This window comes from Schistosoma mansoni, chromosome 1, assembly GCF_000237925.1.
Source record: "Schistosoma mansoni strain Puerto Rico chromosome 1, complete genome".
In the NCBI taxonomy this organism is placed as follows: Eukaryota; Metazoa; Platyhelminthes; class Trematoda; order Strigeidida; family Schistosomatidae; genus Schistosoma; species Schistosoma mansoni.
The window spans coordinates 20,667,340-20,739,428 of NC_031495.1; the positions used below are offsets into that span (position 1 = coordinate 20,667,340).

Genomic DNA, 72,089 nt, shown 5'->3' on the forward strand with positions numbered 1-72,089 from the left:
CTGTATGAATAAACATACTAACTAATTGATTACAAGGAAATTTATTCCAGTGTAAAACACACACACACTCACACACATGACCATATCAATCAAATCTTGTAGGTTAGAAAGTTGACAATGTAGGTGACAATCATCATTCATTTATTCATCTTTTGTACATTATGATTAACGTTTATAAAATTATATAATCATGTAATCAGTTTTCTTTTCAGCAATAAGAATAGGAAATTTACATAATCATATTCGATAAAAGTTTTATGTTTTAGATAGATTTTTTCTACATAATTGAAAAATTACATTTATGGTAGTGATTGGAAGTGTATAGAGTTGAAATCATGAGTCAATTGAATCTAGACCACCAAGGAAAACCTGCAAGCACTGGACGACCGTTTCGCTCTATTACGGGACTCCTCGGCAGTACGTATCCACGATCCCGCCTCAAGGGATTCGAACCCAGGACCTACCAATCTCTCGCCAGAGCACTTAACCGATAGACCACTGAGCCGGTTGGCATCCAACGGTATTAATGTTTAACTTCAACCAATCCACCAAATTGAGCAACCATTTCACCAATTGTCTTCTAGTGAGTTGATATCTCCCAACAGACCTGGTTGAATTCCACTGGTCACTGCTTCTCACTAGAACTCCAGGAAATACCTCATGATCTCAACTCTATAAAATTACTAAAATCTCCACAAAACCCCTTCTGATTGGAAGTGTAGTTGTAGTATCACTATCGTATAAACAAGAAGAATTCAGCAGATAATTTGAAGAAATTTAGGAAGAAAGCAATAACAATTTAACGAACGAATCTTCTAATATAACTTGTAAATATTTTACATTTTGTATACTGTAAATTCCAATGAACATCTAATATAACATTTATAATGTTCTCATCGATTACTAGCTTCAAGATGAAAATTATGAATGATGGAGCTCAGCTTTTTTACACTAAGACAGTTGGTAAACAGTTGGATCGTACTTTCAGCAAGATATGATTTCATACACCAAGGAAGATTCATTTATGGTTTTTCTTCAAAGTGGCTTGGAAAAGCCTATACTGTAATCAAAGCCTATTTTTGATTGATGAGAAGGTTAATAGTTATATATATAGCACTGAACTATTTGGAACGCAGCTGATCCTCTGTAGAATGAGTTATTTCGACTGGATGATAATTTAATAGCTGTTAATATAATGTTTATTTATTTCCTGATTTTGATCAAGCTACTTAGTAGTAACGTTTCGGATTTGGAAGGTGGGTAACTTGGGTTTGAATCATACAGGAAGCATCACTTCCCTCACGATTTCATGTATGGCTTGCCTACGAGTAACAGCTAGAAGGAAACCTAGGTTTAAGAGTTCTCTTCGATTTAATCCAACCATCTAACATATTGCAGATTGACGAACCACATACAATTAGAGTTTCATATTTCATTTTACATTTAACCGTTCCTATAGTACTTCCTCGTATTTTTTTCAAAACTCCAATATTTTATTATCTTTTATTATAAGCAATACATTATGATTCAAATAAATGTAATTAATTCCACTATCTGATATTTTCAAAATTCGTATTTTAGTAACATAGTTAACTTTAGTGTTATAGAATAATCCATTGCACTGAAGAATCGTGCTGTTGCCTTTATTTCCAATATTAGATCTTATATATTTCTTTAGACTATTACCTCCAAAATGATGTGAACATAAGTGATTACATTATATTAGAAACTTGTAAAAATAAAATGCATGATAAATCTCATACCCTGAAGAGGATAATTACTAATGTTTATTACTGATTTGTTTGGATAAAGGATGGTTATATAAAAAATTGATATTCACTTACTGTTTAACTTGATACTTGTAGATAATAACTACGATATTGCTCGACCATCTTCCACTGTCTTTGATGGGTAACTGCCTCACATTGGTCACGGTTCACGATTTCAATTAAGACTGAACAATCTTCACAATCCTATACTAATACTTGTAGATAACATTAAAATGCATTACATTGTTATGATATATTTTATTCTATATACTGAAGTGTTTTAAATGTTATAGATCAAAACACTCATCTATGATATTGTATACCTCGTAAGATCACTTAATATATATTTCTGGAAAGTAATTAACAACACATACAATTGAAGCAAAGTGTACTTTTGACTTCTTGTTTAGCTGAAATCAGCATGTGTTAAAAACACATTTGAAAATGAATCACTTCTGCCAGTTAACCTTTTTTAATATCTGAAATGACTACTATTGAAGGAATTAATTTACTATTTAGATTATAAATTGTAATAACTATTAAAGTAAATGAATCATAGCTAATTTTGTTAATCATATCTACGTAATACATCAGTACGAATAGTTCTTAACCAATATTTGATAAAGTATATAGGAGAGTAAATAACCCAATGACTTGTTCAGGTTACTATAATAACTAAATATTTAACTTGTTCCACCACTTAAGTCAACTATTTGGTAACAGTTACTGATTGACTATACATCATAGTCAACTTTAATTTTGGGCCGTTTAATTTAAGGTAGTAGTTAGCAAGATTTACTGTCATTTACACTGAATTAATAGACAGTAAAATCAATTTTGTCTGAGGTAGTTATTTATATTACCTGGAACACGTTGAAATTATGGATTATCTTCAGTCTTCTGAATTTAATAGCTATAAATATATCGTAATATCTGTCTACTTAGGGACAACTGCAGTCATATTGTTTAGGTCTTGGTGGAGATCAAATATTAACAGTCAACCAATAATATTGTTAATATGCGCTTTATTTGATACCGTATATTTGAATACATTGAAGAACTTTCAGCATAAATTGTGCGAAAAAGCAACAGAATTCCACTTCAATGACTATTTACTTGTGGATATTCAAAAAATATGTAAAACATTTTAATTGGTGTTCATATCCATCCGTATATGTTTACCATCAGTTTTACTGTCATGGAATCCCTTTTAACCGTTGGACATATTTAATGCATGAATCCTATAATAATTGCCTCTTATTACACCAAAAGATAGTGGGAGAAAAATATACGTACCACTGTGGTGGTACTTCTTGAGTTTATTAGTAATTAAATTAGTGGTAGGTTGCAAATACGAAAGGGTGTAAGTATACACGGTTGTTAGACACGATTAGCTAACCAAAACAGAATTAAAACTAGAGAATTTATGACAATAAATGAACGATTTAAAGTAAAGTAGCTCAGATATTTTAGTAGGTCTCAATGTGATCACTAGCGGTTCCATATTGTATAACCTCTTTCATCTCAAATTGCTCGTAGATTTCAATTATGCCTTGCCTGGTAATTACCAGTTTGTATGAAACCTAAGGTTATGGTTTTTTGTCAATTACCTTCGACCACATAATATCGGATTATTGAACCAATTAGCTGAAAGTAATGAAGAGTAAGATGCAATGCTTTTACACACAAATGATCATTTAGTGTTTATAACCGTAAACAAATCAGCTGAGAAAATTTTACTTAACGAGCTACTGATTAAATCTTATTTTGAATTTTCATAGGAATTTAAGGAAAGCGAGAAAAAAACGGTAACAGATGTCGCCTTAGGCTAATTCAGCTCTAATCTTATGCTGTCAAATGAGCATTATTTATTATTTCAAAGAAAAACCGTAACAAAATGTCTGTCATCATTTTGGAACTGAATTGAAAGTTGAGTATTATGACCATGACAAATCGGTTGTAATCTATTATATCATATTTGCCTAAATTCTCATCTCCCCTATTCATATATATACAAAGAAGACAATCCATTATATCTCATCATTTGTGTTAAGCCTTATCTTGTATATCTCAAGGAGTGAGTAGTAGGGGGTGAGAAGAAGGCAAAAATTGATGTTAGTTTCTTGTTAGTGTCGAAGGTTAAGATTATGTTTTATATAAATCACTTTAATCTCTAGTCTCTATCTCTTATTTGTTAAAAACTAAGAAAGGAAATGTTCAAGTAGATAAATTTGGGGCATATTTTACCTCGTGTCTAGAATAAAAAAAAGCAAATAATGTTTCATAGAGTTATTTAAAAATGAATCTTTTTTAGTTAAATTTCAATAGGACAGAAGATACATAAAACCAAAATAATAGATTAGCTGAAAACATTGAACACATTTTATATTTTGTGTTAATGACTATAATTCACAGCATTTTATCATAATGTTAATTAAGTGATTTGTAGGTAGAAACATGAAGTGTTTGAATATATGTATAGTAAGTTCATTAGGATTTAGAACCGATCAAAGTTGTACAACTAATGAAAACCTGCTTGTGTGGTAGTGGATGTGCACTGCTGAGGAGTTCTATTCTAAATGGCCATCTAGTGCCTACAGGTTCTCAATGGTTGTTTAGCTTCGATCAGTTTGTGATTTCAATGAAGTTCAACAATCTCTGCAATCCTATACTGACATAAACAAGTAATCACATGAGAATTGTTAGATAATAACAGATATGTATGTAATATATTCACTCTTAAACAAATTAAACAGCATCAGCATAGATAACAGACCATATACTCGGGAGATACAATTTTCACGCAATGAAAATAAATGTTATGTAGGTGTTTAACGATTTACCATAGTATACCTACTTTCAGATTGATAAGCCAGCTTTACAAATATTTGATATACTCAGATAAAATTTGTAAGGATTTAATAGACCAATGACTAGGTGCTTATCAATAGATCTAGAAAAGAATTTCATAAGATATTTTGTCGTACCAATTAACAAGAACTTCATCATCATTATATGATGAATCTTGAATTAGTAAGTAAACTTTAGTCACTACTTATTAGTTAATTGATGCTAATTGTTATTAGCCAGTGTCCAATGTCGCATGCAATGGTTCATAGTCTAATTAATCTTTTGATAAATCTACTTAATAAGGCTTTAAATGACTTACATTCAAATCTTTAAAACGGTTTATATCTCCTTAAATTTCATTATACATCTCACTAATTAATTACAAGTACATTACTCATAGTACAACATTGTATCTTATCAATTCTCCTTATTCAATACGATCGATACATTCTTACCACTTTCCCATGTACAGTTAATCACATTTAGGAACATTTACTGACTAAAAGCAAAGATGGATAGTGGCTAGCAGTGGAATCCAGGACGCGCGTTTCGCCCTATTTAGGACTCGTCAGCTGGATGTACCTGCATCTCAGAGTAGATGTCCACTCTGGAACTCGAACCCAGCAGCTTTCGCTTCAAATGCCATCTCATTATCCACTCAGCTAATGAATCCTGATAGCCACTTGCTTGTGCAATGGAGTGAAGTTTAAATTCACTTATTGTTACTTGTTTGAATCTTCTTATTGATGTTTAGGATTGCAGTTGATCAGTCTCTTATTGGCATATGTGCATACTGTGTGTATTGCCTCAATATAGCCTTAATTCACAAGCATTATAAGCAAAGATGGATAGTAGCTGACGAGTCCCAAATAGAACGAAACGCGTGTCCTGGACTCCATTGCTATCCATCTTTGCTTATAATGATCTTAATATTTGTCAACGTTTCATATCAATATAATATCATATAATTTGACTTAATACTAACAATTAAACTAATATTTCATCTGTATTGAAATCAATCTTAAAATACTTTTGATTCAAATAATAATCATTAATTCTAATAGTTAATCATTTCAATAATGAGAGTTATTCATCAAAGAGAATATAAATAGATTCTATGTATCTTATATTTATTTAAGAGTTTAGTTTATTCGTATATACTTATTGACATTTCTATTTAGGCACGTGACTTATTATAAATAAAAAGGAATGTATATATTTGTTTACTTATTTAATGCCTAAGTAAATAATCAACATAATAATAATAATAATAATGATGACCAGGCTTGAATTGAATATTTTAAAGAATTAATGTTTGTCAATAAAATAAAAGTTATGACATCTCTGTTATAATTCACTTGGTGTGAGTTAATAAAAAAGAATTCTTTGTCATTGAAATAAAACTGGTTTCTATTAGTGTACAATCATTAAAATAGAAGTATCAGGTTATTTGGTGAGTATTTTGCCTTTATATCATAGAGTTAAACTTTGATGATCTATGTTTTAAGGTTCAGTCATTTTGTGATATAGTAAGATATGTACTCAATGTAATCGATGATGACAGTCTTATTACCAACATAGTTAAACTAAACCGGTCAAAGAATTTTAATTTTTAGTGTTTCTCCATTTAACATCAGTTCATGATAAAAAATCTCCTTTACTTGAAACTGATCTTTAGGATTCATTCGACTAAATGATTTTTCAGAAGTTTCAGGTTTTCTCCTTATAGGGATTTCGTACAATCTGAAGATTAATTCCACGAAATGGGAAACATCGATGCATCAGGCACATTAGACAGTTGTTTCGACTTATTTTGAAGTTGCTCTGTAGTACTTAAAAGTAACCTCATGAACTGAATTGATTTCAAGGCGATCAGATGCCATGGTGAGCGCGACAATTTTAAACCCAACAATCCTTTTTTGTAATATTGCAAATTCTAATGGAGTAGTGGATTGGTGCTGAGATACATCACTACTAGTTTTCTTCGTTTCAATCATTAGTAATAATAGGAATAGTTCTTCTTCTTCTTATCATTATTATTATTATTATGATCTACTAGTTCATGTTTATATCAATAGTGGTTTTCGAAAAGTTGATCTAAATATTTATATATTTTTGTTTAAACACATAAACATTGTTACGAGGAGGCACCAAATATATACGCGCCAAACATCGTCATTCGATTTGTGTGATGGCTGGGATGCTGCCCGGGTGCCTAAACCGAAGCGAGTAGTTTTCTTAGGGAGCTATACTCGGAGCCTTTGACCTAATCCACAAAGCAGTGGAGCAGCATTAGGAGATGCAGTTCCGCATTAGCCGTTGACCAACAATAGGTTCGTACATCATTTGTTTCCCCCAGGATCCTGGGGCCTATGTGAACCATTGGTTTGGAACCAGAGTTTTCTAACTGCACTAGATGGATATTCCGTATCCACCAACCCGGTTAAAGCACCGGATATTCGCTTTTCGTCCTTTTAGTTTAGTTAACAACCCCCCCGCTAGAATGCATTGAATAGGACTTCCCTGACCGTGGCTATATACGCGCGACCATATGAGAGCATTTTGAGAGGGAGAGCTGACTCTTCCCAACCTCGACCGTAGCAGAGTATATTTAATACATTAGTTTGTAAAAGCAATCAGAACCTGTATAAATAAATGAAATTCTATTTATATACTTTATTCTTAATCTTGTTACATGATTTATTAGTTTAATGGTATAAGAATCCTTGGATGCTTGATAATTTTATTAAGATAGAAAATACATGCAAAAATATGAAATGTGCATTAATTGCTTACTTTACATGTATACATTAAATCCATTATATATAAACTACATGATTATTACTTTTCTATACTAACATTTCCACTTTTATTAGGTCAGTGATATAATGTAACACTTTACTTAGTTACTAGTCAATCTTAATCATGTAAAATCTAGCATAAATCTACTTCAATTCAAATCACCCATTTTTAATATTCAGATATACAAATGACAAATAAAATGTAATTAACTTGGTTTCATGATCAAATGATGGCTTAATGGAAAACAAGAGAGGTTATTATTATTATTCCATCTTCATATACGATTCTTCTGAATTGTCCATTTGTATTTGAGCTGTTGAAGTCTAGTGTCAAGTGAATTATAGTAAAATTGCTTTAATGGAATCTAATGTTTAGCTTCTAAATTTCCTGACAATGTGATTAAACAATAATATACTTTTCAGTAAGATTTATCATAACCTTTTACTGATATAAAACGTTTTCTGCTTACTATATCCAAACATAGATTATTTTTAGAATAGAACAAGCAGCTGATTATAATCATATGCTCACTAGTGACTGACTTCAAGATATATTTCCTGAAGTTCTAGTGAGAAGCAGTGACCAGTGGAGTTCAAACCATGTCTGTAGTGAGATACGAACTCACTGAAGACAATTGGTGAACGGTTACTCAACTTCGTGGATTGGTTGAAGTTAGACATTAACACCATCGGATGCCAGCCGGCTCAGTGGTCTATCGGATAAGTGCTCTGGCGCGAGACTGGTAGGTTCTGGGTTCGAATCTCGCGAGTCGGGATCGTGGATGCGTACTGCTAAGGAGTCACACAATAGGACGAGACGGCCGTCCAGTGCTTCCAGATTTTTCTTAGTGGTCTAGCTTCAATTGACTCATGCTTTCAACTATGATAAGTATACATTTATTTACCTAATACAAATAACAAGGAAGATATATATATTTTTTCCACAAAAGGATCAACAGATTACCCATTATTTTCAGTTTAAGCCTTAAATACATTAACAGTCATTAGTAATGCATTTCTGATTATAATTTCGTCTGTTCATATAATTAGTATCTTAATTGATGTTACATTATATATGATGATATAATAATATATAGTTATATACGTTATGTAATTGTCTGTAAATTATATACTACTAATTCATAAGAAACTTGATAGTATCACTTTATCATAATTTCTGTTATTGTTAACATCATCTTATCATAATTTCTTTTATCTTCATAATTGATATACATTGAATATATAGAGACTTCTATCTACCATTGTCTCCTTGATGAACATTTTGTAAATTGACTCCTTAATTGGTTGATAAAAGTGACAAATAATTATGCACATTCATAATATTCTTTTTTTTAAATGTATTTTCTTCTTTGCAGTTAATCGATATTACACATTTAGTTTTTGTAATTCATTTGCTTTCATACAATTATGCATACTTACAAATGTGATTCACCTTTGTTGTCTTCACTAAATGGTAAAGTAATTCTATATTGACAATGGTAATGTTTATTTCTAACTAACTAACTAAGGTCAATGATAGGCATTAGATGTGACAAATGAATAATCTGAAGAGAAGAAAAGGACTTTCATTTTAATTATGAGAAAATTACATATATATCAATATTTTATAACTAATTAATGAAAAATTAAATAAAGTACATTTCACTTAAAAAGAAAATAAATGTATATATAGAGTGTGTGTGAATCTGCAGGCAACAAAAAGAGGATAGGGGGAGAGATGAAGAAGGAGAGAATCAAATTACCAAATACAAAAGGTTATAAACGGATGTACTTTTTCAACAGTATATTCATTTCTTTGATGATACATTATGTAATAAATGAAGTGGACATTGTATGTATAAAAAAAGATTTTTAATCAAATAATGTCCTTAAATTTTAATGATGAATCAAATTGAATTGAATTTTCAATTGATGATTATGTAAACTGATTTGAGTGATTTTATAATTTAATTAAAATATTTGATGTCATTTAGAGAAGTTAATAATAATAATAATAATAATAATAGGATGAAACAGCTAGCTAGAGCTTCTTGGTTTTCAATTCTTATTCAACTAAGGTTAGTTAATGATGTTAACTGTTATCATAGCTGTTTAGTGATTGATCTTTCTTTATGCTACTAATCGATGTATGAGATAAATAAATCAAAGATTTCTCAATAATATTCTTAGGATTTTCGTTTCCAGTCAAATGATATTTAAGATAAATCAGGTATTACTCAATCACTGTTATTAATCGGTCGTATAACTCTGGTGGAGCATGCAATAATGATCACACTTAAGATTGAGTTTAGTAACTTTTAACCTTTAATAAAAGTATGTATCCTATGTGACATAAAGTAACTAGAACTGATTGGATGGGTTGTAATTATCAATACCGATGTAAACACATCTGTTATGGTGACTCAAACGTTCCTTCAAAAATTACTGAACAACTATTCACTTTTGCATCCTTGCAGTAAACATTACCTAACATTCAATAAAACAATATATCTTCTCAATGCTCACTTCCGCACGTACTTACTTAAGCCTGTTACCCCTCATGGAGTATCACAGGGTAGCGACAAGGATTCTCCAGCCAACTGTGTTCTGAGTTTTCCTTTCCGACTGCTATTCATTCTTTTCATGTTTGCCTCCAGTTCTTGACACAATATGTTCTTTGGTCTACCCCTTTTCGTTTTGCCTTTAAGATCCTAAATTAAGACGGCTTTTGCGATACGGTTTCATGATTTCCGTGATATGTGTCCTACCCACCACCAGCGTCTTCGCCTAAATTCCTCTTCAGATGAAAGTTGGTTTGTTCACTAGGCTGTTGCTGATGGTATCTGGCCAACGCAAATTCCGTATCTTGTTTAGACAATTGTTGATAAATACTTGTACCTTTTTGATGGTGGTTGTAGTTGTTTTCCAAGTTTCAGCTCTGTAAAGTAGAACTGTCTTGACGTTCGTATATAGGATCCTCACTTTGATATTGGTTGGCAGTTGTTTTGAGTTCCATATTTTCTTCAACTGTAGGAATAATTTCTTCGCTTTGCTAATCCTTGTCTTCACGTTTGAATCCTATCCTACCTGTTCATTGATGGTTCTGACCAGATACGTGAAGGATTTCACTTCTTCCAGTGTTTCACCATCAAGTGTGATTCGGTTGGTGTTCTCTGTGTTGTATTTGAGGATCTCGCTCTTTCCTTTGTGTATTTTGATGCCGAATGATGCAGAGACTGCTTCTACACTAGCTACCTTAACCTGCATTTGTTGGTATGTATGGGTTAGAAGAGCTAGATTACCTGTGCAGTTCAAATCGTCTAGTTGCATCCAAGCTGTCCACTATATTGCATGCCTCCACTCAGATGTGAAGGTCTTCATAATCCAGTCAACCGACAGAAGAAAGAGAAAGAGGGAGAGTAGGCAGTCTTGTCTGACTCCGGTCCTCACTTGGGATGAGTCTGTCAGATAACCTCCATGCACGACTTTGTATTGTAGTCCGTAGTATGAATTCCGTATAATGTTGACGATTTTCTCAGGTACATCATAGTGTCAAAGAAATTTCCATAATATTCTCCTATCCACACTGTCAAACGCTTTCTCATAATCAAGAACGTCGATGTATAATGACGAGTTCCATTCAATTGATTAATCAAAAATGATCAGTAGCATCGCGATTTGGTCTTTGAACGACCCGTCCTCACGGAATCCGGTCTGTTGATCTCGAATCTGAGCGTCTACCGAATATTTCATCCGGTTCAGCAACATTCTGTTGAGAACTTCCCCTGGTACCGATAGTAACGTATTGCTTCTGCAGTTCTTAGCGAGTGTAAGATCTATAGAGGCATTACACTAGTATCAGTACTTGGAGAAGTTTCCAACAGAGTGTTCTTGAATTGAATGAAATATTCAGTAGACGTCCAACCTTGAGATCAATAGGTTGAATTCTTTATGAATCAATCGTGTACCGACTAAATCGTGACACTTTGGATCATTGTTGAACAATCATAACAAATAATGGGTAATCATTATATAAACAGGTGGGTTATTAAGACGAATTGTTCATTGTGAGTAGTAGTCAAGCGTACGTCACTATTTTAATTGGGATTGAAAAGATACTACCTATAAAGTCATGTAGTTAATTTGTCAGAAACATGATACTGAATTGAATAATTAATTTAATTCCGCGAAATAGTCTAGAGACATATGCTTAACTGCGAGTTACACCTATCTAGTAAATTTTAGATATGTTAAGGTACTTTCTAAAACTCAATAGACGAAGTCGACCCTGAACTTTTGGTTCTACGTGTAATTATCAAGTTGTTAAATTACTGAGTCGGACTCATGTGAACACTTGTTAAAAATATTGACATAATAGTAGAATGTATGTAGCAAAGGCTTTGGCCATTACAAACTGTGGTTTTCTCACTATTTCAACTAACTTTAGCGAATTTTGAATGAGAAGAGGTTTATATCAGAATAATCTCGAAGCATGTCTATTAGCTCAAATAAAATATACACTACTACTCGTGGCGGATAATCAAACGATCAACTCATCGTTATAAGCCACGTATTCAAAAAGGACGTGAGAAAATGATAATACCTAAAACTGCCTAAATTGAAAAAGCAACTGCCTCCGTGTCACTTTGTCAAATTTGGCTAAATTGGCTAGAAAAACCCAAATAATTAGCCATTTTTAGAGTCTAAATGAGTAATGAAATACTACGAATGTATTTTTGTAACAATTTTTAATCGATTATATTTTTTGATCATTCTTCTTATATGTTACTGAAAATATTTGAAGTTGTACTTTGTACTGTTAATAATTGGTATATTCTCTTGACTCTGCATCCACATTCATCGAATAATTTTGGATACGGTAATAAACATAAATACACAAAACAGCTGTCTGGTTTATACTTTAAACGTAGAGAAGATTGTGATTTTGAATAAAATAATATAATTTTATAGTTGAGATCATGAGTCCGTTGAAGCTAGACCACCATAGAAAGCATGGGAGCACTGGACGACCGTGTCGCCCTATTATGGGACTCCTCAGTAGTGCGCGTTCACGATCCTGCATCGCGAGATTCGAACAGAGTACCTGTCAGTTTCGCATGCGAGCGCTTAACCTCTACCCCACTGAGCCGACCGGCATACAACAGTGTTAATGTCTAACTCCAACCAATCCACCAAATTGAGCGACACATCCACCAATATCTTCAGTGAGTTACTATCTCACAACAGACCTAGTTGAACTCCACTGGTCACTACTTCTCACTAGAACTCCAGGAAATATCTCTTGAAACCAGTCACTAGTGAGCATGTTGATTAATATCAGAAGGGGTTTTGTGGATATTATAGTAATTTCAATAGTTCGGATCTCGCGAGGCAGGATCGTGGATGCGCACTGCTGAGAAGTCCCACAATAGGAAGAAACGGCTGTCCAGTACTTTCAGGTTTTCCGTGATGTTCTAGCTTCAATTGACTCATGATTTCAACTATAAAATTACTGAAATCTTCACAAAACCCCTTCTGAAAATAATATAATATTTTTATAAATCTTCAGTACAATGGTTGATAAATGACTTCATTTGAGGATTCCCTTTCAGTGTTCTCAAATTTCCTTTTTTTATCTTTAAGAAGTATGTCGCAAATCATAAAGTTTACATCATTTAAATAATTAATATAATGATGTACACGTATATAGAAATTAGCGCTTATACAATTAGACATACTGTCAAATAACTGAAACTATCAAACTTATCTTTCTTCCTCAATAACTTATCATTGTAACTTCAGTTGACTCTATATGAAGGTATTTTCAAAGATACACTGAAGAGTAATTAAAAGTTACACTTTTTTTATGAATAATTCATAACTATCAGAAGGGGTTTGGTGGAGATTTTAGTAATTTTATAGAGTTGAGAGTTCTAGGTTTTCGATGGTGGTCTAACTTCAATTGACTCATGATCTCTATAATTCATAATTATCACGTCAGACAGTGAAATATAGTTAAACAAATTGCTTTTTATTCAGCTTTTCATATTCTGTCTTTCAGTAAACACTAACTACGACTCATTGGAATATATATGTATATAATAATAATGGTAACGATAATAATAATAATAAGGGATACGTGTGGTAAAGCGAATAATCAATAGAAGAACAGATGTATTTTGACTATGATTGAATCAAGATAAATATCATACATAATGATAAAATCAATAAACATATGATCATGTTAAATGCTACCGATTGTATAATAAAAAATAGATGGTGTGTTTAGGATGATGATAATTCTGATGACAATGATAATGTCTGTTTACTGTCTATTAAACAGCATGATCTTTTTGAATATTAAAAAGTGGGATTCAAGTTGACTGTACATAAATTTTGAAAAATTCCAAAATATTATAAATTATTATTTTGTTGTATAACATAAATTAGACTAATCCATATTATATACAACATGTCAATGATTTAGGTACTTTCTATCTCTTTTTAGTAAAAAAAGAACCGATTTGATTCTGATGTTGTATAGTTTATGTAAATATTCATATCAATTATTGTCCACGTTCCATAAAAGTCAATGTAGCTTAAATGGTTTACAGAAGACAATGTTTTATAATCCACCAATATATCTATACTTTTTTATTCACATTCAGTTATATTGTCAATGATTTGAATTGATCATAGTCTATACGATTAACTGTATAATTTTATTTTCAGAAAGAAAAGATTAAATTCAAGTCACAGACATATTTTTAACATAAACTCCAGCATGATATGATTTTAAGCTTTCAACGGTTAAATCATGTCAGCTTTTAAATCACTATTAATCGCTTAAACAGTAGTGATTTAAAAGAGTTGATTGTTTTTATTATAAATGAATCGAAGAATCAACAACTTTCTTGTTGTTCTATGTCATGTATGAAGCTAGTTAATCTCTTTATTCAACTGGAGAAATGTATTCCATTAATAACTTCGTCTAATTCATTTGAATAATTATATATGTTTGCCGATTTGATGTTTGATAACCATTCTATTTCTGTTAATAGATTACGCGAACTTCACTAGCTTTTTAGTTATAAACATAAAACTTTATAAATATCGGAAGGGTTTTTGTGGATATTATAGTAATTTTAATAGTTGAGATCATGAATCAATTAAAGCTAGACCACTATATAAAACCTAGAAGCACTGTACGGCTGTTTCGTCTTATTGAGGGACACTGATATTATTCAACACATGCCCACTAGTGACTGGCTTCAAGAGATATTTCCTGGAGTTCTAGTGAGAAGCAGTGACCAATGGAGTTCAACTAGGTCTGTTGTGAGATATCAACTCACTGAAGATATTGGTGGATGTGTCGCTCAATTTGGTGGATTGGTTGGAGTTAGACATTAACACTGTTGTATGCCGGTCGGCTTAGTGGGGTAGAGGTTAAGCGCTCGCATGCGAAACTGATAGGTCCTGGGTTGGAATCTCGAGAGACGGGGTCGTGGATGCGAACGGCTGGGGAGTCCCGTGCTAGGACGAAATGGCCATCCAGCGCTTCGAGGTTTCCGATGATGTTCTAGCTTCAATTAACTCATGATTTCAACTATGCAAAAAATACTACTAAATTTTCATAGAGGTAATGTTATCACACACGAATTCAAAGGGATGAAATAATCCATTATGGAATGATGAAAAATACATGAAATATTCAGAAAGTGATAAAGAAAAGTCATGGTTATGGTTTTTTATTATGACGATTATATGGTGACCAAGTATTTTTAAAGTCGGAACGGAGGAGAGAGCTCATATAATGATTGAGTTGTTTTACTCTTAGTCACTGGGTTACAAATCCGAATACTTCTCAATCAACTTCGATTTTTAGATTATGTTAGCAGTCATCGGAAAAAAGGTGTGGCCAAATGAAATTGATCAATCTCTAATTGGCATATGTGCATCCTGTGAGCAATATCGAAGTGATCCACACTGGATGAGCATATGCTAATAAGAGAATGATCAGTTGCAATCCTAAACGTCAATGGAAAGATCCAAACAACCAATACAAAAATAAATTAAACTTCTCCCTACTGCACAAGCCAGCGACTGCCTCGGTTCAGTAGCTAAGTGGGTAAGGCGATGGAGTTTTGAAACGAACGGTACTAGAGTCCCGGAGTGAACACCAGTTGTTGGATGCTAGTACACCCAGTTGATGAGTCCTAGACAGGACGAAACGCGTGTCCTAGACTTTACTGTTAGCCACCATCTATCTGTGCTTATAATTCTGTACTTTGTTGCCTCGGATAGTCAAACAATTAGTTTACATTAATATTGTAAAGTCTCATATTAATTGAAAGTGATAAAAATTGGTTTCATTCTTTTTTGATTTTACATCCTGCAATATATTTGAATGAACAACAAATAGTTAGATGGAGTTTGAATTTCTATGATCAGTCCTTTGATTTGATTAAAAGCAGAATTTCTGACCTGACTAAATTTTCATGATTGTACCTCTGATAGAGTTTGAAAGATCATTAGATTCTCGATATTTTGGAGACAATAGCGAAACTTGATGTAAAATTATTCAGAGAATAGACTTAAAGAAATATTAAAATTAATGTTCCAACGCGTCTTTACTTTATATTAAAATTGTGAAATAACTTGGAATTATAAGTTCCACTTCATTTTTATCTATCAGTAAGACTTAGTACGTAAATATATATTCTCATACCCATCTTCACGTCACAACTGTGTTCGAGGCTTATTCACATACTTTAAGTTCCAACAAGGTGCGGATTAACAACTTAACAATGGAAAGTCGAGTGATAGCTATTCAGCTATCGATCTGTCCCTTAATGATCAAACTTACAACTTTCTGATACATTTCTGTTGAATACACATTACTTGAACTACACTTATTTTGCTCATTATATATTGTATGGTTGTTTAGAGGATGGACTTCGATCATTTAAGCTTTTTTTCTGCATATAATGTGGTTACTAAAATTAGACATGGTAAATCTTCGAATCAAAGAGGACTGTTTTTGTGTACTGATTGTTTATGAAAAAGGTATTTCTACTCAATGCAAATCTTGTTTACATTGAAACAAATTGATTTTCGATGTGTTTTGATGCCACTCAATTCTCGTTTCAAGTAGAACATTTTTTATTTGAATGATATACTCATAAAAATATGTGAGCTCGCGCTCGACAGGGGAAAACACAAGTGGAGAATGGGGATAATATACAACAGGGAAGAAAGCGACTCTTATTCTCTCTCTTCAAATATACATACATGTGAATATTTTCTAGTACATCAACTAATTGGAGAGAGATAAGTAGTCGTATCAAACAAGACAAAAAAAACTACAAATTTTAGTTGGGATGGTAACTTAAATGTGAATAGGAGAGAAAAAAACTTACAGCTGATTACTTTCTCCTACTTGTCAGTGTCCGTGTGTATTTACTATGGATCTATGTATCTTTCATTAATTTGTTTTTTTTGCCCCATTGTTTCTCGTTGTTTGGAGTCTAACTAAAAATATCGATCTCATACACACATCCAAACATACATATTTATGTTCTCACTTCGCCTATGACCTCAGGCAAGCTTAGTTGATCAAGAGTTTATTGTTGGTTGCAGTTTGGTTACGTAGTACTGTTGATCCTACTATGTTTACTGCTGTTATTACTTTTAAATTTAGGTCAGAGTCACCAGGTGGGTAATCTTTATTATAAATCTTAATTTTCATTTATTTGCTTATTTATTAGTTTTTTAAGTACCACGCGAAATAGATTTTCCTATTTAAAAAATAATTCTGCTAATCATGGATACTAAATTCCAAGAGTTATTTTATTCAATCACAATATTATATAGTTCTATTTTTTTAAATGTGAAACAAAATAAAAAATCAGTGTTAGAAATTCTATTCACTTTTAACTGTGCAAGAGATTAGATGTTAGACTAGTTATTACTTAGATGATGATACCACTAATTAGAAATAATACAGTGTCTGTATATATTTTTATCTATTACAGAGAAATTTATATTTTCATAGTTGAAATCATGAGTCAATTGAAGCTAGACCACCATGGACGGCCGTTTCGTCCAATTGTGGCACTCCTCAGCGGTGCGCATCCACAATCCGACCTCGCGAGATTCGAACCCAGGACCTATCAGTTTCGCTCCAGAGCACTTAACCTCTAGACCACTGAGCTGGCTGGCATCCAACGGTGTTAATGTCTAAATTCAACCAATCCACGATGTTTGAGCAACCGTTCACCAATTGTCTTCAGTGAGTTGATATTTTTACAACAGACTTCGTTGAACCCCACTGGTCACTACTTCCCACTAGGAAACTCAAGGAAACATCCTTTGAAGTCAGTCACTAGTGATCATATGATTATAGATCAGAAGGGGTTTTGTGGAGATTTCAGTATTTTCATAGTTGAAATCATGAGTCAATTGAATCAATATTTAACAAAAAGTGAAATACTGTTGAAGAGTACCATAGTAGGGTGAAGCAAATGTCTTGGCGTCTTTTTATTTTCTATGGTTTTCTTCAACTGATTTCAGTCTACAAAATATCAACCTTAGACTTGAAAACTTTAATAAGATGTTTCAGTGGGAATTACCAGATGAACTAACTGGATTAATTTGCCGACCTTATGAATCATTCTCTTTTATATACCGGAATAAAATATTAATAGTTGGATAAGTTAAATAATATGAATGAATAGTTTAAAGGTGAAAGTGAGATAAATCAACATCTGTTGTGATAACTAAATAGAAGTTAAAGAATTTAAACATTACACTAATGTAATATAATACTTACTAGAATAAAAATGGATTAATTATCATCGTATGGCTGATTATGAATAAAATTTTTCTTATCAAATTTTTATTTGTTTAAACAATAAAATTTATTGGTAATCTGATATCCTTTCACTAGAGAATAATTATACCCTTGAATATTCTTATATATAGCTTTAATAAAATTTTATTTAAAAGTACTTTTGTATCCAATTTTTCTATCCTATTTAGTTGTTCAAATTTGATTTTGATGTATCAATTGAACCGCTGGTCATCTACTAACATTGACAAATATTATTTGGTAACATGTATTGTGATGTGGGTTACATAAGTAGTATATGACGATGGTCAAGCGTAGAATGTATTTCAGTAGAAGATCGATAAGGAAAGAACGGGAACGAAACGCAATTGGTATGAAAATGCATGAACAATAATATTCGGAGACAGTGGACTGATATTTGCAGAAGGAGCAGTCAAGATTGAGACAACTGATTGATAGTTTGCAAATTATCTGTTTACTGTATGGTTGTCAGATTTTAGTGAGATATTCTGTAATTTCGTGACAAACACATTCGATTATCCCCACTCGTGTTCTTATTCACTAGATTATAAGTTTACTTGAGACATGAACACCACATCGAAATGAAACAAATCTATAATTCCAATAGCATAGGAATCGGTTTCTGAATGAAAGTCAACATAATTTGTCGCGGCTATAAGTCCGATGAAGAAATAATAAACTGACTGCTGTTAACGTAAGAGAATAAAATCTGACGTTGGTTAATCTGTCCAGCTGTTGATTCTTTTTTATTTGACCTAGTCTCGTAGGCGGTTGTCACTTAACAAATAAATGGCCCAGCAATAACTTTTGAGAATAAATCACTCAAAATTTTGATATGAGTAAAAGTATGATTTAAGTAGTTTAAGACAATAGTTATGGAGATTAAAAGCAAAGGAAGACCACAGTTACTTGTTAATGAGCTTGAAATATTTAGCATCGCCCATAGTAATAACTTCATATCCCAAAATTTATTTGTTTATTTATTTAAACACATGCATATTGGTACAAAGGGGCACCAGATATATATGCGCCACACAAAACAATGAGGATGGGAAGAGAAAGGGGTAAGATGCGTATATATAAAAGAAAAAAATAGAATGAAAAAAAAGAGAAGAGTAATGATGGGGGAAACTGAATGTACAGCCAGAGGAACTCTTTCAGTTAAGGAAAGAAGGTTACAGCAAGATCGCCACTGGCTTCTATTCTGAGCCATATCTGATAACGTCTCTAGCCACTGTGTTGCACCATCTCTCGGACCCCAGCCAGGGAGTCGTGAAGGACCAACATAAGCCAGCTCTTTGCAGCTTTCTTTCATGCCACGACACCATGTCATACACTGACCTCCTCTCCGCTTTTTCCAACCAGTCCCAGAGTCGGCAAATAATGCACGACGTGGAAGTCTCTGGGACGACATTCGTAAAACATGTCCAAGCCACCGAAGTCAGTGTTTCAAAATGGTGACACCAATTGGATTATCGTCTCTGCGCCCGAACACACGATGCCGAACCTCTGCATTACTAACATGGTGTTGCCACTGGATGTCAGCAATCCTTCAGAGACAACGATGATCGAACACAGAGAGACGTCTAACATCCTCAACTCGGAGAGGCCAGGTTTCAGAAGCATAGAGTAAAACTGCTCTCACCAACGCGTTGTAGATCCGACCTTTTACAGCCAGACTGACATCACGAAGGCGCCAGAGATGGCCCAGATTGGCATAAGCCTCTCTGGCTTTCACTATGCGTGCATCGATCTCATCACTCAAGCCACCACCAACACTTATGTAGCTAGATACACGAACTTCTCAACTACTTCAACCTGCTCACCACCCAAGGTGAGTACAGGAATAGAATCCTGCCAGTCTTGTAGGAGTACTTTGCACTTTGAAGGTGCAAAGCATATACCGTACCTGAGGACACTGATTGCCAACTGATTAAGTGCGGATCGCATGGCTCGCACAGTAAGACAATATCATCCGTATACTCAAGGTCCCAAAATTGGAAAGAATTCATGTCATGAAGACTATTCACCATAATTAACCTGTTAAGTTTGCTAGAGGATTCAAAGTAAGCGACTGAATGATGCGCTAAACATCGAAACCAAAAAACGAGATTGCTTTAAAATACTCCATTATTATCAATAGTGTTCGAAATCAGTGGCTTATAGAAATCTTGATTCATTAGGTATTTAGATCGCTTATACGTGACAAGCTGCACCAAAGATAAGGTATTTTCCTTAGTATTTATCTAAGAACTATTTACAAGAAATGTTCGGTAAACTAAGTAACTGCCAGTAGATGTATCAACCCAACGATGGCAATCGACAAACTGAAAAGAGTACTACGTTAGGGAATTATGGAAACTGTTATAAATAAACATATGTTCAATGAAAATATTAGGATGAAGATATTTTTAAAACTGTTAAGAGAATACAGTTACAATAGTAAGTGGATTAAATATCACTCATGTAGATATTTTGAATTACCAGAAAACGACGTACTAGTTATTTGATATGTCCAAAAATGATTGACATCGTGTAAACTACTGAATATTAATGAGTAGCATAGTACAATACACAAAAAGGAAAGAACGGAAGTGAAAATAGGATTAATATCAGAAATGGTTTTGTGTATATTATAGTAATTTTAACAGTTGAGATCATGAATCAATTGAAGCTAGAACACCATAGAAAACCTGAAAGCACTGCACGGCCGTTTCGTCCTATGGTGGGACTTCTCAGTAGTGCGCTTCCACGATCCCGCCTCGCGAGATCCGAAATATTGAAATTAATATAATATCTACAAATTCCCTTCCTATATTCATCAACATATACTCACTAGTAACTGACTTCAAGAGGTATTTCCTGGAGTTCTAGTGAGAAGCAGTGACCAGTGGAGTTCAATCAGGTCTGTTGTGAGATAGTAACAATGGTGAACGGTTGCTCAATTTGGTGGATTGGTTGAAGTTAGACATTAACACTGTTGTATGCCGGCCGGCTCAGTGGTCTGCAGGTTAAGCGCTCGCTCGTGAAACTGATAGGTTTTGGGTTCGAATCTCAGGAGGCGGGATCGTAGGTGCGCACTGTTGAGGAGTCCCACAATAGGACGAGACGGCCGTTCAGTGCTGCGAGGTTTTCCATGGTGTTCTAGCTTCAATTGATTCACGATCTCAACTATTAGAAGTAGGACTAACCAAACCCTCAAATCGATAACAATATTAGGAGTTACGGAGAGTCATCAGTTTTGATTATGAAATACTAGATTGAGAGATAGTGATACAGACGAACTGGAATTTTAGCGACTAAATCGAAACGTGGCATAAGCCCATGACGTCATTGACTGTTGGACTGAGCTGAGTTGTTAGGTGCAGACTACCTGGTTGGGGTCGTCTTAATTATCACAACAAATTGTTAGGAACATAGAGTAATACAATTCATTACAGGCCTAAATGGTGCAAATGCATTCACTTCTTGTCTTCCCTAAAATCTTGATAATTTTGAATAAATTCTCTGAAGAAGTGGCTTACACTAAAATCTTGAGTTTTAGAATTATCTTATATATTTTAAATTCCACGAATCATATAGTCTATGCGTAATATTTCCTTCTACCACTCTGGTATCTCGCTGTTACACAAAGATCTCACTTATTCAGGTCTTTAAGCTTTTTGTCAGTCTCTCCCTAAAACTAAAAATAAGTGGGTATCGCAAGAATGATTCTGCTGTGATAAAAACTATGGGTCAACAACTTCAAACCATAAACAATTATTTTATATAAAATGAGTGAGTTATGGTATATTCTAAAGATTTAATTTATACTTATATATGGTACCAATGCCTAACATCTTTCTAACGGATACATTGTTAGCATGAATACCCTAAGCACTTTGTGGCAAGTTATTCACTACAAGTTGATTTTCAGATCATAAACAACAGTTTAATTATTATCAACATGACTTTTCGACTATCTGTTGATCCTGTGCAGATTTAAGATAATAACGATTTAAAGAGAAACAACAACAACGTTCACAACTTTATTTTTTCGTACTCATTTTGCACTGATGTGGCCAGTAGAAATATTTGGAGTAAACAAATTAGATGAGCCAATTAACACAGTTTCTTAAGTGTAGAGTGATTTAATTAATAAGATATAGCAAACAGTAGTAATTATCAATATTTTCTGGAAGAAAGTTAGGATTCCTGCTTGTATCAAACAACTGAGATTGTTTTGTCGCACTAAACACAGTAGTTCAGCAACATGGTTTTTGATGACAGGGGAATTAAGTAGAATCGTGACAACTGTGCATACGCGACAGTAAATAACTATTCATCTTATTTTTAGATATTTAAAACATTTTTAGGGATCATGAATATCTAAGACGACTAAACTCAGGGTACTAACAAAGGTAGTCTTCATTCATTGACATCATATTAGATTAAAGTTAATCAATTAGAAACAGTATAGTGTTAAGATTTCACTCCTCAACACTACATAATCGATTGTAGATCTCATAAATAGTATAGAAAAAAAGGAACCTTAGCACTGAAGCTGCTTACTATTTTAGAGGAAAAAGTATGTAGAGATATCAAACTGTTTAATTCTAGCATTGTTAACAGGTTTGGACATTTATATCTTCATAACAACCTGTGAATACTGATATGTTTAAAAGTGCTCAGAATGAAGCGTTTTTTTTTAATCAAAAACCATATAAAAAAAAACTAAAGGTTCTTTAAAAAAGACAAACCTATTTAAAAAAATGTTGAGACACATTTGAAAAGTATGAAATGTGGTTTTTGTAACTAAATAGTTTTTACCCAAAAAAACATTGATGTACAAAAAAATCTTATAAGAAATTCAAGGGTTTGGATTGGCAGCTGCCGCGGCCGCTGCTTGAGTTGCAGCTACTGCGGCAGCACGTTGAGCACCCCAATGAATATAATCAGATCGAGTTGCTGCACTATGTTCTTCAATTAAATTATGAACAACTTGTCGACTGTCAGAAAATTCTTTTAATTCTGGATCATCACGAAATACTTCTTCCTTACGAAATTGTTCAATAAAAGCACCACGAGTACGTAATTTATCATACTGAGCTAAGGTACGTAGAAAAAGCTGCAAACGATAAAGGAAGAAGATAAATAGACTGGTTAATTGGAATGACCACTCAAGTAAATAGAAAATAAAAACAAACCAAGCGAATAAAAGCGGCAACCCGCCAATAACATTAGAGGATGGTTGTGCGATATCGAGAAGTGATTGAAACTCGACATCCAAACCATTGGATGTCGGTTCTGTGGACTAAAGGTTAAACACTTTTCACGAAACCTAAGGGTCCTGGAGTTTCATATCCAGCGGAGTTATGAATGTTTATTACTGAGTCTGATACCAGAACGAAGAAGTTATTTAGTACTTTTTGTTTTCCAATGGGTGTCTAAGTAAGATCAGTCGCGTGACATAAACCATGTTATACATATATTTTCAGAAAATAAACTAAAGAAAATTTGATGGCAACACTTAACTGATAGTCATATTTAGTACAATTTATATTTTTATTGAAAATATTTTATACTTAGAATTTTTAAATCCATTTCAGCATGCTTGGTCGTACATTAGAACAGTGTATTTGACAAATTTTTCTAACTTGTAAAACAACCACGTGCTAAAAATGATCAGTAGAGTGTTAAACATGTTAATTGTATTTTATTGTGTTGTAAATAAAATAGACTTTTTATAACATGTATCTAGTGGATTGATATTTCAGATAGAAACTTTTTGAACAATCTATTATATGTGAATTAGGCAACCATTTAAAGCCAAAACCTATGGTAAAATAGATTCTTTTGGGAAATTTGAATCAAGTATTTAGTGTCCAAGTTATGTTTTGTACTAATCAAATAAAGAAGGATGTTGAATTTTGGATAAAATCAAACTGTTTGGTTGCCAATGAAAGCAGAGAATGAACATCAAATATTTGACTGATGTAACTGATTTATCAAGTACAGATTTTGTAGTGAACTTTGAGAGTTTATGATCATGGTGGTCAGACAGAAGTAGGCAGGGTTTAGACCTGCACTCGTTCAGTTGAAGGACCAGAGAATTAGCCAATAAGTCAATAATCGACTCTGGCTGACTAATAACTAGATATAAAGCTTGTTTTATTCGAGTTCAAAGAGGATATTATTTTAATTGAAGATTTATGATTACCGTATTTGGAACATATGAAGGCTAAGCAAATACACAGATTTCTTTATTGGGAATGTACACTTGAACTCTAGAAATCCATCTCAAAGTTAGTAACTAGTAATTAAATGATTCTTTTTAGAATAGAAACTAGTGTTTAATGTTCAGTTTGACGTTAGTTTTAATAACAGTCTTGTATAAATAAGGGAACTGTTGAGAATCAGGGAGACTAACAGAAAAGTTTGTGCGTGACTATTAACTGAATAAAGAATTTTTTACGTGAATATATAGAGCTACAAAACGAGAGATAAGTACGCATAAACACTTACAGTTGATATGCTTGTATGATTTGCAAGTAAAAGACCACTAACACGATGTGGTGTCTGAACATATGGAGATCGCCTAGACAGAGCGACTTGAATGCTAGCTGGACCCCAAGGTATAAACTGAGCCATACGGCGTTCTCGAATCCTTTGTAGTGATTTATGTACTTCAGTAGGATCGACTTCTCCTGAAAAAGACAGGTCAAGATAGTTAAAAGCTGACTCGCGAAGTATGCCGCCAGGATTGACATGCTGCAAAACCATGTATTTAGCATTTGCTAAAGTTTAATTCAATTTGATAAGCTATTTTAAAAGGGACAAACAGTTATTTGGAGTAATTAAATTGTTACATGACAGTTAAGTGAACGTACGAGGTTTATTAATTGAAACTTAACATTTTAATTTCATATTGTAAGACACCCATACCATCGTTAAGATTTAGTGACAGATCATAGAAAGAAAAATAATTATCCAGGCGAAAAAAATTAGTTGATTAAAGTGAAGAGGATGAGCGACCTCATAAGTGATTTTATATATTGTAATAATCGATCATGTAATCACAGTATTTAATCCTTAGTCCTCTACACAATTCAATGTTCGCTAACCATTTAAAACCACTTTTTATCTGGAATAGATATTGAGGATCTCCCGTGGAGAAATATATAGGATAAATTGTCAAGTATAGAATTACCATTATACAAGCACATAGCATTCTAATTCTAACATGCGGGAAAAACTGAACTAAGCAGGCATACAAATAATCAATTACTTCTAGATAAAGCCTTTTTCTTAACCAATAATTGGTATTTGAAGAAATTTATAGAAAGTAGCTATAGATGTAGTTTAAGTATTGATTATTACAACTTAAATAAAGTAATATTTTGACACAGAAGAGAGATTGTGAATTCCATTTCGTACAAAAGTTTCTATCAGATAAAGATGGAAACAATAGAAAAGAAACAGTAGTTCAATTTAACACAAAAGTGGTTTTTAAAGTATTACATTTCTGTACCCTAATTCGTATTGAGTATGTAAGAAATATTGGATAACGCACTACAATTAAAACCAGGTTTTATTTATAAATGGCTTAGTAATCTTATTGAATACGACTGGAACTTTAGAAAAACACGTTCAGTAAACTTCGAACACTTGTAGTTTAAGTTAGAATGAAGATTTTACTATAACCTAGTTAGGTAATTTGTCCGGTTTAAAGGTAGTTCTTTAAAAAAATTGATTTCATGTAGAAAAACCGCTGAAAAGCAAGTAGGGGACTGCAATCCTATTTGATCATGTTATGAAATCCCTCAGCAGGGAGCACAACCACGACTCTACAGGGATTTACCAGTTTGTGTGTCATAGTTTGTTCAAGATGGAGGACTACTCCAGGTTTGATACCTACCAAACAAACTACTATGGTGTAATAAAAAACTTTTGGTGAGAATAAACAGTTATTTAACGCTTCTCTCTACTGCCTATCAAGTTTCACAACCTCAAAAAGGAAGAAAAATCTTTAAAAAGCGTACTATATCGGGGGATTATTGTCCACTGGTGCTACAATGAAAGTTACAAACAAGTAGAAACAAACTTTCGGGCATTTGGAAAACAGGGGAAACATTTATCTTTTCTATCCTATTAAAATCATCGAAGTAAATAACGGATTAATGATGATTAAAGAGAAAATTACCTTGGATTATATTTAGTATAGAAACATAACAATGACTGACACCGCGCTGTGTTGGAGTGGAGACCATCATATTTTTTGGCTGTAATAAACGTCTCATGACATCGAATACAGTTGTTCGTCGAATAGTCGGAACTTCAGTATCTGTTGTTAATGGAGTATAACCAGTCATTAAGAAATGTAATCGTGGAGTTGGAGTCAATGGAGCTATTAAACCAATTAAATCATTATTCATATAGCTTGGATAACGAAGTGTAGCCGTACTTGCAGACATCACTTTGGAGACCTTAATTCATAGTAGAAAGACAAGAGAAACATTGATCACTTATTGATAACGCAAAAATAAACTCGATGAAGTACTAGTCGAAAATGGTTATCGACAATAACCGGAAGCCACAGCTGAAGTACTAAAGAAGACTCTTTATGAACATTGAACTTAAGGAAGATACTGTTGCAGGAATATTGAAAAGCTGGATTTCAAAATATTTGAGAAAAACCTTCTATTCCTCGAAGTTTCGTATTGTCTTCCTCCAGCCGACCTATCATTCATGGATGCGTTAAGGATAAAGTTCTGCTTTGGGACACATCAATGTGCATCCTTGATTTCACTTGCATTTGTGGAACAGGTTATATTGACCGTACTTAATGAACACTTTCCAAACACATCTCAGAACATTACTTGAAACGTCTTTCAAAGGAGAACGTAAAATAATCAATGTCTCAGTATACGGATATCTCTTTAAATCTGTTTATATAGCCTTACTGGAATTATTTTTAAAAATAATTTGCACAGTCGAAGGAATTGGATGAAGGGGAGCGCGAATTGAAAAAAACTATGAATTACAAAGACCTGAGCAATTCAAGTCTGAACTTTGTGTGCAAAAACAACACGTACAACTACACATTCGTTGATGGCGTTAATAACCCTTTTATTTCGTCTGAAGAAAAAAAATCAGTAATCAGTTGTCCTTGTTGTTACCTCCGCATTTCCAATCTGTTCTTTATATTTATCGAGTAGATAATTATTTTTCGCATTTCTCACTCGTAAATTATTCTAGTTTTACTATCAAATTTAGACTCCTACGCAATCTTCTTGTGATACTTTAAATGTCCAAACACTTCAAGGTATACTGGTTTTACTATTTTTCAATGGATTATTACATCTTTTGAATCACTATAAATACGATTATACAGATTCAATAAACGATGCTATCAAGAAGAAACTTTTCTTTGCTGAATTTTCTTTCATTCTTCAGAAATAATTTTATCAACAAGAAAAGTTCGTGGTATTTATCATGGAATTTACTTTACAAAAAGAAAATTATGATGAAATTTGGAAATTACCCAATTGAAACAACATAGAGCTGGACAAAACAGCTGAAGTAACGAAATTTCAAGACAGTATGCAGGATGAAATAATAGGGATAGAATGTTTAGTTATAATAAGAAAACATTTTCACAAATGAATTTATGTCACCCGTATCGCTACAATGCCCTAAGGATTTTTTTATCCAGTTCTTTCCAAAAACTACCCCTCTTTACACACATAATGAGGAGGAGTAGGGAGAAGCTTTGAACGCCGCACCTACATCTTAATTGGCCTTCGAATGGAGACATACATAACTGGAATAAGTAACTGGATTCAAAATGGATCATTTAGAAAGCAATCATCTTCAAATACCTCATTCAAACAGTAGCCACAAAGTAATTTAGTCAATAGGACTTTGTTATAAATTCTCTTATTACGACCCAGCTATTCCTATTGCTTAGTATTGTTGGACACCAATTCACTCGACAAGTCCCCAAGTCAGAACACGGTTGAACAGGAAGAAATTATATTACAAATAACAAGGGTAGATGGAAGTAAGAAGCGCAATAAGAAATACGTTAGTATATTTATAGTTTTTACATGAGAAGATTCTAAAGTCTTTCCCAAGCATCGACTAGCGCTGATTGGATAAGAATTGGCCAATCAGCGTGCACCGACACGATCGTGCATGGAACATGCTTTAAACCAATCTATGTCCGGCTAACACCTCCCCTTTGAGCAGATTCGTAGGATCTGGTGCTAGGGTTCGGCTGCAACCGAGTGACTGGCCTGTTTTCTATTTGTCCATCATCTAGGAAATAAGGAAGTTATATCACTCTTCGCTTGCACAGAAACTGACATGTCTGTTCCGGGCGTTTCAATTTCAAAGGTGTCTAGCAGGATGTCAAGAGGTATTCGATGCCGAGCCTTGTTGCTGGATATCGAAGTTGCTTTCAATTGGTTAGCATGACGTATCCAAACTTTTGATCCAACTGACACCTTATAAACCACGTTCCATTTCTTTCTCACGATTCGACCAGATGTCCATGTAGGATGTTTTCCACGATAGTCCATAGCAAGTACTTTTTGACCCACCGTGAACAATCATCTTTGTGTGCCGTAGTGTAGATTGAACTGCTTCTCCATCGATACATTTCGTTGAGGCCCTAGAGCTGGTGTCAGATGGACGACATCGAATTGTGTTCATATTTTTCTGCCAAGTACAGCTTCTGCTGGAGAGACCCTTTAATCGTCTGAGGGTTCGGTGTAGAGCGATAAATAAGCAGGAACCTCTCTAAGATCTCTTCGGTGGTACCCTCCTCTTTAGATTTCTTCAGAGCATTTAAAAATGTATTAACAAAGCGTCTCACTTGACCATTGGATTGGGGATGGAATGGAGGTATTCGAACATGATTGATTCCGTTCTGCCGACAAACTTCTGAGAAGATAGCAGACGTAAATTGTGTTCCATTGTCGCTAACTATCAATTCTGGGACCTCGAAACCACTGAATAGTTGACGTAGCTTTTTGACTGTACAGCTTGCAGTTGGATGTTCCATGGGAAAAATTTAAGGCCATTTGCTGTATGCATCGACTACAAGAAGGTAAACGTGTCCATGTAGTGGACCCGCAAAGTCAAAGTGTATACGCTGCTACGGTGAGTGTGGTATCGGCTATAACTGAAGCTCTGCTTTTCGTGGTGCTTTTGTTGCCAATGCACATTTAGTATACGAACGAGATAGCTGCTCCAGTTGGGTGTCTAAATGCGGCCAGTATACATAACTTCGTGCGATTTATTCCTGGATGTCCTGCGTGTGACTGATCGAGCACTGTTGGTCGCAGCTTCTTAGGGATTATGAGACGTTTGGCACACAGCAGACAGTCTTCGATAATTGAGAGAGTCTACGCTGGTAAAAATGTTGGAGCTCTGTGGAGCTGATATTCGAGGGCCACTCTTCTAGGCGGAACTTTCTAACTTTTTGTAGGACTGGATTTCGAAGAGTTTCTCCTCTGACTTCATCTGAAGACACTGGAGTGTTCCGAATGGCCTCTGCTGCTATACTCCGTATTTCTGGACCTACTGCTGCGGAGGCAATGATTATGTCTTCTGGTTTAGGGTGTTGAACTCCAATTAATTGAGCGAAAGCGTCAGCTAGACCTGTCTTCTTTGCGAGTACTGGAGTGTCCAATGATGAACATAACACATTGCAGACACTGTTATCGTGCATATTCATTATTCCAAGTTTTTTCTAACATATCTAGACCAAGAAGATCAAGGTTTGGCCGTTCAGTCAGATAGCACGTTCCTCTACAGTTATTTCCATTGAAGGAAAATCCACACTGTAATTCACCACTTAGTTTTAGTACACCTTCAGATGCGTTTTTAGCCGTTTTCTTCGATGGCTTTATTGGCGGTTTTCCCGACAAGTTATAGGTTTCTCTGGACACTAGGGTGATATCTGATGCCGTATCAATTTGAAGACGAGCTAATATACCGTTTATCAGGATAGTAACATACTTTCTCCGAATGTTATAGTCTGTTTGAAAGACTGCTACCAGAGAAAGAGACTTAGACTCGGTTTATTTCACATGTCGAGGACGTTTATACTTCTTTTTGAACTGGGACGTACGATCCAGTGGACAATGGTCTTTTTTATGTTCACGTCTGCTGCATATCTGACATTTATGCTGCTTAAATGGACAGAATCGTACATAGTGCCAATCACCACATAACCAACGGGCACTCGTTGGTTTGTTACGAGTTGTTATCGGCTTCTGAACTTTTAACCTAGTAATAGCATTGACACTTCTGCATATTAAACTCGGATTTACCTGTTCAATTAACTCATAGTCGTGTCTGATGTTTTGTAGCTGTTTACACTCATCTGTCAGTGTCCTGAGTGTGACGTTTGGATCTTGATTTAGGCGAGTTAAAAGTCTAGTCCTGATCTCAGCATCTTGCGGTGATTGAAGAGCTTTGATGAATATTAGGCATTTAAATTGGTCTTCTGCCAATAAGCGTAACTTGAACCGTTCACACTCTCTTTTAATGACATCTGCCAGAGCACCATATTCATCGGCTTCACGTTTCCCCAAATTTAGACACTGATATCGAATACTAAACAGTGAGGAGGATTCACCGAATATCTCTGACAATTGTGTTACTGTCTCCTAGAAACTGAACTCTCGAGGTAACTTTGGCAATATATGATTAGCATAACATGCATGTTCATTGGTTCCCAACTTATTCATCAACAATCGAGTCTTCCACGAGTCATCTTGTTTACAGAATTGTCACAACAACTACTACAATTATTATGAAGAGCTAATATGTCCAAAAATGTCAAAACACGTATCTATTTGGTTGACTTAATTTAACTCTCCCAGTAAACAGTTCAGTTACTGTTTAAATCACTGAGTCTTTCCATGTTTCAGCCGAGATAATCTATGTGAAGTCGGCTGGACGTTTAGATACAATTTAATTATATTCATCAACTTAATTGAGAAGTAACTTTTTTTTAGATTGAAAATGTGATTTTGCTGGCTGGAAAAGAAATACTTTCACTACTAGTAAATCTGTTAGCTAACATATTAACACGATGGACACAAATTGAATAATCTGAGTGGTTGACCGTAAGTCTACCCAAAGTGATTCCTTTAACATGCTGTAAAAAGTAAAACATACTTCTAGTGTAACAAATTCAAATTGTTTACAAACCATTAAGAGGTAAACAAGATTTTATAAGTCCACCCTATCAAATCGCAACAGCGTTGGATAAAATTCAGTTTAATTACAATCTGGGATTCTTCGAAAAAATTTGTAGTGGTTATAACATGATCACTGACCCTACAAAGGCAAGTATCATTGTTGACATCAAATAGACATAAGAAATTCAAATATACAGATGATCACTTTCATGTTAATGATACCTACCAGCTGATTGATTTGTGCAAATGATGGATTCTCAATATGTAAACGATCAGTAGCTATACGATGCAGAGCAGTATTATCTAGAACAACCTGTGAAAAAACAAAGATTTAAAAAGATAGGTTTACAGGTGTTAATACATTCCACTGACTGATAACATCATACGTTTAATAAACATGATAATTGTAAACAGAACACTGTCAGTGAACCATATATAATATGAATGTTTAGCAGTAAATCAAAATAATTAACTGTTTTCACGTTTTGTCAGTAAGAAACGATAAATAACTGATAAAAAATTATTATCAGAAGGGGTTTTTGTGGAGATTTAGTATTTTCATAGTTGAAGCGTGAGTCAATTGAAGCTAGACCACAATGGAAAACCTGGAAATTCTCTGGCGCGAGACTGGTAGGTTCTGGGTTCGAATCTCAGGAGGCGAGGTCGTGGATGCGCACTGATGAGGAGTCCCACAATATGACGAAACGGCCGTCCAATGCTTCCAGGTTTTCCCTGGTGGTCTGGCTTCAATTGACTCACACTTTCAACTATGATAAAAATTAGTTTTTTTTCGCACGTCATTGTGTTGATGTTTTTCAATTATTAGATTATGCCGTGAAAGCTTGTGAAACATTGATGGCAGAAACTATGGGATATAATTAGCGTCAATAACCTATCATTCTTTTGAACGAGGTGAAGATAAGTTTACTTAAAATTCACAAATCAGTCAATTGACAGTATTTTACAAAATAATGAACTCTTAATGTATTGTTAAACAAAGGATACAACAAAATTGCAAACAATGTTTAGTACAAGTCTATATTAGCAGGAAGTTAATGAAGATTAGGGAACGATTAGATCATGTTTTGTTTTGCTCTACAGATAATCAGTAGTGTGTATAATCAAACCAGTTCGTTACTCAGAAATGAGACCGTAAATTTCTACAAAAGTGAACTATATGTTCTTAATCTCAATAATTTATGTTTTTTTTAACAATGCAAAGCAGTCACTAGCTTGTATTGCAACGTGTGTAATGACTAATTTATCTATATTATATTAATGAGTAGTGATCTACTAACACATTGACGCTTACGTTAGCAATCTGGGAATATCTAAACAAGTAGAATATACTTGTGAATAATTGAACAACATATAAGCATTTGTTAGAGATATTTTTGATAATCACGACTACATAAATTTACTGTACACATACCTGGTGGTTATATAACTAAGAGAAATATAAGAGAAACGCTAAACCCTATTTGTCTTAAAATTAATTCTTATTTTTACACGATTTCATGCTTAAATAATTTATATGAGGACAATGATGGGAAAAGTTTTATTATCACTATTAGATAAAATAGGAATGAAACAAAAATATTTTAAGTGTAGTGAGAGTAACTGTTCAAATAAAGTTAACCAATGTTTTCAATGACATTATGATATATTCTCTTAGCAGATCGTTTTTAAGGGATTAATTCAAATAAGAAAACTTACTACTTTTACGATGTCAAAGCTGTTATTACCTACGGGGAAAGATATTACAACTATAAAATGCGTTGTGGTTGGATACAAGGATATATGTAAATGATTTCAACAAAAGATGTACTGCATAGTAAAGTGGAAACAAACAAACCGGTTAGTAGTGATCCCAGTCTAAATACAAATGAACTTTAGATGTTATTTTCTCTTCATATAGTTTTTAGTTCAAGTATCTTTTTACTTAGGCTAATTAATTCAAACTAGTTGTTAGGTGTATCCATCATACGGTAAAGTTGGAGTACCAGAGATAATCTCCAGATTGAAACTGGTACATTTTTTCGGTGAAAGGTATAGAATATATAAAATTTATGCAAAAATCATCACATAGTTTTATGTGTAATACGAGGACTCACCACACAATCAGCATTCAAAGTTAGACGTTTAAGTGTTAACAAACTGTTATAAGGCTGAACAACAACATCACTAGTTTCTTCTAAATTTGGGAATACTGAATACGTTTGAATAAGTTTTTTGGGGAAGTGTGAATTCAGACGTTCAAGAATAAATGAACCCATCCCAGACCCTGTTCCTCCAGCGATAGAATGAGTCATTACGAAGCCCTTGTTAGAAAAAAAGTAGTACATTAGTATTCAATATATACAGGATATAAACTAACAATTTAATTACTTTTGGAAGTGTGAATACATATGGTGGCATTAAGAGACCTAATGCTTAACTAATACACACAACAAACTGTTAAGCTTAATAAAAAGTATGTAGGGATACAAAATAGGGACAGTGTTTCTTCAATGAAGAATTCACATTGCTAAAGACATGTCTAGAAGAATTGCACTATAGTATATTGAACTCCTTACGATAATACTGGCTGTATAATTGAAGCATTTGACTATGGAGTTGAGATTTCACGTACAGTGTAATTATATATCATGCTGAACAGAGTTATCTACAAATCTCCGACCATTTCAGTACGTAAATAATAACTATATTTTGGCAACTCTTCTAGGATCTATGTAAATAAAGCCAGAGTTTTGCAAATTACTGACTTCGGAATAAGGATTTAAATCAAATAATCGACATTATCTCTTATTTTTGAGCTTAAGAGTGCTGAAAGATTGGACGTCAGACGGGTAAACTAGAGTCATTTACCTCTTAATAACTGGGATATTTAACGGATGAAATGTTCGCGAACTTCCCAAAAATGATAAGATAACATAAAACTGTTCATGACAGCGAAGAGGTTTGGTTTTTACTCTTTGTAACAGAGGAAATCTAAGAAAAATGGTAAAGTGGGTTGTGGGAAGAATGAGTTGGCAGAACGAAATGGCTATAAAATGATGCGTTCATAAAGTAAAAATAAATAAAGCCGTTACTATAAACGGTTTTCTGTTATCTCACTGAAGGGTCACGAACCACTGGTTCATGGTATTTCCCAGACTCCAGATAGATGTACGAAGCTCAAATGAACGATCAGAAAAATTGTGAAATAATGCTAGATCTTTATCTGGTTGCCACGAAACTTTACTCAATATACTTTTATTTTAACCAATGATAAATACCCAAGCAGGGAAAAAATTGTTGTGCGTGTTGTGTATGCTACTTATGTTGACAGATATAAGTAGTATGTAGCACTAATCGGAAGTGAAATGCATGCCAGCACAGGATTGAGAGGATTCAATTGAAGAGAACAGAAAGTAATCGTAATAACAACAGAATTAAAAGAGTCATGAAGCATGTAAAATACAACTGATGGAAGATGTGCAAATTATGTGTTTAATGTATGGTTTTTATATTTTACGAAAGCACTCTGTAATTCTGCATTAAAAAATAAATTCGTCTTCTCTACCTAAGTTATTCGTCCACTACATGCGTAGCACGGTAGTAGCTACAGGAGGTTGATAACAGGTAGTTATGTAGGGTAATAAATAAACAATCAATGTAAAGTGCTCTCGGAAACCCTTAGTAAGTGCACTTAACACTTCTTGTCGCAAAAATCCAGTAACCTAATGTTGGTCGCCGGCTACTATGGGACTGTATCTCCTAACGTTGCTCCACTGTCTTGTGGATTAGATCTCCAGGTCAAAGGCTCCGGGTGTGGCCCCCTGAGAAAACCACCTACTTCTGTTTGGGCACCCGGGCAGTATCACAGCCCTCACATAAATGAATGATAATTACTACTGGTCTCATTGTTATTGTGTGGCGCGTATGTATTTGGTGCCCCCTTGTACCAATGTTTATGTGTTCAAATAAATAATAAATAAATAGTATTTTAATTCATATAGAAAGGAGTAAGGATTTATAAAATTACTGATTAAATAACTGATAAAATGCTTGATAATCGAAGTGAAAGGTTAACTAGTTCCAATTAAACTTTATCACCTCTAAGCTATCACTTCCTTCGGCTTCACGATCAATAATATCAAACACTTCTTCCTCCAGTTTTTCACCTTGTGTAAATCCAGCTGCCCAATTATTACCGGCACCACCTCCATGTTTAGATAAATATACATTTTCTGGATTGTAAAGTCGAGCGTAAGGCGAAGATAATATTGTATTGATTACACGTGGTTCTAAGTCCAGTAGCACAGCACGAGGAATATAATGAGCATCATCTGCCTTTATAAGAAACATGAAAATGGTTAAATTCTGTGAAAAATCTTAGACACGAAAATACATATTATTTTTCCTACTATAGTCAGTTATACATGAGTAGTCCCCTTAAAGTAGTTACTCGTTATTTTGGCACATTTTGGAACTTCCAAACGATAATGGTTTGGTTACTGGTTGATCTAACTGGACTAACAACCCCTTTTAAAGGTTATACGTATGACCAACCGATATACGTTTGCTCAGTAATGTGGGATATCTGAGAAAACTGAAACCATTGAGTGCCTAGCTGAGATATTTTAAAGTACATGGGCAAACTCAGGGAAAATAGTAAAATCTGAATTGAGACAGAAATTATGATTGAACAAAAATCGAAGTCATTTTCCTAAAGAGATCGTGTAGAAATAAGAAAAACATTACACTACAAGTATAGAGATTTCACTACTTGCATCTGAGTTGCCAGTTAGTTCCATCATCAAGGAGGTTGAATGACGTGTGAAAGTAAACGCTTCGAGGTGAAAATTTCAGGTTCGTTGGGGTCATGCATACTATAGAGCTGAACACAATCGATACGTTAAATACTAATGGACATTGTTTCCTAACAAACTTTAATGGGCGAGAATTATACTTGAAATGCTCTGTGAGGGAGTGCCCATAATAAATTTGTTTACACAACAAAATCTATTCGTTGAAACATCTAACTGGGAGAAGAATACTTATACTCTAACTTTCTGGTTTGTAGTGCTTTGTGGATAACACTAGAGGTTTTAATTTGTTACTCGGGAAACTTTTCTTAGCCTCGAGCTTGTGAAAGTATCACCCTACCACACGATATCAAAAACCGCTCAAGCATTTAGTGTTTAGTATCCAGAAGTAAAATTGGTGCTCTCGAAAGATTAACAAAAACATACATTTACCCGAAGCATCAGTGAATGATTGACAAAAAAGGTGCATTTTGGTGTCGATAAACTCTCTACAGCAAAAAGTTACGATATATATAGCCTAGGGATACCACTCACCTGCCAAAACTATGTAATGACAGGTATGAAAACTATGAATAACTTGTTAAAAGCGGGAACCAGTGAGCCATAGGGTGAAGAAAACAAATGACTTAATTTATGTAACCTAAAACAATGTCCGAGTAACTAAGGAAGTAATGGATGATTGAAAAAGTATGCAAGCTACTTGTGTGGAAATTTCTTACTTACTTGGTAGAAAAAGACATCTTTGCGATCAGCATCACTTGTTGCGAATTCTTCAAGTGTACCTTCAGGACTGATTCCATGTTCAGCACACAGCTGCTTCCAAAACTCCATCCCAACTAACATTTTGGCGATACAGAGAAAATGAACAGGCAAAAATTACATGAAAGATAATAAAGTCACTGACTGCTTGTAATGATGTTCATAAAGAGATGGACCTACTAAGACCATACCAAAAGTAGATATTTTTAGTTTCAGTAATTAATGTGATAATCTTGAACATTTTCCAATTTTAATACACACAATACAGTTAATCAAACAGGCTTTAGCACTTGCTCAACTGGTAAGATTTATTAGCTTCGATTATTATCTTTTACATGCATTTCCACAGCCTATAAACTAAGTATGTGGTAACATAAGTTGCACAACTGATACACTGCACCTTTTGGTACTTGCTTTGTTTAGAAACCTCAGACACCACTCCTACTACAATTATTTTGGGCAGTTTATTTTTATTTGCTGCAGCTAAAAATATCTGAGAATTCTTTACGGTTCCGATGAAAAATTAAGGGACTAAATTTATATTTCATTCAGAGTAACACATTTAGTCGAAGCATCCTAACTAAATTATTGATTGTTATAATCAGCTGACTTCGAAACCTAACTCATTACTTTTGGGTATCACTTCAGTAATGCGAATTCAATAATTTAGGGAGCAACCAGTGTATAATACAAAACGCAACCATAAGATTTTTTACAGACGATTGAGTGACTTTGTACCAAAGAGCTTATGTATTCCAGTGGTCCAGTTTAAAAGCTATAATCAGAGGCGGATAAGTCTGTTGAGTTAAAAACAACCCATATCAGAGAGTTAGACTTATTTTTCCTTAGCGCTGACTGTAGTATAAGGGTAAGTCATTACTTACTGCGTTGCGATTGATGTAGTAATTTTCGTAACTCCCGAAAACTAAGCGAAACATACAGTTGATGGACTAGGGAGGTAAAGACATTTTAAAGTGTCAGCTTGACATAGTCTCGTACGATTAGACGAGATAAAGAAACCTTGTCGGATGTATCTATAGTGACATTTTAAGTTGTACTGTCCGGACACAAGAAACATGAATAGTTTAACAAAATATCCCACTTAAAAACCGATACGAATGGAACTACTACAGTCATGATGCTTGCACTGATCATTATATCTTTAAGATAGTTAACTACTAAGTGTCATCATGATATCTCGATTGGACACCAGGTATATGAACGATTTTTATTTGTTGAAAGAATATTCACCCGACTGGACAGCAGTCTCGTCCGTCCAACTATTTGGTTGGAATCAGAAACTTGGCATAGTATTATTTGATAGCTTGATTAAGCTTTTCGGTGTAGGGAGGAGTGAGTTTAAAACAATCTGAACTTAAATATACATTACCAAGGCATACGGCGGGATTTCAACGAGGTTAATTATGAAATCAATAGCATGATACAGATTGAAACAAAAGTTTATGCGTGGTAAAAGGTAATTAAAAAGACGCCATTTATGTGAATGTAGAGGGGTGTTTAAGGATACCTTCAGTTTTATTTCTTTTTCTGTTTCACATGATTATACCTTTGTGAATGACCAGGCATACATTTATTCGAAAACATAAACGACGATTTCAGATATGAGTTCCAGCAGAGGCGATCCATATCGACTATTATTCCCACAAGTGTTTTAATGTTTAAATATCCTTGACCCATTTTTTTCGGAAAGAATCACAAGTAAGGCAAGATGTTTAGTGATGCTAGAGTACACTATCAAGAAACTGGAGTCACGTAAACTGTTGTGAACAGTTTGAAGAGCCGGCGAGACTAAAATTTATGGACGAAACAATCACACATAAGATAACAGGTCTCGGATTTTGGAGCGAAGTTCATTCATCAATTTGGCTATATGAAGTTTTGGCATTACAGCTGTCAGTTCATGATGAAAACCCTAAATATAATTCTTAACCTTAATCATCAACTGCAAATCATAATTCGAATTCCTCACAGGTTTATAACCCTCGTTTGGTGCTAGTTATTAGGTGGACACTCTGAGGGTTAGTCTAGCGTCGTTCAAAGGCCGTACATGAATTATAGTCTCATCGGAGAGCCTTACGAGTTATTGAAGCTATATCGACACTTAGAGACGTGACAGACATCAAAAAGACAACCCGCGATGATTCTTCACTAACAAGCCAGTTAACCGTATGTACTTGCTCAGTATACTATGAGAAAAGTCGTATATCATAGGCGAAGCTACTGGTGATCCGTAAAACAAAGTTAAATACTTATCTCGCTTTCTTAAAACAAAGGTAAGTTGCGGCAAAATAGATTAGCTACTTATACTCGAAAACATTTCAACATGTGGTAAGCGTTGTTTTGCCAAAAAACGTATTTGAGACTCATAAACAAGTAAAACGTCGGAAGAAAATGACAGTATGTCTTTAAAAGAAACATACTTTGATTCCCACATTGTCCTAGCTGCAAAGTAATGATATCGCGCGGCATCGTAGCGCACGATCGAAATACCCCGGGTTGAATGACATAATCTAACATCAAACTTGTAGTGTGCATAATACTTCGTACTCTTACTTTTCACATCCTCTTGAAGCCTGCTTTTATATGTCCAAATCAGTTATTTTGGGTGAGCGAAGATATTTTCAGGGGTTTCACACTGATGGAAGTGAGAGTCGTAGATACTTTGATAGATAGCTCGTTTGTGTCATATTACTTTCAGCAGGCAGGTGTAATTATTAGGTGGACTAACATGCAGGATGGAGGTAGTACTGTAACGCTAAATGACTGTCTTAACTATACAGCTGATGCTGACTAGTTTGTTTTGACTGGATACACCGCCAGCTAAAGGCGCGAGGTTTTCGATAACACATTCACGTGTAGAATCACAAGATAATATTTGACAAGATATCTCAAATAATCAACATTGGCTTCGGGAGATCCTGAGAAAATTTATATGATGCTCTTGAGGCACATTGATAATTTCATAATTCAGTTATACATATATTCTGAGAAAATACTTCGGAGTTATTATAAACTTCATTTCACATTTTGCAGGCCAAAATTAAGTGGTTCTTTGTCTGTGGTCTAATAAAAACTTGCGCTATAATTATTCGACTCTGATTCCATGTTAGTTGTGATATTTGGTGGCTTCGTTTGTGTTAGCTTTCGAGATCCGGTTTTCAGTATAAACTTCTACAATACTTGATGTCACTGGATGAATTTGCCAAGCTGGACTTTCTGGTTTATTTCTCAATTTTATAGCGATTTACGTGCCCTGTTTGGGGCATATTACTCTTTTTTTCTAAACGAAACTGGTCTCATATCAACCATGATAGCTTCTCAAATACCTAACTTCTTTTAAGTCATACTTTAGAAGTCATTATCTGTTTCCATTATCGGAAAAGTTGAACAGCAAGACATTTATTTTCATCGCATTCGAGAGTAAGTGAGAGACCAAAACCTTAAAAGTGCTCAAAGAACGTGATCTCCTTCCTAAACCGGCACTTGATGCTTTTCTTTAGCGTTTATCTATAACTTCCGAAAACTACCGACAAAACATTGCAGATACTGTTGATCAAAAAGTCGTGGGTGTGAATATGATAAGTTCCTAAGATGCGTCTATAGAATTTTTGGAATATCTCCATAGGCAGTAGGAATTCGGTTGACAACTTTAACTACGCTGAAACTGTCTTGTATATTTGGGTGGTTATAAAACTTTAAGTGAGTGATGGTGGGTAATGATCTAGGGAAGTTTTTCCTTCTATTTATGTGTATTAACTGAGTGAATACTAGTTATAACCATCCATTGCAGAAATAATTCGAGCTGTAATTCCTCGTAGGCTATGAGTTTAGTAAATCTTAACTCGAATACAAAATAGGAATAGTTTTTATCAAGTCATACTTTGATTTTCCGTTTGTTTCAGAGGACGCGCATAATCTTGTGGTTGGAATAGGATACGAGATACTGATATTTAACCAAGGATCACTGTTGTTCCCAAGGTTCTTCGGTCAGATGTCTAGCACAGTTGAAGGTGAGAACCAAAAATGTTGTTGAACAAAGTTCAAGATGGGCTATTCGCTTTCTTAACCACCGGCTGAGATTGTTGTTAACGTGTACCTATTGAGAAGTGTTCCTATGGTGGGGTTTTGTTGACAATGAAACTGCTGTATGTAACTTCTCTTTAACTGTTGTCACTGGAATACTATCTTATGTTTTCCCCATTTTCAGACACGTTCGCGTATTTTTTTTGTAGAAAGATCATGATTGGTAGCCTTGGGACAAGTCTAGCGTTTTGGGGGTTGAAAAGCTTTGTGACATCATTATCGGCATAAAAGACACCTGGGTTGCGGGGCGAATCTATCGTGACAGTGAAATAATGATAAACCTCAACATAAACATATTCCATCGGTGTGGCTACATTCGTTGCTCAGAGGGACTTATAAAGTAGTACACCCCAACGGTTACTATAGGGTCGATCAAGGTAGAAATCGATATGACTTGATGTCAGATTATGCAAGTCAGGTATTCACATCATGACAAGTCAACTACAATATTTCAGGTCTACTAATTTGGTGACACTAAGAAGTTCAATTACAGGGAATAAAGTACTGAACAATACTCATAGTGTTTTTGTGTTACATAATAATTATATGATGCCACGACGATTTGTCGCTTTCAAATGTCAAGCTAGCAAGGAGAGTAGGTGGAACTTTGATAAGAGGAAAATGTAGAAAATTTGCAGCTGGACAATGTGCACATTTCTATAATGCTGCACCATTCAGGTATAAAAAAACTTAGCAAAGATACTGACTCATTATGCTAGAGTGATTTACTGTGAAGATAGCATTGTAGATGAACTGTGCAATATTCGTAACTTGCTTGGTAGGAATAGACATGCAATCAAATTCATCAACAAACACATGGATTAGATCAAAAGAAGGCCGGATGCATCTGCCATTTTGAAGAAGGTACTACCACTGGAGAATTTATAGCTCAAAAACTAAAAAAAGGCCGTAAAGAAAACATTTACTGAAACTCAATTGAATGTGGTGTAGACCATCAACGTTGATGGTCTATGTCGAAATGATTGGAGGCCTACTCGAGTTAAACGGGGACGGTGTAACGAATGAGCTAACCTCGAAGTTACACCTCGCGACCAGCACCTTATGTGGATTGCCCCATCGACGTATTAAAGGATCATGGATGCTCTGAAGACTGTACAACATAAAGGACGTTATTACAAGAATATATTGGTTAAAGGAGATACAAGCGAAAGTACAACCACTGCCGCGTGGGCCAGTCCATGGCGTATGATTAATTTACGCGCGTTGACTATCCTTGACCTTGACAGGGATCGATGATCTGTTCGATATTCAGTGACCCAACTATCGGGTGATTTGGCTAGGGTTCAGTGACGTTTCACTGGCCCTACAGTGGTATTTTACAACCACCCATCAATGAAAACCATCAATAAAGACAAACTACCTGAATTCACCTAACCCATGTGCACTTACCAGTTCAAGTACTTATATGGAACCAGTTATATGGAGCGTGGATTCGGGAAGTCTATCGTTTCATAAGAGAACTCCATCCGTCTTAGTTGAGCAATAGACAGGTAAAAGTGTTTAAGAGTTCTATTTTCGCCGACTGGATGGACATCAAGTTGTCTTGGATAAATGCTATGTTTAAAAGTATTTGAATTATAGTGTAAACTAGTAATCCCAGCAATAACGCATCTCAATCAAGAAGCATTAGATGAACACGAACGAATGTACTGTATTTGGAATTCAAAATCAAAACAGTCATCAATACAAGTGAATCAATGGTTCATTCAAACACCACAATAACGTTTTTAAGGTTATCCACTACATTCCATCAAATTCACTGCAATCTAAATGAGTTTGTCTTTTGTATGCTGCTGAAGCTATCGGAATCCATGTTCTCAAAAATAACACCAGCATCCACAAAATGTTTGTAGCGGTAAATAAATCCCCAAAATAAATGGTTCTGTAAGTCTTTAACATAGATGCTGACCTCGTTGGTTTTATTGGACACACCCAAGCTAAAGGGACTCGATCAAGTATCCTCACCAAATCATGAAAGGGCACGTCGTACTACTCATCCCTTGCCACTGTCAGCCAGCTTGAACCAAATGCTTCTCAACATACTGATTACTACTTACTTACTTACGCCTGTTACTCCCAATGGAGCATAGGCCGCCGACCAGCATTCTCCAGCACACTCTGTCCTGGGCCTTCTTTTCTAGTTCTATCCAGTTCTTGTTCATTCTTCTCATGTCTGTCTCAATTTCTCGGCGTAATGTGTTCTTTGGTCTTCCTCTTCTCCTTTGACCTTCAGGATTCCATGTGAGGGCTTGTCTTGTGACACAATCGGGTGATTTCCTCAAAGTGTGCCCAATCCACTTCCAGCGCTTCTTCCTTATTTCTTCCCTAGCTGGAGTCTGGTTTGTTGTCTCCCACAGTAACTTGTTGCTGATAGTGTCTGGCCTTCGGATCCGAAGTATCTTGCGCAGACAGCTGTTGATAAACACTTGTATCTTCTGGATAATGGCTTTCGTAGTTCTCCACGTCTCTGCCCCATACAGTAGAACTGTCTTGACATTTGTATTGAAAATTCTTATCTTGGTGTTGATTGACAATTGTTTTGAGTTCCAGATGTTCTTCAGTTGTAAATATGCTGCTCTTGCTTTGCCGATCCTCTCCCTCACATCTGCATCAGATCCACCGTGTTCATCGATGATGCTGCCCAGATATGTAAAGGTTTCCACATCCTCCAAAGCTTCTCCGTCAAGTGTAATTTGATTGGTGCATACTGTATTGTATCGGAGAGTCTTGCTTTTCCCTTTGTTTGTATTGAGGCCTACTGCTGCTGAGGCTGCTGCTACACTGGTCGTTTTCTCCTGCACTTGTTGTTGCGTTTGTGATAGAAGAGCCAGATCATCCGCGAAGTCTAGATCGTCCAGCTGCATCCTTCCTGTCCACTGTATCCCGTGCATTCCTCCAGATGTTGACGTCTTCATGATGCAGTCGATCACCAGGAGAAAGAGAAAGGGTGAGAGTAAGCAACCTTGCCTAACACCGGTCTTTACCTCGAATGAGTCGGTGAGTTGTCCTCCGTGGACGATTTGGCAGTTTAGTCCATCATAGGAGTTCCGTATGATATTGACTATCTTCTCAGGCACGCCGTAGTGTCGAAGAAGCCTCCATAGTGTTGTCCTGTTCACGCTATCAAATGCCTTCTCGTAGTCAATGAAGTTGATGTACAGTGATGAATTCCATTCGATTGATTGTTCCACAATGATACGTAGAGTTGCGATTTGGTCTGTATACGGTCTATCCTTACGAAACCCAGCTTGTTGATCTCGAAGTTGGGCGTCCACGGAATCCTTCATCCTGTTTAACAATACTCTGTTGAAGACTTTTCCTGGTATTGAGAGAAGAGTGATGCTCCTGTAGTTGTCACACTTGCTGAGATCGCCTTTCTTTGGTATCTTGATCAGAAGTCCTTCTTTCCAGTCTATTGGTACTTGTTCTTCGTCCCAAATCTTACTGAAGAGGATGTGGAGTATCTTGGCAGTTGCTGTTACATTTGCTTTCAGTGCCTCTGCTTGAATGTTGTCTGGTCCCGCTGCTTTGCCGCTCTTGATTTGTCTAATGGCCATGCTGATCTCTTCAATTGTTGGTGGGCCGAAATCGATTGGGAGGTCTGTGGATGCTACTTCGATGTTGGGTGGGTTCAGTGGAGCTGGTCGATTCAAGAGTTCTTTGGAGTGTTCTACCCACCTGTTTCGTTGTTCTTCAATGTCGGTGATTACTTTGCCTTCCTTGCTTTTCACTGGTTGTTCTGGTTTACGATAATTTCCAGTGAGTCTTTGCTGTGTCTTACAATCGTCTCATGTTTCCTTCTCTTGCAGCCCTTTCCACCGTCATTGCTAGATCTTCCACATATTTACGTTTGTCGGTTCTGATGCTCCTCTTCACTTGCTTGTTTGCCTCTGTATATTCGGCTTGTGCCTTGACTTTTTCTGCTCTTGTTCGTCTGGTATTGATTGCTGCCTTCTTGTTCCTCCTTTCTTCAATTTTATCCAGTGTACCAACAGTGATCCATTCCTTGTGATGGTGCTTCTTTTGGCCCAGAACCTCCTGACATGTTGAAACGATTGAATCCTTCATACCTTTCCAGTTGCTCTCCATGGTAGTTCCCTCTCCATTGAGTAGATCACGAAAGGCCTGGAACCTGTTGCTGAGGGCTATGTTGAATTTGTTGAGTTTGTCAGCATCTCGAAGAAAGGCCGTATTAAACTTTTGTGATGTTGTCCGCGCCGTTATCCAGTGCTTCTTAAGTTTTAGTTTCATCTTGGCCACCAGCAAATGATGATCTGATGCTATATCAGCTCCTCTTTTGATTCTCACATCCTCCATCGTCCTCCTGAACTTTTTGTTGATGCAGATATGGTCGATTTGATTCTGTGTAGTGTGATCCGGTGAAATCCAAGTGGCTTTGTGTATGTTTTTGTGTGGGAATATGGTGCCACCTATGACCAGTTTATTGAAGGCACATAGGTTTGCAAATCTCTCACCATTTTCGTTCCTTTCTCCCAGTCCATGTCGTCCCATGAAGTCTTCGTATCCAGTGTTGTCCATTCCAACCTTGGCATTGAAATCTCCCATCAGAATGGTCAGGTCCTTGGTTGGGCACTTCTCGAAGATCGACTGCAGCCTATCTTGGAATTGGTCTTTAGTATCTTCATCGTAGTCGTTGGTAGGCGCATAGCATTGAATGACGTTCATTGTAATGCCATCTCTCTTTGTTTTGAACGAGGCTTTGATGATCCTTGGTTCATGAGATTCCCATCCAATAAGTGCATTTTGTGCTTTTCTGGACAACATCAATGCAACTCCTTGTGCATGTGGGGTATTTTCTTCTTTATGACCGGAGTATAACAGAAGTTCCCCTGAAGATAGTCGTTGTTGTCCAACCTGTGTCCAATGTGTTTCACTGATTCCAAGCACCTCCAGGTTGTATTTTCTCATTTATGCAGCAATTTGGAAGACTCTTCCGGTTTCCTATATTGTCCGGACATTCCATGTACCTATAAAAATTGTCGCTCTGGTTGTAAGAAGGTGCATCGGCCCCATGACTTCCGAAGGAACTCGGCTTTCATCACGAGACGTCATAATTATTCCTTCTACTCCCAGGGCAGAGTTTAAATGGTTTGAATAATTTTTTCTGGTTAGCGTTTTTTTAGCGAGTTGGTTTTCTACGGGATGGGGTCGCTAACCCCATGCCCAACCCTCCTCCCTTACCCGGGCTTGGGACCGGCAGTAACATACTGATAGCCTTCCAAATATGTGTATTCGACCCTCTTCCTTTCTGACATCTGATTAGACTGGGTTGGTGTGCTTTGATTATAAAGGTGTTATGTGTAAAGGCGTTATCAAACTCTGAATACCTGTGGGATATTTAAGTTTGTACAAACATTCTCGCTTTCTCTGCCATAGATATGGGAGCGAGTTTTAGCTGAACTTCTGTAAGACCCTATCTTAAAAACTTCTAAACTTTTGTAGTTTCCTCCAAATTTGTGTTTTTACGTATTATCAACATCCGTCTCTTGATTCTCACATTATTACTATAATACTGGCCCTTCAGAGAAATATTTTGTTGGTTGTTTTAGTATATTATGTGGTGTGTTAACTGTTTCAATTTAAAAATGATTACTTTGATTGCTGCAATACCATCTCTTCGAATTTTTCAATATTATTTTGTAATCAAAGTGACATTATAAAAATGTTACGTAACTCAATTGCTCGGCAAGTATTGTTTCATTGTCGTAGATCATTTATATATTGATGTAGAGCCATGATGAAAAACTAACTGAAAATAAATTCTTTCTCTCTATTCGTTCTGTTTACTAAATGTCTAGATTGGAATTTTTATTGTGAAGTACATATTTCTACAAAATATTAAAGAGGAGGTTCCTTTTCACAGAGAACTCCAGTTCTTAGAGTGGACTAGTCTGGAAGGAAATCAGAGCTGTATGCACGGGCTAGGAGGACTCTACTAAAATTCGTATGAAAACTTCTTCATCTAAAGCTTATTGGTCATAATATGCTTCACAATGCGCAGTTAGGGAGGTAACGTCTGCACCCCCCCTAAACGTTTGGGCCGAGTACTGACACGCGGTGGTAATGATATTGTCAGCTGCAGAGAACAAATATGTTTCATTCTGTTCAGTTACTAGGGTATTACATGTGTAGTTGATGTCAAATCTGTAGAGTAAAGGAAGATTAGGTCGTTAGGGAAATGTGAACGGGTGACGTTGTGGGAGTAAAAATAGGAGTGAATTAATGACCCCAACCGTTTCGCTGACAACGGTGGCCGGAGATAAAAGATGTCTAACAGTACTGATAATAACTAAACCGAAGTTTTCGCGCCTATAATTTAAACATTTCAGTTAGGATGTAAAAAGGGTTAAAAATGAGCCGTGTATTTGTTTAAAGGTAGGGATGAAAGAGTGACTTGGGTAAATTAACTAAGTGGGTAGGCCATAGAAGCTAAAAAATTTTCACGGTGGAATATTACATGAGGTTAACATATAACCACATATTCCCACATATTTTAGCATCACATGCTTCACTGAGTGTCAAGTTTATGGTTGATATGGTAAATGTTAATGACGACGAGCTGTAGAAATGCTATAACTGGCTAAATGCAACCAATTCTATTAAAATATAACAAATTGCATGGAGAATAAAAGTGTATTTATTCAATAGGACGGGTGGACTGGACGAAATACATTAAACACCATCGGCAACTGAAATTCATAAAGAGCAATCCTAGAAGACCCATATCCTCGTTTATTCTCGCCGAGGTCGCCTTCGAGTTATATTTATTGTAAAGGGAAGGGGACCAGTTGTTTAATGTGATTCCTGTAAAGCTCGAACTTAGGGCTATAAACAGACTTGTCTGTCTGTCTTCGGATACACTCCGAAGTAATCTAGTTCTTCAGAATAAGGAACAAAACAATGTTTCTGAAATCTTACTGGGCTAAAGGATTTTAAGTTAAAGATTCTACTATCAAATTGGTTAAATTGTGGCTCAAAGTTACTGGTGGGAAATTGATCGTGGGAAATTTACACGGCTGTTAACATACAATTTTAAGTCTTAAGGAATCGAACCGTGCAAATCCTTTTTGACTTACGATGAATTTAGTAGAGTTTTATTTTATTTGTATGCGTAGCTTGTGGGTGTCGCAATAGAAATCGAAGAGTTAGAATCTGGTTTATTTTTATTTATTTAAGTTGAAATTTGGGTTAGCTCCTGTCTATTCTTCTGGTTGTAGCCTTCTCCCCAAATTTTACATGACCAACAAGAGGTAGTATTTCTGTAGATACTAACAGAGCGATGTCTTTCATATAAGTCAGGATGAGAAAAGGTATTTAATTTCTGAATGACCCATTAAGATATCCTGTGACCTCCGACCTCAAATAACTGATTATTTAGATATGACTTAAACCAATTAATTAGTAATGAATGATACGCGTGAATGACCCGATTAAGACTGATTTGTTGGTCAGATTATTCTGGTTGTGATGAATGATGGCTCATGGAGCCGTTGTCAAATTGCTGCCAGCATGATTGCATGCTTCCATTACTGACTCATACATGTCCCATGCAGCAGATCTTTTCAGATCTAACAAGCTTAGGGTGTGATTATGTATGGTCTGCGATTATTTGAAATCTTAGGTGATATTTGTACAACAAACTTACTGATGGTACACAAGATAACGTTCACTAAGAATTCCGATCAAGACAGACTCTATTCCTTATACTGTGGATTGACTTCAAAAGTTTTTAAATCCAAGTCTCTGAGTCTCAGCATCTGTTAAATGAGAAGCATTTTACTTCATTTCGCAAGTAAAATGAAAGTATTGGACGTTGTTACTTCTGCTTTTAAGGAAGTCGGTGAAGATGCCACAAAGATTGTAGTTTGATAACACTTTACCAGCAACATCTATAATTGAATCGTGCCCACCCAGTGAAATCAAAATTCAGAAGCGAGGAGGTTGGAAGATATATTTGATAGATTATCAATATATCGAGAAGTGACTGATCTAAACTGGATAGTGATCGCAGGAGAAGTTGAGCACGGCGTTCACACTCGTGATCTGGTGCGTATGCATGACCGAGCGCCTTCAGCTAGATGAGTTCATTAAAACTAATGTGGTCAGCATCCAATGTCGAACACTTACAGAGTTATTGATTTTGGGGATTTATTCACTGCTACATCGGAATCATGAGGATATCAACCACGTATTCTTCGCTAGTGAGGACGTGATATAAGCATGAAGGCACCTAGTTACTACCTAATTTGATTGCTGACTTTACCTTGGCAAGTAGTCTTAGTTCTATTGTCGGGTCCAAGGACTGAGCTTGGACGGAGTTGCACTCTCTACCATGTGGACATTTAACAAAGTTGGTTTTAGGAATGTTAAATGTGCCTAAGATCAAGATGCATATCCTTGTTTTATAGTAAGGGTACTTCTTTCAACACCAGAATGTCACACTAGATTTCAGCACTAGTCCTTTTACCGACAACTCTAAACAGATGCTTTGAGATGTTGAGTAATATTTTCTAAGCACTACACAAATTTGTCGGGACCAGAAAATTATAGAGTGCCTGGTTGGTTTTCTGCCGATTGAAAACGAATGTAAGAAACAGCTCTATCACCCAACACAGTTTTTGTGTCCTTTTGGAACAAAGAGATATCGAGAATGGACAGTAGTCTAAGAAGAAAACCATGATTAGATTTATCAGACGCATTATTTACGTTACCTAGTCCATGGAACTAATTTATTTTGTTGGGTATGTGTGTGCACTTACTATTTCGGATCGAAAACTCATGTATTTATTTTTCTGCTTCCTAGATTGAGCATTACAAGGGTGAGCAGGGAACCTACCTGCGTAAGGCTTTCTTTCCCTAAATGTCTCGAGCTGCACCCCTAAGTTCGGGTTTTCTGAAATTCTATGCTCGGTAATACTTCATCCTCGGAGCAGGTCTTGCAATATTCATACGAATGCATGATAGTATTTTTACGTCCCCTCAGATGTAAACGAATAAGTGACTAGTAAATCATACACCATTTAGTCGATGCCAGTGAACGTGACAAGTAGTCTCATTTGATCTAGATGTTTGAAATCCTTGACTTTCATGGTCCTTGTAACTGTTAAGGCATTAATCTTGTAAATACTGTGCTTTGAACCCATATTATTTTACCGAATTATCATTTTTATCTTGAAAACCTTAAGGAAAATCCAGGAAGCCTTATGAATTCAGAATGATATAGCTACCACGAAGTTCAAACTGTTCCTTGGTGTTTTAGATACTCTGGGGTTGGGATCGCTTGGATTCAGCGATGCCTACACTACAGTCTATAGCTCCAATTTTCATGGTAGACTTCTGAGAAGTTGTAGAGTTGACCGGTTAACCAAGGTATATTTCGATTTATTTTGTTCCCTGCTCCTTTGGGCATTTTCAACGTCGAGCATTGAGCCAGTTGATAAGAATTAAGTCATTATCAATAATTACCTTCCAAGAAACCACGGTTGCTTCTGGGGTAGCAGTGGTAAGAGATGGGATTTCGCTGAATGAACCTAACATTACCAACATTATTGTAGTGTTGAGGTGCAACATTTCTTGAGAGTTGTTTATATTAGGCTTACTTGGTCAGATATTATTGATAATATTAGTTTTTCCCTCATCCGTATTATCATGCGCCATTGAATATTTGTCCATTATATCATTGTTTCCTTTTTGCGTTACTGATAATTTTCTCTGTAGTTATTTTGAAAGACAGATGTTGTCACCCGGCGTGTTTTCAACACTTGTATCAGCTCTCAAAACCCTACTTCCAGTCTAGTGAATTTTTACGTTGCAAGATCTATACATACTTTGGGAAACCAGCCGTTGAGTTTGTCACATTACATTCCAGACGTGACAGCAAATCGATATTCAGGTCCCTGACAGCTGGATATGGTCAACTATTAGTTGTCAGTAGAACTATTAACTGGGATATATTGACACAACTTGAATACTCCCACTTATCTGATCCTCTATTTGTTAGAAAGTATTAAGGAGGCTAAAGTAAGAACAAGAAAACTTCGAATAATGATCCGAACAATCTTGAGAGTGGAAGACCAAGAAGTACATAAGTAATTACAATCCATGCACACCAACGAAGAAAACATCCATCAGAGCTGATGCTGAATTTCCAGACATAAATAAAATAAGCTACCACAGGCCTACTATGAAGTGAAAAGCTAATCATAATTGATGTATTTAAGAAGTTAGATCAGCACCAAGAAAAGATAACAGAAGATCTTGGGGATAATTTATCAGAATACAAATGATCTAAGTTCATTCTGGTAACCAAAGAACATTTGTACTAAAAGCCAACAGATAATATCTTTTCCTACGGTAAATTTAAAATGACAGCCCTTCAATAAAATTACATTTTTACTAGCTGTCAATGAACCAATAATAGGAATCTCTTAGAACAACCCTCCGGAATGTCCAATCGTAGCACAAGCCTGTTTACTTGGTTTAACTAGACATCCACTTTGAGGACTAGATGAGTTTTGTTGTGACCACTGGTAGTAGGATATACTGGATCCAAGTTGTCTTCTTTGGATACTATTTTCTGATATCGGAGAAAGTCATCACATTAGGTTTTCTGAAATAAATTGTTCATTTTATATCGCTTACATTCTGATTGGCTCAAAAGTCGCCTATATTCACAACATATCACGATGACATTCGGATTCGTTGAATGATCAGTCACGAGAGAGTAGTTGTCAGGACTGACGAAAATGGGCCGAAAACTTTAGGAATATTTTCTAATGATTATATTACCGATTTTTATGATATATTAGACACATATTGCCACAAAAACCATTAGTCATTAGTTACGAAGGTAAATTAAAACTGATAACGCATCTCGGGATTCATAAACACAAAACCAATATACCTTAGTTTCAGGCTGTGAACCGAACCCGTAACGTAAGCTTTAATGGTACTATTTGACTATGTAGCCAGGGTTACATGAAGTATGTTGGGAACCACAACAACATAGTTCGGATTCGAGGATATAACTTATTAAACTGTAGACAATGAAGAATGAATGAAGTTTTGATCTATTGAAGTAAAGATGTTCAGTAGTTGCTTATAGCTCCACTATGATATAATATAAATTTTACAGAGAAATCAATAATTTGATAACCAAATCTACTGATTATATCAAAACTAAGTATTAATAATGTATCCGTGGCGTGCGTATAACTAATATTTACAATCTTAGAATAGAATATTTGTAATCTATGAAGTTGAATTTAAAAAAGTTTAAGAGGTAAATAAAAGAAAAAATATATATTGAAAAATAATACAAAATGTGTTCTCTAATGTTTCAAAATATTCGATGACTACATACGTATCTTCTTTTAATTATAAATTGTTTACTTTCCTAGCGTGTTTTCCCATTACTATGTTAATAATTCTTTCTTAAAAGAAGGTTGAACCACATTTTAGAATACATAAAGTTTTAAATCATATATCTGTTCTATTTTGTGACATTAAATTCATAAATTTACCTAAAGCATCCTCGCTACTATCCTGATTGCTGTAATTGGGATTATTATTTGTACGACACAAATCAGGTGAGATATTTGAATTTTCAGCGGTTGTGTTATTACATTTGGACAGTTCAGTACTGGTGAATTCAGAATTATTAGAATATTGATTGAAGTTGTTTGAATTATTATCAGAATAGTCATATGAACTGTTTACATTATTATAATTATTTGAATTTATTTTAGCACCGACCATAAATTCGGGCCATTTATAATCACTTGAATAAGTTGTTTCATTTGACATTTTAACTGTTGGTGGAACATAGTAATCCTGGGGTCGGAATTGATTTATTTGTTGAATAGGTGGTAGTTTTGAAAATCCTTGATGATATGTTGTATTTGAATAATGATTATCTACTTTATTTCCATCAGAAGTTTGTGGAGAATATTTTTTTGTCTCAGAAAGAGTGTTATGAAAGTTTACTTTTGGTAAGATATTACGTGAATTCGTTGTTTCAGTGTGAACATTTTCACTGGGTTGAATACATTCACCTTCATTCTTGTACGGATTTATATCTGGTTCATAATAATTCACATAATCAATTGAATAACTTGTTTTCAGGTCGTTGTTGATCAAATAATTTATTTTAAGGTTATCTTCTTTCACTATTGGTTGAAGTCTTGATGGATTTTTTATTGGTCTAAAGTCATCAGTATAAGAAGTTGTCATGTTCATCCTAGTAGCAGGATACATATATGAATAACGTGTGCTTGGTGGGCAGCTTTGGTTACCTTTATACTCTCTAGATGGCGGACAAAATTCTAGCTGATAACTTGTCTTACCAGAAAATGGTACACTTGGATGCTTGTAACGATATATGGGTTTTAAATTCTCCGTTTTCTTTGCTCTGCGGTATTGAAATTCCTCTGAATATGAAGAAGTCTTATCCATTGGTAGTTTTGAAACTTTTAGATTAGATTTAGGCAATAATGGGTCCCGTTTTTTCGCATATCTCGGAATGAAGTCCTCAGCATAAGATGACTGTGAAACCACAGGTAGACTTGGTGACCTATAAACTTCCGTAGGTTTGTATGACATTGATGGTTCTGGTGTGACTGGTCTAAAGTCATTCAGATATGTAGTTTGACTGGATAACGCTTCATCACTAAGCCACCTGTTTTCTTTTTGTTTTATAGGATATAACTTTTGTGTATACCTAGGTGGAAACTCATCCATATAACTCGTAATCATTTCATTATTAACACGAGGCAAATAAATATTATCTTTGGGATAGAATGGGCCATCTTTTTTAACGTGCCATGGTCTGTAGTCTGAACTATAGGCAGTAATGTTTTCCATTTTCATTCTAGGTTTCCGGTACTCATAAACAGGTTTAAAGCTTTCAGGTTTTGAGAATAGATGAGGTTGAAACTCTTCGGAATAACTCGTGTTTTTCTGGAATGGTACTTTAGGTTGCTGATAGACATAAACGGGAGAGTAAGATGTCGGTTTCGACCGTGGTTGGAATATATAGTCTGTTTGATAACTTGTTTGGCTTAACATAGGCTCTGTAGGCGTTCTATACTTTCTATACGGTTTGAAGGAGTGAACAGGTTGAGCCACTTTTGGTGGGTAGTCTGTGTTATAACTCGTTTCACCTTGAAATTTACCCTTTGGAAACGTTTCGTGGTCTTTCATTCGGAAAGGCATTTCTTTAGGTGACCAAGGAGGATCCTCATATTCTAACTGATAGCTTGTAATGTTCGACATTGGCACTGAAGGAGGTACATAGGCTTCGTATGGTTTAAAACTCTTTTCCATCTGGGAATAACGGGGTGGGTAGTCTAGATTGTAGGTAGTGTTTGTGTCCACAGGTTCTTGTGGAGGTAAATAAAACTCTCTAGGTCTATAATCATTAACTTTATCCAACTTGTAGGGCTGGTAATCATCTTGATAAGTACTATCTAGTAAATCATTGTCATGAGGTGATTCCCACTGTGAGAGGGGTATAATCGGGTCTTCTCTATGAAATTTACCATAAGGTTTATAGTCCTCAGTATAACTTGTCAAAAAAGGATCAGCCGCCATACGGTTCAGATTATCATAATTTTCAACATTTCTGGTCATATGGTCGTCATCATGTTCCGTAGGATAGTTTATTGTGTCATTGTACGGATTAGCCATAGTTTCTGTATCTGTGTGTATATTACGGTCATTTTCTGTGGTGTTGTCATATTTCCAGTCATTTGGATAATATTCTTCAAGCAAATCAGGGTGATAGGGTGGATCTAAATCCCATGACTTTACTGCTTTATCAGACGAAATAGAATTTATATTTGGACTCTTGTAAGAGTTATAATCGCTAATTTTTTGAAAATGTTTATATGCATATCCATTCTCACTAAGTGTTGGATTTGTTATTATATCACTAGACATGAGAAAATATTTTGATCAAATCAGAATGATTGATTAAGTAATATCTAAATAAAATAAAAAAAAGAAAATCAAGAATCACAATCTTTAAAAACTAAAACTATTAGTATTTTACAAGAATCGCAGAACGCATGCGGATGAATAAAGAAAAGATAATTGTGTATTTAAAAAGTAGCCACAAAAACCTAGAAAACACAGTTGTCCTCAGTTATGGAAATTAAGAATTGTATGAAGCTCTGGCTCTGACCCATATTTCACGATCTAACCACATAAAATATGCCCTTTAATTCAAACCTCCAAAACAAAAGTTGAAAGGGAGTTTCTAAAATAAAAGTTAATTTAATAACATACCTATAACAAGCTAAGGAGAAAGTCATACGATAAAGAAAGTGAAGGACATTTTTGGACATCTGAAGCCCTACTCAGAATTGAAGGTTCGTTTTAAAACTCTAAATCATTTAAAGGTAAAGATGATAGGTCTGTTTATCAGAGTAAGATCAACCAAGATAGTCGGAGCATGTATTAATCTTTCTATGTCATAGTTTATTGCTACGTGGATTGTCCAGAGCGGAAGTATGTATGAAAAGTGGGTAAGCTGATCAAAATTAGTTGACTGTTGGATTGAGCTATATTAAAATGTTCATGTTCCTTGGTTGTGGTGAGCGAGTTATTAGTAAACAGATGACGATGATCTTTGGTGACGTGTTTCAAGATTAGCTTCAGTAGTACAGATGTATTCATTCTTATTGCTCCGACTGATACAAATCTTTTTGTATGTCTAAGTGCATTGATATTATTCATCCAAGCTGTAAGCGAAGCACGGAATAGATGTTAATTTACCAAACAGATAGCATAAAATCCATAAATATTAGACGAGAAAAGAGATCAAGCCATTGTTGGGATTTCTTTAAGGTAAGGACGATATGTTATTTGATTTGATTTTCGGCCAAGAATTTGACGGGTATGGAATAAGGTCCTTTCTTTAACCAAGTTGTTTAACGTTAAGCTTAAACAATAAATTAGATGATAATCAGTATAATTATTCTTGTCCTCAGTAATGAATGAAGCCTAAGAGTGCAATCGCTAAGCTGGGTAATAATATTTTCAACGGCATTCTGTTTTACATATAATCAAACATTTGTTTAACAAGTGACGACAGTATGTTGGTAGTTTTTAGCATAATTGCAAATATGTTTAGAGTAGTACACAGTGGAAACCAGATTAATCATTGGAAAAGATTTCCACAGTCTGTGATGAAAATCACCATAAGTATTGACAAAAAGCTTGAATACAGTAACCTAAAATAAGTTCTTTACCATCGTTACTAATTAATTTACGAATAGTTGTTTCCTGTTTGTAAGTCTTAAGATAGTAGCAATAAACTGATAACACGGGGAAAAATTTATAACTAAGTTTAGGACTCGTTCTTATGATGCGTGGTACATGTTTGCTACTTCGCTATTCCCTTATTGAACATAACATATTTGTAGTATGTAGTGAAAGTATCTCCAAGTTCGTAAGAAATCATAGCCAACCAATTGGAGATATAAGCCAATACTTAATTAAAGCTTCAATTAAATCAACTCGAAAGCTTCGTTAGCTAAAGGAGACTAATCGAATAGTCTAGCAGATATGCTTTCCTTGGACAATTTCATTTCAGGATCCAGAACTATTAAAATAAGTAAACCCTGTTTAAACTGTCTCAAGTAAATAACGAAACTAATGAATGGTAGCAAAATTACAAAGGGTTTATAAATTTACAAGCCTTTAGTGAACCAACATCATATAACATAATCAATTCAATATAAAATCACAGGAATTAACAGAATTTACTATTGAGCTAAATAAGTAGCTAAATATCTGAATTGATTAATAGAGTTCATTAGGCAAATTCCAAATCAATGTATCATCATAAATTATGGAAACCGTGAAAACTTACATTTCAATTATCGTTGATTAGTGAAACAAAATTTCACTACTTTTCAGTCTGATGTTCTATTGTCCTCCGGTTCTTTTTACATAATTCACGACATGATTAAATTAATCACTATACAAAAACTACTTCCGTATATTTCTGTATTAAACTTTCTCAGTTGTGAGGGTCAAATGATAAGTCATACATTTTTATATTTAGTCCATATCGATTCTAATTTAAATCAAACCATACATGTTGTTTTTAATCAGACATTTATTATTTAACTACATGTGAGTATTGTTAACTGTGTTTAAACAAAATTTTGTTAAACTATTCAAAAACAATGAAATAATTGATGAGTATAAACAATAAATAACATAAGCCAAGATTAATATGATTGATTGATTGACTAAATAGTAATTCATTTATTCTTGAGTAATATAAGTTAAAAGTAAATCCCCCTAAATTTCTTTACTATTAAACCAAACAAAATCATTCATTATCATGATTAAGAAAATTTTATATAGTTGAGATCATGAATCAATTGAAGCTAGACCACCATGGAAAACCTGGGAGCACTGGACGGCTGGTTGAAGTTAGACATTAACACCGTTGGATGCCGTCTCAATGGTCTATCGATTAAGTGTTCCTGGGTTCGAATCCCGCGAGGCGAGATCGTGGATGCGAACTGCTGAGGAGTCCCACAATGTAACGAAGCGGCCGTCCAGTGCTTCCAGGTTTTCCACGGTGGTCTAGCTTCAATTGATTCATGATCTCAACTATATAAAATTACTAAAATCTCCACAAAATTCCCTTCTGATTAAGAAAATTGACTACCTATTTTGATAACATCAAGTGATTTTATTGAGTAACAATTAGTGTGTTTGTAAACAATTGATCAGTCACTTGTTGGCTTATGTGCATCCTGTGCAAAATGCTTCGATATTGCCTGAAGTCACAAGCTTTTTATAAGCAAAGATGAATTGTGGCTAGCAGTGGAATCTAGGACGCGCGTTTCGTCCTATTTAGGGCTCGTCAGATGGATGTACCTGCATCTCAGAATTGATGTTCACTCTGAGACTGATCAACTGTAGTCCTAAATAAAAATGGGAAGATACAAGTAAACAACACCAAGTGAATATAACTTCACTCTATTGCACAAGCAAGTGGCTATCAGGACTCAGTAGCTGAATGGATAACGCGATGGCGTTTGAAGCGAACGGTATTGGGTTAGAGTCCCAGGGTGAACATCAACTCTGAGATGCAGGTACATCCATCTGACGAGTCCCAAACATGACGAGACGCGCGTCCTGGATCCCACTGCTAGCCACTATCCATCTTTGCTTATAAAACTGTCATAGTATACATATCCAATTCGATTATAATATAAACATAACAAGCTTCGAATATGTTCTATTTCAATACAAGTTGGTATAAATGAGTAAGTAAGTAACTTCTGAATGGAAAAAATGTTATAAGAACAAAATTATCTTAGTACAATAGTAGTTGACTTTTGAGTAGTTGTTTATTATAAAACTGTATGGACTGTTCATATTTCAATACTTTGAAAATATTCCCATAAGTTAATTGTTTATAACTCTTGAAAATTAAGAACATGAAATTTGTAAGTTGAGAAGTGATAACCTTCAAACATGTTTCATAAATCTATAATATAACGGCAGTGAATAAAGTTAAAAGAAAAATCTTTTCACGGTAGAACTAAAGTCGATGACTTACAGAAGACCAATTCATATGAAAATTAATTTTGGTTATCTATAGATGGTATTCATCAGAGGTTGATTTCAATTGGGTGACCATTATAAAGGACGCTTGAACAGTTGCTCAGTCCTAGTATGTGGCTCTGGAGAGGATAGCGTCAGAGAACAAACCTAAGACCTGTAGGTGTCTTGTCAAACTCTTTGTCATTAGACCGTTAAACTGACGTTCACTAATACACCTCAACTTTGTTTAATTTATGGATGTTACTAATCATGAAGTATTTGAGTTGAAATATAATCCAATAGTATGATTAGAAATTAATTGATTATTTGAGTTTAATATAAACAGTTTGCTTGCATTGTAAGGGAGATAAAATTCTGTTACAGATTTGTATTATTAAAAAAGTTTATTGAGTGATACGTCTGTTTTTATTAATTTGTGGTGTTATTAGTTTAAGAGGAATCCTCAGGAAATCTTAAACCTCAGTTTCATGCTCATTGATATGACATTATAACCCCCCCCCAAATCCATTTCCTCTCAAAGATTAGGATATGTAACAACATAGAATGTTCTTCGGAAGACCTAATCTTATATTGTTAATATATCAGACTGAATAAAAGGATTTATGATTCATAACATATATTTCTTTTGTGGTGTGGTCTACTTATATCCATATAAGTAGTATATGGTGATGGTCAGACATAGAATGTATTTTGGCAGAAGACCGATAAGGAAAGAACTGAAATGAAGCGCAATTGGTAGGAAAATGCACAAACAATGAAATTGGAGAAGATGGATTGATATTTACAGAAGGAACAGTGAAGATTGAGACAATTGGTTGTTATTTTGCAAATTAACTGTTTGCTGTATGGTTATCAGAATTTAGTGAGATAGTTTGTAATTTGTGTCTAAATACACTCGATTGTCCCCAACAAGTGTTTTGTTCACTACACTTTGACTACATTGTTATAGTAAAGAAAATTTAAAAATGAGGTGTAGTCAGTGATACCGGGTCGATTATAACTTGGAAAACTTATGATGATAAATTAACCTTGGAAACCTTAAGAGTACCATTGTTCCCTTACTTCCTTAAAATAATGTATTTGAATCCATTTTATAGTAAAACGAGCTAAAATATATAACAAATTATTGAATGGAAAACTTATCTATGTAAACATTATTCTCTACCTTTTATTAAATAAATGTGAAAATCCATTGTGATTAAGAGGTAAAATTTATTAATTAATAAGATGTCAGTTAATTGAAGTTGGTTGCTTTGACTGGTAAATCTCATTTACAACTGCTGAGAATTATATGGAGACTAATGGATATAATTAAGTACTTTGAGAGGTTATTCAGCGCTGGGGTAAAAAGATTGATCTTTTATCGTCTATATCATAAGCAAACTTCTTTAAACCTATGCTGTATATTAGATAAAAATAAATCACTTAGGAAAATAGGCTTTTATTTAACTATCATTCATTTGAGTAAAACACAGCTGTTGTTACATTTTCTTTTATCCAAATCTAGTGTAAAACTAAATTATTTGAACTTAATAAAACAAAAAGTTCCAGAATTTTTGGAAATGATTTACATTTTCATCTAATTTACTTATAATCTGTAAATTCAAACAATGCTAAACAATATCATTAAACAAAAGAATTTACTTTCTATCTATCTATTTATTTCAATCAAAGAACTTTAAAAACTTATAATACTGGGTCATTTCTATTAATAGATAGAAGAGAAAAGAAAGTTTCTGTAGTCGCGCTCATTATTGATTAAATACTAAGGGTTGATCAAATCACATTAAAGTTAGTTATCAGCAGTATATGGGGAGAAGAAGACCATGAATATGACTTAATGAGTAGGTGAAACTACTCATATATTTAGAATTGCTACTATTAGGACTAAGTTAGTGTATATCTTTTAAGTTTAGTGATATTTAGACTAAGTTTCCATCTGTGATGATATTATGTTCGCAAACACTCTAAAACTAAATCAAACATTTCTATGATGGCAGTTTTACGCTGTTGTAAGACAGAAAAACGTAGTTTCAAATATGAATGATAAATAGATGTTTTGATTTGTGAATCTTGATAATTTTTGGTGAATGATAAACAAACATTATATCAGACAAGATTAAATAGAAAGAAAGAAGCATCTGTGTTTTGTTGATATCTCATTGATTACATTAATTACTGAAAGCCAAGTCGAATAAATATGATTTACTACTGTCTAACGTTGAAAGTCAGAGAGCATTGGACATTTGTTCTTTTCCCACAAAAGATCGAACCTAGGACCTTCTAATCTTTCAGTGAACACATAACCGTTAGAACCACTGGGTAGGAATTTAACGGTAGAATTTAATCAATTCACTAAGTAGTGTGTCGATTTATTTCATTTAGTAATAAGTATAAACTATTTGCTGATTTTTTAATAGTCATTGTGATTTTAAAGATTTGGTTTTAGCTTATTTTCCAAGGTCGTTCTGACCTTATTAATAGTAAGTGTAATAACTCTTGATTAAATATACACACTTCCTAGTGACTCTGAATGCAACTATCTTGTATACTTAAGCGTCTTGTTATCTCTTATTTTTACTCTATTTAAACTTATTTTAATATCGAGGGCAAAAAATACAACCAGCTTCTATCCACTAATCGATAAAAGTCATTATTTCAATTATACTGATGTCAACTATCTTATAAATATCCCACCTTTAACATCCTGGTATATGTTTGTGTGTGATGATGAATAGTACAGGTTAAAAACCATAGCAGAGAATCACCCTCATTGTTAATGTATGTGCATACTATTGCTGACGTGTACAAAGTGTAGAACTAAATGTCCTAATCATTTTAATAATGCGTCCAACTACAAAGTATGAAATTTCACTAACTGGCTAGTTCGCGATTCACAACACTCTAAACCTATTTGTTCTCAGACTGAGACCTATCTTCATATTAGTTTGAATGTTATGTCAGAATTCGTGTTTTAAAAACTCTTTAGATATTTGTTTTTCTTTAGTTTAAGTGGACTACTTTTAGTAAGATGAAAGTTGTACAATAGTGCTCTCAATAAATGAATAATAAAGTGTAGTGTTTTAGCTGACCAGCTAGCCACATCTGAAAAGTTAATTCAGAATTCTACATGCATTTTGTAGGTGATACAACAGACTAACCTTAGTTTATTAATCATTGAAAACTAAGAGACGCTAGAAATGTGTTTCCTTCGGTTATGGGGATACCCGGAGGTGCGGATCCGTGACTTCAATGCCACTGGTGAGCTAGTCACTCATTCATAGCATTAAGATAGCGAATGGATAACTCTGACGTAACAGTTCTGTAAACAAATCACTAACTAAATTAATGGATACGTATCATTAATAGCATCGGACAAGTGGAAAAATTAAGCCCACGTTTTTTTTTGTTGATAACCTTAAAACACTCATTTAATCTTAGTTAAACAAAAGTATGAACAAACACTTAATTTACGATTCATTTTCATTACAATTTGATACCAACTAAAGTACCATTTATAAACAAATAGTACTAAAAAATGTGTTTTGTTCTAGTATGGGAATCCGCAGCATTGGGTAACGTTACCTTAACTAGAAACTATTTCCTTGATAAATTTATGAATCAGTGTTAATAAGTTGTTACTAGCTTGATTATGTCTAACAGTTAGAGATTTACCATGGTTTAAAGTAAATATATATACTAAACTTGAATTATTCACAATACATAATATTGTTGTAAGACATTTTAGTTAGAAATTATTAGGAATATAATTCAGAGCTATGAAATATAAAGTTACTAATATGAAATGAACTTACTTGACATATGTTGACTCTGTTTTCCCTAGTAACTGGCTCCACTAACTAATAATAATAATGATAATAGGAAAGATTAGAGTAGCACTCATAGTTTATAATTTCAAGGACATTATAGTAGGTATGCACTTTCATTAATATTCATTGACATAATCACAAAACAAATGTATATCACGTGAGTATAACTATAAACCAATAAACGATTCACTATGTGGTAAGGTATTTAAAAAGTTTTTGCAAACATTATTTGTAGTACAACTAACATCTTTTTTAAATGAGAAATTTGATATGGAGATAAGTACAAGAGATAATTTTAGTTGATTGGTTTTTAGAGATTTGATCATTTTGACGAAAGATTTCTTCACAAACTGACAGCTGAAAGGACATTGGAAACCAAAAAGTATTATAAGATTGTTTCTTTTGATACCGCGATTCTTCAGAGTTCAATAACCAATACACCTAAGATTAAAGTCAACTTTCAGGTTTAATTTCGCTTGTATCATAAAGCTATAATTCAGCGATCTAGACTTTCATTCGTTTCAAGTTCCATCAATGACAGAGATAGCATTTAGTAAAGGTTTTAATTCTGATAACTTTTTTCAATAGAACTGATGCATCCTTCAATTATCATTCTACTTGTAACCTAAGAGACATTCACTTTGCATTTTTGTCGTTCTTTAATTTGAGGGATCAAGTATTTGGATTCTTTGGTAGTTCTGAACAATGAAGTCTATTGTTGTCGTTCTGAGCTATGTTAGTGTCTGCAAACCATCTGATCGGGATCCGTTTGACAATCATTATCAGTACTTAGGGACCTTGGCTAAACATCATAAGATGTACACATCCAACGAGTTTCGTATTAGGGATAAAACTGTCATTCTTGGTTCGCAATTTTTATTTAGTTAGTCAGTTTGCACTTTAAACTACAAAGTAAATAATCTTCTGAAACTTCATTCATTTTATTAAGAACAATGTTTACACAATTAAGTTTATACGAAATTATACTGCGATTGAAAATTTAATTTAAAGCTCAGCATTTCGTCTGTAATTAAATAATTCTATGAAATCTCTATGAATTGTACCAAAGTTTATGAATGGAAACATTAGACGGTGTGGAGCAAATCCCCTGAAAAAGTGAACTGTGGATCACACTAGTACATTTAAATTACAGTAGAAAGAGTTATGAACTACTTTGACTATTTTTCAAATCACACAAACTGGCGCATAGGGTTTATGTAACACCATTACTTTGAAGTCTCATAAATCTAAAAAGTTTCAAAAACTATTGATGGTTAGGTCAGAAGTCTCATTCTTGCTGGTATGGGACTCTAAAACAGTGAGCATACCTACAACATTACATTGAATCGAAACACAATAATTTAAGAATCACACTATCTGTTATCTTTGAGCTTATTTAATATTTAACGAAGTTATGTTTCATTCTAATTCACATGGAATTAAAGTAGACAATGATTTTAAATATATATACTAATCAACTGGTCTTTTATTTTAGGATTCCTGATTGGGGATTAAACCGATGTAATTATGAGAGTAAGCTGTATTCATGAAGTGACTTCAGATAAATAAAAAAGTAGATACCGATGAGTGATAGACAGACAATGAGTTGTGATTTGAGACATCTGAACAGTTCAAAACTGTCACTTCCCATAGAACCAAACTACTGAAATCCAGTTTTCATGACCAATACCTTTCACCTATTTCAGCTGATGTCATTTAGTGGGGGCAAATTGCACTTAAAACTTACAAAACCTACAGAAAAATTTACTTTAATAATCAGCATCTCATTAGTTAATAATGCTATAACGGATTTCCTGGAGTTTAAATTAAAAGTAATTTTATGTTAGAAGTGAAGGAATAAGCAGTCGATGACATCAGATGAAGATCGTTCGTTATCAAAAACGTGGTTGACTTTATATAAATATATCACTGAACTCCAAATTCTTGAACCAACGAACGTAGGTTGGAGTGATAAGTGGGTATTGTTGAGGAATGATAAATTGGGATAAATTAACTGTCCAGTGTTCTTCAGTTTTGAATTAACCATGATCAAAGGTTATCTTCATATTGAACAGAAAGCTCATCATATAGTTAGTTCATTCAATAATTATTTTGGACATATTAATGTTCTCGTCTTTTTTTTCTCATCTCAAAATATTTAATTTCTGTGTACTTTATATGATAACTTAAGGTGAAGAATTGTCATCTGACAATAATCAGGTGATAATGAGAGTTATTTAATTAACCCCTGTACTCAAGTTCTTGGAAATCTCTTAACCTTTTATTTAATCTTCTGATCTCCCTATACTTAACTTATTTACTGTTTAGAATTCAAACACTTTACATCATTTAATCAATAAGTCCCCATTTAGATTAGCTGTACTTTGTGTGAGAGTAATTCATAGTTGTAACGGATTAGCGTTGAAGAAGAGTGTATTATTACCCTGAAAATAACCTTTTCGATAAAACTGGGATTATTAAAATCTGTACTGTTTAGAATAGTCTTAAATATTAGTTTTTGTACTCTTATAAGGCAAATGACTAAATTTCCAAAACAAATTTAAGACACAAAAACCTATGAGCTTAAGATCTCAGAAAAGAAAATAAGATTTTTGTTAGTGATAAAACAATGTGATAATGAACGAAGAAAAAAAAATAGATAAAGTATATCCGAAAACTTGAAAAAAATATAACAATATACAAAAGCCAAAATAAAGCAATGACTTATGAAATTCCAAAAAGGAATAGACTCACAATTTATGGGTGCGTGTACCAGATAATGTACCCCCAAATGCCCTGGTACGGCCGAGAGTGGGGAGAGCCCGCTGTCCCTCTCGAAATGCTCTCACATGGTCACGCGAATATATAGCCTCTACCAGGGAAGTCCTACTCACTGCCTTCTCGTGGCATTACTGTTGTTTACGAAATTGAGAGGACGAAAAGCGAATGTCCGGCGCTTTAACCAGGTTGATGGACATGGAAAGTTCACCTAGAGGAGTTGGAAAACCCTCATTCCAAACCAATGGTGCACATGGGCTCCAGTATCCTGAGGGAACAAATGGCGTATGAATCAATCGTTGGTCACTGGCTACCATGGGATTGCATCTCCTCACGATGCTCCACTGCCTTGTGGATCAGACCTTCAGGTCAAAGGCTCAGGGTGTAGCCCCTTAAGAAAACCACCTGCTTCAGTTTGGGCACCTGGGCAGTATCACAGCCCTCACACAAATCAAATGAGATTTGTGCGGCGCATATTTATCTGGTGCTTCCTTGTACCAATATTTATGTGTTTAAATAAATAAATAAATAAATACCAGATCATGTCGGGCTCACCACTGAAGATATCACAGGTATTGCAGTTTGACAACACTTTATCAGTGACACCTATAATTGAATCACGCCCACCCAGTTTAATCAAAAGTCAGAAGCGAGGAGGTTGGAAGACATATTTGATAGATTATCAATATATCGAGAAGTGACTGATCTAATCTGGCTAATGATCGCAGGAGATGTTGCGCACGCCGTTCTGAGACGTGATCTGGTGCGTATGCATGACCGAGCACCTTCAGCTAAATGAGTCCATTAAAACTAATGTGGTCAGCATCCAATGACGAACACTTACAGAGCTATTGATTTCGGGGATTTATTCGCAGCTACAATCTCTTTAAAATATTAGGGATTTATTCACGGACTTGTTTCGTCAAACAAGTAATTGTCATATATGTCGTTAAACATAAATTCATTATACAGTGAAAAATAAGAGATTCCTTCCCTGCTTCACTAATCAAAACACTACTGGAAACGAAAAATACCAGTTAAGCAAACAGTATTATGGTTTTAAAAAGAATTATTTACAGAATACTTACTTGTATACATTCATAATTCTCAGTTGGTTTAAAAATTATTACACCATATGAAATGGATTCTGTATAACATCAATTAACAGTAAAATCATTTGAGTACAAGAAGAATTACTGACTGACATTAGATTTTATAAGATAGAATGATGAAAATCCTGACACAAGAGATAGATATTGCACATTCATCATACTAAGAAGTTAGAATATCAAAATATAAAACAAAGCCGTCAGTCGATCGTATCTTGTTGAAATTAATTCTCTTCATATTCATAAGATGTTGGATGGCTATCTTCTTTTCTTGTTTTGTTTTGAAACTTTTCAGTTACATTCACTTTTTATTTCGTACTAAATCTTTCAAAAGTCAAATAATGTACATTGACCATTGAAACACTAAACGTAATAACAGCTATTATCAAGATAATCTAAGTGTTTTTTAATTCATTAATTATTCGTTTACTGATTTATGGATAAACTTTTTTTATAACATCATTATTTACAGAATTTAATTAGTTACTCACTAGTACACCTGACATATAATCAACATTCATAGTGTACCTATTCTCATATTTTATAATCCAATGATAAGTGTATATTTTTATAGTATCTGGGGCATATACTCAAGTTGATACATATAATAATAATAATTAAAAGAACGTGATCCTTTTATTACTGTAACCCATGATTGCTAATCTTAGCATATATATATATATATATATATATATATATATATATATATATAATATCCATTGTTTTTACAAGCAGATTGATAGTATACAGGGTCAGGTGTATTTTCATTTATTTTCTCTATTCAATTGTATACAATAGATATATTTACATTTATATACTACTAAGTCCATAAAGCATTACCTGATTTTTTTTTTTGAAAAAATGGCGAGTTAGAATATATCAATTGAACTTTTAACCAATAAACAATTAAATATCAGAAAGGGGTTTTGTGGAGATTTTAGTAATTTTATTTAGTTAAGATCATAAGTCAATTGAAGCTAGACCACCATGGAAAACCTGGAAGCACTGGACGGCTGGTTGAAGTTAGACATTAACACCGTTGGATGCCGTCTCAGTGGTCTATCGGTTAAGTGCTCTGGCGTGAGACTGATAGGTCCTGGGTTTGGATCTCGCAAGGCGAGATCGTGGATGCGAACTGCTGAGGAGTCCCACGATGTGACGAAGCGGCCGTCCAGTGCTTCCAGGTTTTCGATGGTGGTCTGGCTTCAATTGACTCATGATCTCAACTATATGAAAAAACAATTAAATAGTTGAATTAAATAAACCATCATGGAAAGTTGAGTAAAAAGAAAGTAAAAAAAGTGTTGAGATTGTTACACAAAAGTAAAATAAATATGAATGACTTTAAATGAATCACTTCATGTTATTTACAGTTTGTCACACAATAAGATGATGCAATAAATCAGTATAGAATGGAAAAGGTATTGGAGATTTCAAAGTGCATAAAGATTATAAACATATATGAACTTTATATAATCTTCGATAAGATTTTTAATAACCCGTTTCTACAGCAGTCAAGTATCAGTATTCAGACCTCCAGTTTTTACAGAAAGCACAATAATGTGGGGAAACATAGAAGGGAAGTTTAGGAAAATTCTAGGGAAACCGGACGTTTAATTAGTGTTTTTCGCAGACTTTTTGTAACATATACATTTCCTCGAAGTATTCCTTTCAAAATTTTCACAGTTGTTAAGATTCTTTACTTGTAAAATGATCGTCTAAAACTCTAGTACGAAGTAGATTTTAATTTAATAAACTAAATTATCTTTTATACAACAGACAGTTAAGTTTTATCATGGAAGAATAATTTCATAATTAAAATACGTTGTTTATAATTAAACTGCTTCATGCATTGACCTTATGCATAACTTAGCAGCTTTTTTCAAGGAACATACGAAAATATACTTCTAAAAAGTTGAAAATTATTGTTTGGTAGTTGAATATTTCAAGCAATATATACATAACTGTATACTCTTTAAGTCTTGTTTTACTTGGACCTTGTTTCCTATGTGGATTGTGCAGACTCAGAAAATTCCTTCGGCCAAAAAGGACCACATTTCAGGGTTCACTAATTTATCATAATCGGTTTTTAAAACATTCAAGTTTCAAAAAGTAGGTGACAAACTCGATAACTACATGTTGTTGTAAAATGTTGTCGAAGACTTTTGAGTGACGTTACAAGATAAATTTTAGTAAAGTATTTTTCCTATGCTTGATTGATATAAGATTTGATAATACGATAGCTAACCTTTATCATTCTATGCTTTTAGGATAATGAATTATGATACGGTTGTGTTACACTAAAAGTGTATTGTTTTATATATTTTTCACCATTTTCCCCTACTGAGAGATACTTCCTTTAAATAGTACTTCTTAGCATCACAACCAAATAGGGATGCAGGAGCCACTCCTAGTTTCTAACCATTGAGAATGTATCTATTTTTCCGAAAATCTTTTTTGATAAACTTTAAAATCATACGATTAGTTCAATTGCAATTCTTTTAAGCAATTTATTGGGATCAAAGTATATACTATCACTCCTCCAAACAAATCATATATGTGGATGAATGCATTCCTCAGTGGATTACAATTCACGACGATGCTATTGGTGTTACTCATATCTTTATCTAAGACTTGGGATTATTCTTTCATACTTCATACTTGTGATGTAACTTTTAGGTACTTATTTTACCTAGTAACAATTCTGAATTTATTATATGTCTAAAAATGTATTAAATCTAAATGCAATCAATTTTTGATTAGCAATTTAAACTTATGAATATAAAGTCCAGTGAGAATTTATTTAACCAGATTATTTGCGTTTTTATGTTTTATATAGAGAAAATGTCAAATAGCTAGAGTTTTAAAGTTTATCTGTAACACTTTTAGCTACTTAAACATTTCTAGTAGTTAAAAGATTGACTATAAAAACGAAGACAAAGCTATGTCATCAAAAAATATACCGTCTACTGTTGAGGCGAAAAATGACGACTCTCTCTGAGTGTTATTATTTTGAAAGGCTGAAATTTATTGTTGGATGAAATCTACTCCAGATCGATTTGCAAATATTCTCTATAGGTTTAGTGGAAAGCCTACTTTATTAAATTCATGAAGTAGATTATAGAGTAGATGTGATTATCGCTAAGTAATCTTAATCTATGATAAATGTTAAAAAGTAATGGCTTGTAAAGAATCACAGACCAAAGTATTACTTTGTTAACTAAAAAAATGCTTATTAATTGTAAGGCAGTTATCATCTGATTAGATAGCTTATCCTGTGAATTATCAGCTAAGTCTACAACACGAACATGGTGATAGTTTGCACTTAATGCATATGTATTTTATACCTTAGTTAGTTTGAAATTATATAATAGTTTTTTAGTACCCTAGTTGCAAACCTTGCTTGGTAGACTAGTAAACCGAGAACACATTGCGTAAATGGCCCCAGATAATTTGATGTAAAGCAGCCAGATTAGAAGCGAAAGTTAGCAAAACTGTCCATTATGTGAATTTCGAGTACATATACATTCAGTCAACGATCTGTATTAGGTCATTATGAATAAAGTGCACTTGTAAAGTGTTTCTTACTCATCTACTAGAAACCAATTTGATTATTCATAAAAACAGAAAAATATTGTGAATCGGTCAATAAAATGATTAGTTTGTTGACCACTCTTTACTCAACACTGAACCCATAATTTTAATCGAATTTTAGAATGAAGATTCACCGAAAGGCACAAATTACCTAAGCGAAACACGAAAGATGGTCGAAATAATTGCTTGAGGTATCGAACGAAAATAAGCGATGAGTAAAATAAATTGGTGAGATCGTTTCCAGGTAAAATCAACATCATATCCACATTTTCATCCTTGATGGTAATTCTTAAATTGAGAACATCAGAGATGATTAGTAAAAACCGGAAGGAAGACTATCATAGTGATGCTAATAAAAAGTACCAGTTACCATTTATTCATCAAAAAAACTAGATGATTTGAAGTTAGATTCAACATATCCACAATTTATACCATATATTAACTTTAATTAAGCAACCACTGTCAACTAAAAAACTCAAGAAGGCTACTTTTCTCTAATACAAGACCTCCAGCAATAACCATGTGTTAATTATTGGATAACTTCAAGAAGTAACTCTCGAAGTAACGATGAGAAGCCATGATCAGTAATTAGATCAGTAACTACAATTTAAAAAGTTTTCATAGGGATCTCTGTTTACAAGTACTTAAACTCAAGGTTAACAAGAAACTAGATCAGGTACGTTTCCGCAATGACTTTTGACAAAGTCACTGATTTGGTTTTATATTTTCATCTAAACAGTCGGAAGACCATTGTGTATAAAAGAAACATTCTTTTTTTTTAACTATTTCACTGATAAACAGTTACATTATCCACGTTTACAAGTGTTAGTTTTATAACACAATAATATTCATTTCAACCAGAACAACTGGAAAGAACTAAAAGGGATCACCCAGGACAGGATTGGATGTAGAATACTGGAGTGCGGTCTATGCTCCTTCACGAAGGGTAACAGGCGTAAGTAAGTAAGTAATTAAGTAATATTCATTTTCATTTAGTTTTTGGCAAATTATTGAAAATTAAGCACTTTTAACATTCATTTATTGTTTATCATATTTTAAAAGTTAAATTTCGAAAAAAATTCAAAGAAATAAACTAATTAAGGTGATAAAATATATAATTCACACATAAACAAAATAACACATCTATTTTGAAATGAAAATATTTAGGTTACCATAAATTAGACTTTTATTCCTTGGAGAATTAAAATTTAAAATTTTTTTTAATTTCCATTTTAAAAAAAGAGACTAAACTACCAAATACTTTTTTGAAATAATGAACTTAAACTTATTCATAAAGTTTTTTAAATTATGTTTTATACTCAGGAAGTTTGTTTAAATTGAGTAAGTCACACAACTTACATATTTATTTACTAAAAAATCTTAATTAAAAGACATAGTATAAAAACAATAAGGTAGATGATGATTACAGAATCATTGGTATTAGGGGATAATAATTTGTGATAGTAAAGTTTCGTTTGACCGGTCTTAATATGTTTAAGGTAAGGTATTTAAATAATGAAAGGGTTTAGCTAAAGTTTGAAAATTGGTAGGCTAAACTGGCAAAGTTATTTTGATTATGTAGTAGAGTTAAAACTATTGGTTATTTTGAACAATTTAGAAAATGAAATGAAAAATAATATTTTAAACGCTTTTTTCAAATTTATTATCGACTACTGTAATCTGTGTAATCAACATATGAGGTGAGACTATGATTTATGGATGATATTTGAGCAACGATAAAGTGACCTTAAGAATGTCCACCTACGAACTAGGACTAAATGAGGATTATAAAGCAATGTGAGGAATTAGAATTATGATTTACTGTTTATAGTTAGGATTAGGAATTGTATTTAGGGTTTCATCACGAACTGATATCAGTTAAAATGCCAAAGCGCTATTCAGCCAATGAATTTTGCACCAAATTCCATGACCCGTTATCTTATATCTATTTGGTTCGTCCATAAATTATAGTCTCATCACATAT

The 72,089-nt window shown here is 34.3% G+C and overlaps 2 protein-coding genes across 2 annotated transcripts; both read right to left on the reverse strand.

Annotated features, from left to right (window-relative positions):
- Positions 1-22,957: 22,957 nt before the first annotated feature.
- Positions 22,958-39,612, reverse strand: Smp_034670 (putative tubulin gamma chain; the record flags this gene model as incomplete). The annotated part of the gene is made up of 8 exons (XM_018793607.1): positions 22,958-23,397; positions 24,795-24,976; positions 26,473-26,755; positions 31,713-31,799; positions 33,601-33,807; positions 35,585-35,821; positions 37,021-37,133; positions 39,498-39,612. 8 exons carry the CDS (start codon positions 39,610-39,612, stop codon positions 23,140-23,142), a joined length of 1,482 nt encoding a protein of 493 aa, XP_018648102.1. The 3' UTR covers positions 22,958-23,139.
- A 1,646-nt stretch (positions 39,613-41,258) lies between these two features.
- On the reverse strand, positions 41,259-55,140 carry Smp_034680 (hypothetical protein; the record flags this gene model as incomplete). Its single annotated transcript, XM_018793608.1, has 2 exons — positions 41,259-41,413; positions 52,725-55,140. The coding sequence occupies 2 exons, from the start codon at positions 55,138-55,140 to the stop codon at positions 41,259-41,261; spliced, it is 2,571 nt and encodes an 856-aa protein (XP_018648103.1).
- Between the last annotated feature and the right edge of the window lie 16,949 nt (positions 55,141-72,089).